Here is a 71404-nt window from a genome sequence, read left to right as displayed (position 1 = left end):
TTTTTTCCAGCTCAGGGGAATGGAGGGTGGGTCCTAGTCCCCTGAGCTGGAAAAAAAAACAAAACAAATCCCGAAATGTCTTTCCTCTGCTCTCATTCCACAATAATCAACACAGCGGACTTCTGTGGCCAGATGTGCAGGGATTTCTCCTCACCAACAAGCAAGGAATCAGTTCTGCAGCAGACACCAGCAGGTGTCCTCCAATTCAGTTCTGACACTGTCTACCTGGAGAGCCCACAGGTTGAGGGCTCCATCTCACCAGACTGCTTCCACTTAAGATGCCTTCACAAGCCTCAGCCGGCTATAATTCAGGGAACCCACAACTCCCTCCTTGGGTTTGATTAATTTGCTAGAGCAGCTCACAGAACTCAGAAACATGTACCAACATCTACCGATTTATTATGAAGGATATAACAAAGGATACAGATGAAGAAGTGCAAAGGGAAAAATATGGGGGAGGGGGAATGGGGCTTCCATGCCATCCCTGGATGCACAACCCTGTAGGAGCCTCCACATGCTCAGCTATCTGGAGGCTCTCTATACACTGTTCTCCTAGAGCTTGTATGGAGACTTCATTGGATAGGCATGTTGAAGCATGGACAACCATGTAGATATGTGATTGGACAAAAAGGGTATGATCTAATACCAGTAGACTGAGTGGGGAACCCAGCAAGTCCTGTCCCTTCAGATTCTTCTTGGTCTCTCTGTACAGCATTCCTTCCTCCTGGGATGATGCAGGGCCCCTTCAGAAATGGGGAACTTACAACCGACAGTCAGACAAGGTAGATCAGAGAAAGGTGGGGGAAGATTAGAGTCCTGCATTGGGGAGAAAAAGGAGCAGGGAAAAGAAGGTAGGAGAAGGTCAGAGAGAGATTCTGTTTTCTGAGGCCTGCTTCTGAGAACTAAAGTGCCCCAAAGTTCCAAAGTTGTAACAAAAGAGTGTAACAAAGGTCATGGGAGTTATGAGCCAGGAACAGTGGATAGAAACATACATACATATATATGTGTATGTGTGTGTGTGTGTCTATGTATATCTCTCTCACAACCCCCTCTCTGGTCATTCTGTTGTTTTTGAAGAAACTGGATTGTTAGCCCTGTGCAGTTTCCCATGTTTGGAATTTTGCCAGTTGTATCCCCATGGTGTCATTTAACATGTTCTTCTATCCTCTGTATTTCCTGAAAACTAGTAGCTGAATCTAGAGTCTTGATCAGATTTAAGCTCATTTGGTTTGGGTTTCAGCAAGACTACTTCATGAGTGGTGCCTCTACTTACTTCCACATGTCTCTCCTTTCATGCTATTGAGATTGATCAATAGATTCAGATGTTGTTAACTGAATATATATAATTATAAAATTCCCCCATCAGCGTTTTACCTAATACATTCCACAGCCATTGATGAGCACTGCCTAAGTCCATTATCCATCAGGGAGCTGGCTTTCCTCATAACTCTAGTAAATGCCTCCTAAGAATGCAACAGTGCTTCTTCTACCATGCCCTAGTTCCCTCATATTGCAAAGGCATGAAAATGAGAAGGTGTCGGCTATTTTTTCTTTTTTTTTTTTGAGACAGAGTCTCACTCTGTCACCCAGGCTGGAGTGCAGTGGCACGATCTCTGCTCACTGCAACCTCCATCTTCCAGGTTCAAGTGATTCTCGCACCTCAGCCTCCTGAGTGATGGGATTACAGGCATGTGCCACTACACCCAGCTAATTTTTGGATTTTTAGTAGAGACGAGGTTTCACCATGTTGGCCAGACTGGTCTTGAACTCCTGACCTCAAGAGATCTGCCTGCCTCAGCCTCCCAAAGTGCTGGGATTACAGGTGTGAACCACCCCACCTGGCCAGTATCAGCTATTAAAGGGCCATTTTATTTTTGTATTAATTATGTAACAATTTACTTAACCCTTCCATGCTAGACTGAAAACTTCCCAAAGTCAGGCACTAGGTCCATCTTGCTAGTTCTCAGTGCCCACCCACCCCCAACTGGGCCCATGGTAGGATCTTGCTAAGTAGTTGTTGAGTAAGTAAATGACTATCAGGTACTTGTTACAGTATACCCTCTTTGAAGATTTCCTGTGATACAAGTGTTGGTGGCATTTTTGCTGAGAGCTTTTCAACAACTTCTTTATTTTCAGACGAGCCACTGTTCAACAGTAAACCAGGTGAAACAGGCTGTAACTTACATATACACACAAGAGACATTTGAAATATCAAATTCAAGCCTGGCAATTCAGAATGCAAGCTCATTTTTTTTAAAAAAACCAAAGCCTCTTTTACCTAATTGAACCAGAAAATATGTGGCCCTTTTCCCTCCCAATGTGCAGCTCCAGTTCTCCTTGACTAACTGAGTAGCTAATGGAAGATGGGGCCTGTTCCTGCTCAGCTTGTGAAATCTGACTCTCAGCCTAAGGCTGTGTGGCTTTGTATTTTGGATCTGAAAATAAAATGCTTTTATTTAATCCTGGTTTATTAACTTCAGGTTAGGTGTGTTGCAAAACAGGGAAATGTTATCTAGAATCTTCCTGCTAATACTGAATCTTTGGTTCTTCTGAGCCACTGTGTCTCACCAGTCTTCCTACGGAAGATGGCAGGAATGTTTCTAATCCCACTTTGAGCCTGAGTGCTTGCAGCTTATGCAGAACAAATCACAATTCGTATCATAGTCAGGATCTGAGATTCGTCTCTCACCTCACTTCCTCTCCTACTGATTTAGTTATGCTCATCTGAAGTAAAGGCTGCCTGACTGGGTGCAGTGGCTCATGCCTATAATCCCAGCATTTTGGGAGGCTGAGGCAAGAGGATGGCTTGAGCCCAGGAGTTCAAGACCAGCCCAGACAACAAGGTGAGATCCCCTCTCTACAAAAAATTTAAAAATTAGCTGGGCCCGGAGGCACACACCTATGGTCCCAGCTACTTGGAAGGCTGAGGTGAGAGGATCTCTTGAGCTGAATGGTCAAGGCTGCAGTGAGCTGTAATCACACCACTGCACCACAGCCTGGGCGACAGAGTGAGGCAAGACCCTGTCTCAAAAAAAAAAAAAAGAAAGAAAAAGAAGAGAAGAAAGAAAGAAAGAGAAAGAAAGAAAAAGAAAGAAAGAAAGAAAGAAAGAAAGAAAGAAAGAAAGAAAGAAAAGAAAGAGAGGGAGGGAAAGAGAGAGAAAGAAAGGAGAGAAAGAAAGAAAGAGAAAAAAGGGAGAAGAAAGAAAAGAAAAGAAAAGAGCTGCCTGCTGTAGCTGAAAGATAGCACTTAGATGCTAATGTGGAATTTTGAAAGCAGGAGACCTTTTTTCAGAAAACTCAGGCGAGGCAGTTGCGAGGGCACAACTCAATGCCCTCGTGAGGCCTCAACTCTCTGGGGCCTCACACAAAAATGAGCTTTATGTGGACTTTACCAGAAGTTCTGGGGATGTGGCCAGCCAAGAGCTGTGGCTGTCACCAATTTGTCATTGATGTGACACTAACAGAGAGAAGGTGCATCTTACCAAGACAAGGTAGTTCCAAGTTCAGGTTCTGTAGCATCATTCAGCTCATCTGAAAGCTTGTAGTTGATTTTATATATTGTAGCCCATTCAAAAATAATCTTGTAAAGCATAGTGTTTGCTTAAACATGAGACAGCTTCCAATGTGGCTTCCGTTTAGTGTGACACAAACCCGTTGTGGACTCTCTGTTATACCACAGAAACTGTTATAACCACAACATCTGTTGTCTTCCAGAAGGACACTTGAGAGTCACTTTTAAAACTTGGCGTGTGCTTTCCTGTTAAAAACTGTTGTTTAAATGGTAGTTAGGCCCCTGTTTGGTATGCAGTGTAGCTAGGTCACAATGCTCAACAGTAAAAACAAAACAAAACACTGCTGCAATACCAATAGTTAAAATAAAAGCAATTACATTAAACACATTGCAAACTAGTTTTAAATTTTTATCTTGATGTAGGCACTTAAGAAAAAGGAAAGGATAAAAAATAGTTGGAGACATTTATAGTGATTCTGAGGGTAACTTCTGAGTTCTGGGGCTTACGCTCTAGTCATTAGGTCTTCATCTAAGCTGCGCTACTCGAACATGTATGAGCTACAGTTAAAGCATTATGGCTCCCAAGAAAATAAAACAAACAGATCAGTTTTCCAGATGTTAATTGGAGACGTTTTGAAAGACAGAAGCTTCAGAAGGCAGACAAATATTAAAGAGAATGTGCCTTTACAACATTCATTCAGCATTTAGTGAGTACCTAGCATGCACTAGGCACTAGAGAAGCATTCTCAGACCACTAGTTTTCTAGATCCCCTTTCCATTCATAATAGTCTCAAGATTATTAAATTTAAATAGCCTCAAGATCCCCTTTACATTCTTAAAAATTATTGAGGACCCCAGAGAGTTTTTGTTTATGTGGGGTTATATCTACTGATATTGACCATATTAAAAATTAAAACTGTATACAAATGTTTAAATGTTTTGGCTGGGGATAGTAGCTCATGCCTACAATCCCAGAAGTTTGGGAGGTGGAGGCAGAAGGATTGCTTGAGGCTAGGAGTTCAAGACCAGCCCAGGCAACATAGCAAGACCCCCATCTCTACAAAAAAAAATTTTTTTTTTTTTTGAGACGGAGTCTTGCTCTGTCGCCCAGGCTGAAGTGCAGTGGCACGTCTCCACTCACTGCAAGCTCCACCTGCTGGGTTCATATCATTCTCCTGCCTCAGCCTCCTGCATAGCTGGGACTACAGGCTCCCGCCACCATGCCCGGCTAATTTTCTTTTGTATTTTTTTAGTAGAGATGGGGTTTCACCATGTTAGCCAGGATGGGCTCGATCTCCTGACCTTGTGATCCACCTGCCTCGGCCTCCTAAAGTGCTGGGATTACAGGTGTGAGCCACCGTGCCTGGCCAAAAAAATTTTTTTAATTAGCTGAGCACGGTAGCACACGCCTGTAGTCCCAGCCACTCATGAGGCTGAGGTGAAAAGATTGGTTGAGCCTAGGAGGTCAAGGCTGCAGTGAGCTGTAATTATACCACTACACTCCAGCCTGGGTGACATAGTGAAACCTGTCTCTTTAAAAAAAAAAAAAAAAAGGTTAAATGTTTTAAGTAAAACATTTTAAAAGATTTTATTAATTTATTTAAACATATCAATAATAAAACCATTGTATGTTAACCTAATATAATTTTATGAAAAATAACTATAAAAATTTTTATGAAAGGAATGGCATTGATTTATGTTTTTGCAGATCTTTTTCAGGTCTGGTCTAAGAAGACAGCTAGCTTCTTATATCAGCTTCTGTATTCAGTCTGATGCTCTAAGTTGTTTTGGTTACCCCAGGTATTTTGTTAGAAAAGGAGAAAGTGTGTTAATAGCCTTTGGAGAAAATCATGGCTATTCATTCTTGGACATTCTACCAAAACTGGACCAGTAGTAGTTTTTTAAAAGTTAGTTGCATTGTGAAATCTGAAATTATATCAATGACTGATATAATTTTTCACTTGTTACATTGAAATCCATTCGTCTATCTTGCAATTTTGAATGGATCATTTACTCTTGCATGATTGTGTGAAATCAGGCATCACTCAATTAGAACTATTAGTTCACTGAGTTATGTAACTCTTTTGAGCGTTGACACATTTCATTATCTAAGATTAAAAAAAATCACATTCATTAGTGTCATCACCAATCCTGTCAGGAATGCCTTAAGTATTGGGAAATATGGAGACACACTTTCCAACGTTGAGAATTTTCCAAATTTGCTTGAATTTTATCATTGGCCAAAAATACTGTCAGTTCTTGAAGTGGCAGGCTCACTGCATTTATTATCTCTGCCATCATTGGTCTGTCAGTACTTCTTTCATGTAAAAATAACGTTCCATGAAAAAGAGTTGCTAGTTCAGCTCACAGTTGAATCGCAGATGCACATTTCCTTGAGACAACCTTGTGCTTCGGTGTGAAAGGTAAACAATTCCATTACCAGGGGTTCGCGGCAGCCCAGTTTTGTTAGAGGCTGTATTGTAGGAAAGCCTACGATAGTATGTCAAACGCTGGACCATTCTGAGTGCCTGCAGACAACGTCTCCGGAAGCGCTCCCTGCTCCTTTCAACCTGGCGTTTCCCCCCTCATTTTCCAGCCATTTAGGAATCCCTCCTCCAACCGCTGAGCCCTCAAGGCAGTGAGAGAAGCTGTACTTTCCACATCAGCCCCAGAGGAAAGCCAGGCAAACGCTCATCCTTACAGACGGACACTCTTCCAGTTTCTGCCTGTTCTTATCCACTTTCCAATAGTTCTTTAAGAAACTTCAAATAGTTTCTTAACTATTGGAAGAACTATTTAAAGAAGAACTGTTTATTAGTTTCTTAACTATTTGAAGAACTATTTAACTGAAGAACTATTTGCCTTCAAATAGTTCTTTAAGAAAACATTTTTTTGTCCAGAGTTTATACATCAACACACACACACACACACACACACACACACACACACACATTCACAGACACATATAATTAGGAATGCATCTTGTTTATGTCTAATTCCGTAATATGTTACTATCACTCGAAATAGTACAAAGTCGACCCTAATATGACAACTTTTAATTCTGGTTGGATTCACCAGATTCAATTGTTTATTTATCTGATTTCATTATTTCATGATCTCTCCTTAACATTTCATGAAAAGGGCTTTTGGGGACTTAATGTAAGTGACAACAGAATTCAGTGTGATGAAACCAAACATATATGAAATGAACCAGATGCCATATGCTTAAACCTATGAATATGTCAACCAGCAATTCACTGGCGCATAAATGTGCAAATGAGGAAACGTTGTTCAAACACTTCAGCTTGTATTTTACAAAACAGCGTTTAAATATTTGACATTGTTTAGTAATATTTTAGAAAAATGGCCTACCTAGTCTGGATGATGTATGCGTTTGCTGGGGTTACTATAAGGAAGTTACACACACTGAGGGCATAAACAGCAGAAGGTTATTGCTGCGTAGTCCTGGAGCCCGGAAGTCCAGGATCAAAGTGTCAGGTTTGGATTCTCCTGCAGCCTCCTCTCCCCTTGGCTTGCAGACTTCCCTCTCTATGTGTCTGTATCCTAATTGCCTCTTTTTTTAATGTTTATTTTAAGTTCCTGGGTACAAATGCAGGTTTGTCACATAGGTAAACTTGTATCATGGGGGTTTGTTTTACAGATTATTTCATCACCTGGGTATATTAAGCCTAGTGCCCATTCATTATTTTTCCTGATCCTCTCCCTCCTCCTACCCTCCACTCTCTGATAGGCGTTATTCCCCTCTATGTATCCATGTGTTCTCATCATTTGGCTCCCACTTACAAGTGAGAACATGTGGTATTTGGTTTTCTGTTCCTGTGTTAGTTCGCTTAGGATAATGGCCTCCAGCTCCATCCAAGTTCCTGCAAAGGACATGATCTTGTTCTTTTTATGGCTGCATAGTATTCCATGGTGTATGTGTACCACATTTTCTTTACCATTAAAGAGATTTAGGTTGATTCCATGTCTTTGCTATTGTGAATAGTGCTGCAATGAATATATGCATACACACAAATGATTTTAGATTAGGACAGACCCTCATGGCCTCATTTTAACTTAACCACCCCTGTAAAGACTTCAGAAGATCAGGACTTCAACAGTGAATTTGGGGGGACACAACCCAACCCATAAGAGATGGACAGTCTCTCCCCCTGCCTGCCTTAGGTATATTAACTCCTATTTTATGTAAGAGTGGAGTGGACTCTATCTTAGGAAGGGTGGAAGCTGTGCCCTGGAAAGCAAACCCTGACCAGAAAACCCATTCAGAGTTGCTGGAGATTCTAGGGGTGCTCCTCACACCCTGTGTCCGCGTGATTCCCTTGCCCCAGGAGGCAAAGATGCAGGATGAACTCTGGGGTGCTTCCATGCACTATCTCTTAGGACCAGCTCATTCTTAATCTGACCAGCATCCGCTTTACATTCTTTTTTTTCTACTTAAAAATATTAACAATCATGGTCAGGTGCAGTGTCTCACGCCTGTAATCCCAGCACTTTTGGAGGCTGATGTAGGAAGATCACTTGAGGTCAGGTGTTTGAGACCAGCCTGGCCAACATGGAGAAACCCCGTCTCTACTAAAACTACAAAAATTAGCTGGACGTGGTGGCGGGTGCCTGAAATACCAGTTACTTAATTTGCAGTGAGCCAAGATCATGCCATTGCGCTCCAGCCTGGGCGAGAGAGGGAAACTCTGTGTCCAAAAAAAAAAAAAAAAAATTGTAATCATGGACATGGTAACCAATCAAATGCCACAAAAGAACTTATAATGAAAAGACCCCATATTCCATCATTAAAAAATTACATAGTTGGGTGTATTTAATGTGGCATTCATTTGAATGAACTCTCTTTTTTCCCAGCTTTATTGAAGTGTAATTGACAAAAAATGTTTACATTTATGGTGAACAACATGATGTTTTGATATACATATACATTGTGAAGTAATTACCACAATCAAGCCAATTAACACATCTTCCACCTCATATATCTGTCATGTTTTGTGAGAGGAACATTTAAGATCTACTCTCTTAGCAAGTTTTAAGAACACAATACATTGTTATTAACTATACCCACCATGATGTACAATAGGTCTCCAGAGTGCACTCCTCCTGTCTAACTGAAACTTTATACCCTTTGACAGCATTTCCCCATTCTTATCACCCCCGTATACTGGTACCCACTCCTACTCTCTGCCTCTTTAAAGTTCAACTTTTTTACACTCCACATATAAGTGAGATCATACAGTATTTGTCTTTCTGTGTCTAGCTTATTTCACTTAGCATAATGTCCTCCAGGTTCATTCATGTTGTTGGAAATTTTTTTTTAAGGCTGAGTAGTATTCTGTTGTGTCAGTGAGGATGTGGAGTATACCTATCATGTGTGCATATACCACATTTTCTTTATCCATTCATCCATCAATGGACACTTAGAGGTTGGTTGCATGTCTTGGCTACTGTGAATAATGATGCAACAAACGTGGACTTGCAGATATTTTTTCTAGATACTGATTTCATTCCTTTGGATATATCCCCAGTAGTGGGATTGCTGGATCACGTGGTAGTTCTATTTTTAGTGTTTTGAGGGACCTCTAAACTGTTTTCCATAGTGGCTGGTCTAACTTACATTCCCACCAACAGTACAAGGGTACCTCTTTCTCCACATCCTCACCGACACCTGCCTTTGGTCTTTTTGATAATAGCCTTTCTCAAGGTGTTAGGTGATATCTCATTTTAATTTGTAGCTCCCCAATGATTAGTGATGTTGAGCATTTTTTCATAAACGTGTTGGTCATTTGTATATTTCATTTGAGAAATGTCCATTTAGGCTATTTGTCCATTTTTGATCAAGTTATTTGCTTTCTTGCTGTTGAGTTGAGTTCCCTATATATTTTGGACATTAACCCCATATAGGATATATGGTTTGCACATATCTTACTCCATTTGGCAAGGTGTCTCTCCACTCTGTTGTTTCCTTTGCTGTGCAGAAGCTTTTTAGTTTGATGGAATCACACTTATGTTTGTTTTTGTTGCCTGTGTTTTTGGGATCATGTCTAAAAAATCATTGCCAAGGCCAATACCAAGATGCTTTTCCCTATATTTTCTCAAAATGGATTAAAGACTTAAACATAAAACCTGAAACTGTAAAGCCACATTCCATCATTTTAATCAGTCCCTGGCAAATATTTACAACTCAGTTGCCCTGCCTGTCACTCTCATGCTTGCCTGGAAAAATCCCTCCCCTGGTGTCTGCATCTCTGCACCACCCACACGTGTGAATCCAAACAGCCTGGAGAAAAAAACCCAACCAATGCCAATGGGTGTCACTCTGCATTGCTGACTGAACCTCACTGGCCCCTAATTATTGCCAGCCAATCCCACTGCAGTTTGTTAATCAGCTGGCTCCTCCTTTTCCTGGATTCCAGCTCATACTCCTCTGTCCTGGAGCCTCCAATGCTCCTTCCTCCTGTTCTCACTCGAGGGGAGCTGGCTCCCATTCACAACTTACCTGGGACATGAAAGCCGTCAGAAGAGAGTGCCTTTATGCTCCCGTACCTCACCTCCTGTTACCTAGACAAGTCACTTGGTGTCTACCAGAGCTTGTGTCCCCCCGACCTATTCCAGGATTTCACTCAGCCCTTGTCCCCTTCAATAAGTCTGATACGCCCACACTTTGAAACTGCTCAGCCTAAAGAGGGTGAGGCTGTGCTTTGACGCCATGAAACCACTTTTTCCTCCTGGGCCTCCAGGCCTGTGATGGGAGAGCCTGCCCTGAAGGTCTCTGACATGCCCTGGAGACATTTTCCCCATGGTCTTGGGGATTAACATTAGGCTCCTTGCTACTTATGCAAATTTCTGCAGCCAGCTTGAATTTCTCCTCAGAAAATGGGTTTTTCTTTTCTATTGCATCGTTAGGCTGCAAGTTTTCTGAACTTTTATGCTCTGTTTCCCTTTTAAAACAGGATGCCTTTAACAGCACCCATGTCACCTTTTGAATGTTTTGCTGCTTAGAAATTTCTTCTGCCAGATACCCAAAATCATCTCTCTCAAGTTCAAAGTTCCACAAAACTCTAGGGCAGGGGCAAAATGCTGACAGTCTCTTTGCTAAAAGATAACAAGGGTCACCTTTGCTCCAGTTCCCAACAAGTTCCTCATCTCCATCTGAGACCACCTCAGCCTGGACCTTATTGTTCTTATTATTATCAGCTCTTTTGCCAAAGCCATTCAACAAGTCTCTCAGAGTTCCAAACTTTCCCACATTTTCCTATCTTCTTCTGAGCCCTCCAGACTGTTCCAACCATCTGCCTATTATCTAGATCCAAAGTCACTTCCACATTTTAGGATTATCTTTTCAGCAGTGCCACACTCTACTGGTACCAGTTTACTGTATTAGTCCATTTTCATGCTGATAAAGATATACCCGAGACTGGGAAGAAAAAGAGGTTTAATTTGATTTACAGTTTTACGTGGTTGGGGAGGACTTAGAAACATGGTGGAAGGCGAAAGGTACTTCTTACATGGCAGTGGCAAGAGAAAATGAGGAAGAAGCAAAAGCGGAAACCCCTGATAAACCCATCAGATCTCATGAGACTTATTCACTATCATGAGAATTGCATGGGAAAGACTGACCCCCATGATTCAGTTACTTCCCCCTGGGTCCCTCCCACAACACACGGGAATTCTGAGAGATACAGTTCAAGTTGGGATTTGGGTGGGGACACAACCAAACCATATCAGAGAGTGTCCTTATAAATGGAAAGGGGAGGACTTAGGTTCTTGTTGGGTGTGTTAAGTTTGAGATGTCCAAGAGTAGATGTTGAATACATGCCTCAAAGTGTAAATCTGGAGCTCAGGGGACAGTTCTGGGTGGGAAATATGAATTTGATGATGACTGTAAAGATAGTTTGGGGAAGCTACAACCACCACTGAGCTCTCAGACCTGTGATGTAGAGTCTGACAGGCCAATGCCAGCCAGAGTTTCTAAATCCTGTATGGAACAATTAAGTACATAGCTATGGCTTGAATGTGTTCCCCAAAGGTCATGTGTTGGAAACTTAATCCCCAGTGCAATGATGTTGAAAGGTGGGACCTTTTAGAGTTGATTAGGTCATGAGAGTTCTGCCTTCGTGGATGGATTAATGCCATTTTCAGGGGGGGTGGGTTAATTATCTCAGAAAGTGGGTTCCTGATGAGAGGATAAGTCTGGCTCTTTTCCCTTCTCTCCCTCTCTCTCCCTTTCTCCCACCCAATGATGCCTTCAACCATGGGATGACACAGCAAGAAGGCTCTCCCTAGATGCCAGCACCTTGATATTAGATTTCCCAGCCTACAGAACTCTGAGAAATAAATTTTTTCTCTTTATAAATTACCCAGTCTCTGGTATTCTGTTATGGCAGCACAAAACAGACTAAGACACATACCGAACAGGTTTTAGTCTCCCACCCCAGAGGGAGCAGGGCCCAGTCATTCTCCTGCCTCAGACTCAGAGTCCTTATCCCGTGAAGGCAGGTAGAGACTTACTAAGGACTGGCCTTTTACAAAGAAAGAAGATGCTCATGCCCCTCCCAGGTGTTAACTGAATAAAAATATTTCTTTTGTAGTAATGCTTAAATTTATGTAATTATACAATTAAGTATAAATACTGTCTTAGTCAGTTCAAGCTACTGAAACTAACTACCATACACCAGGTGGCTGATGAGCAACAGAAATTTATTTCTTACTATTCTAGAGGGTGGAAGTCTGCAATCAGGGTGACAGCATGATTGGGTTCTGGTGAGGGCCTGCTTTCAGGTTGCAGCCAGCCAACGTCTCACTATGTCCTCACGTGGCCAACAGAGATTATCTCTCACATGTCTCTTCTTACAAATGCATTGTCTTAGTCCATTTGTGCTGCTACAACAAAATACCCGAGACTAATAATTTAATTGTGCATTTAAAAATAACTAAAAGAGTATAACTGGAATGTTTGTAACACAAAGGATAAATGCTTGAGGGAATGGAGACCCCATTCTTCATGATGTGATTATTACGCATTGTGTGCCTATATCGAAACATCTCATGTACCCCAGAAATATATATACCTACTATGTACCCACAAAAATTTAAAGTTTAAAATTTTTTTAAATAAACAAAATACCTGAGACTGGGTAATTTATAAAGAACAGAAATTAATTTTCCCCATTCTGGAGGCTGGGAAGTTCAAGATCAAGGTGCCAGTGGATTCAGCTGTCTGATGACCATCCAGTCACTGCTTCCAAGATAGTGCCTTATTGCTGTATGCTCCAGAGGTGAGGATGCTGTGTCCTCACATAGCAGAAGGCTGAAGGGCAAAAGGGATGAACTTCCTCTACCAAGCCTAATGTAAGGGTGCCTAATTCCATGCAGGAAGAAGGAACCCTCATAGCCTAATCACTTCTTAAAGGCCCCACTTCTTAATATTATCACATTGGCAACACCTGAGTTTTGGAAGGGACACATTCAAAGCATAGGATTCCACCACTCCGACCCTGGCACCCCAAATTCATGTCCTTCTCACATGCAAAATATGTTCATGCCATCCCAATAGCTCCAAATCTCTTAACTCATTCCAGCATCAACTTAAAATTCTAGAGTCCACCGACTCATCTAAATCTGATACGGGTGAGACTCCAGGCAGGAGTCATTCTAAGACAAATTTCCCTCCCTCCCACTGTGAGCATGTGAAATCAAACAAGTTATATGTTTCCAAAATACTTTGGTGGTACAGGGACAGGACAGACATTTCCACTCCAAAAGGGAGAAATAGGAAAGAGGAAAGGAATAACAGATCCCGAGTAAGTCCAAAACCTAACAGGGCAAATGACATTAAATCTTCAGGCATTAAATCTTCTTTGACTCTACATGTTGGTATCTGAATTTACTGGGTGGGGGTTGATCCCCCACAGCCCTGGGCAGCCCCATCCCCATGGCTTTGCTGGCCTCAGCCCACACAGCCACTCTCAAGTGTTGGAGTTGGGTGCCTGTGGCTCTCCCCAGTTGGCATTGCTTGCTGGTGTGAGTTCCAGAGTCCAAAGACTGGAGAACCTGGAGTACGGATGTCCAAGGGCAGGAGAAGAAGGGCATATCAGCTCTGGTAAAGACAGGGAGAGAACTCTGCTGTTCTTCTGCCTTTTTGTTCCATTCAGGCTCCCAGTCAGTTGGCTGGTCGCCCACATCGAAGGCAGATTTCCCCACACTTAGTCCATTGACCCACAAGCTGGTCTCCTTGGGAAACACTCTAGTCCAGAGTAAAACCAGCTGGGTGTCCCTTTCAGCAGAAGAGGAATAGCTCAGTGCCTGCTGAAACATTCAGAGTAAATGATGCTTTATCAGCTTTCTGAGATTCCTCAATTCAGCCAAGTTGACACCCAAAGTCAACCATCAAGAGCATTAATCCCATTATGAGGGCTCTGCCATCACGACCTAATCACCTCCCAAAGGCCCGACCTCCTAATAACATCACCTTGGGGGTTAGGATTTTAACACACGAATGTTGGAGGTACACAAACATTCAGTCCATTGCAAATGCCTTGTGCTTATAGCTATTATAAAATTATCAATCCAAAGTAAATTGAAGGACTATGTAACAACAAAGCCATATACCTTCCTACCTCCAAGTGACCTTGGTTTGAGAAACCTTGAACAGAAGAATTCTAGCATCCTTTACAGTTCTTTTTTACAGTTATTTTTTGGAGATGGAGTCTCACTCTGTCGCCCAGGCTGGAGTGCAGTGGCATGATCTTGGCTCACTGCAACCTCCACCTCCTGGGTTCAAGCGATTCTCCTGCCTCAGCCTCCCGAGTAGCTGAGATTACTGGTGCCCACCACCATGGCTAGCTAATTTTTGTATTTTCAGTAGAGACGGGGTTTCACCATGTTTACCAGGCTGGTCTCGAACACCTAACCTCAGATGATCCATCCTCCTCAGCCTCCCAAAGTGCTGGGATTACAGTGTGAGCCACCATGCCTGGCCCCATCCTTCACAGTTCAAACATGCAATGATTTTCTTTTAATTTTAATTAATTAGTTAACGTTTAAGAGACAGGGTCTTGCTATGTTGCCCAGGCTGTAGTTCAGTGGTTATTCAAAGGCACAATCATCATGCACTACAGCCTGGAAATCCTGTGCTCAACTGATGCCCCCATCTCAGCCTACCCAGTAGCTGAGACTACAGGTTTGGGCCATCATGCCCAGCTAACATGCAATGATTTTCTGAGCCTACAGTGGTGAGAGAGAGGGACCAGCTTGATGCAGCGAGGATAAGAGGGTTAACTGGAAAATAGTTACCTAAAGATCTAAAGTCTGCATGGAAAGCAGCATTTTAAAAAAATAGATAATAAAAATTAGCATTTAACTCAGAGAAACTAAAACAAAATGAGGGTAGGAAAAAAAGCAATTTTACTGCTTTGGTGAAAAGAATTCCTTCTTCGAATTTGAAAAGGCTGAACTTTCAATCTTTTCTGACTCACTTGGCGCCATACCTAACAGGCTTAGTTAAAAAGAAATCATAAGAATAGTTAGATTTTCTTAAATAATTTCTAAATAATTATGACATTTGGTTTATACTTGAAGAAGCTCAGGGGTGCTATTTATTTTATTAATCATACATCAGAAGGGAATTCATGTTTACAGCTACTCACCTAGCATTACTAGTGTTATTTTGTGCATTCCTTTCTGGCACTTTGTGTGTATATATACATATATATGTGTGTGTATATATGTATATATATGTGTATATATGTATATATGTGTATATCTATCTATATATGTGTATATATGTATATATGTGTATATACGTATATATGTATACACACACTCATATATACGTATATATGTATACATACACGCATATATACGTATATATGTGTATATACACGCATATATACACATATGTGTATATACACGCATATATACGCATATGTATATACACGCATATATACGCAAATGTATATACACGCATATATACGCATATGTATATGCAGGCATATATACGCATATGTATATGCACGCATATATACGCATATGTATATGCACGCATATATACGCATATGTATATGCACGCATATATACGCATATATGTATACACATACACATATACGTATACACATACACATATACGTATACACATACGTATACACGTATACACATACGTATACACGTATACACATACGTATACACATATACACATACACATATACATATATGTATACACATATACACACACATATACATATATGTATACACATATACACATACACATATACATATATGTATACACATATACACATACACATATACATATACACATATACACATATACATATACATATACGTATACGTATACACATATACATATACGTATACGTATACACATATACATATACACATATACGTATACACATATACATATACATATACGTATACACATATACATATATGTGCGTATACACGTATGTATGCACATATACATATATGTGCGTATACACGTATGTATGCACATATACATATATGTGCGTATACACGTATGTATGCACATATACATGTGTGCGTATACACGTATGTATGCACATATACATGTGTGCGTATACACGTATGTATGCACATATACATATGTGTGCGTATACACGTATGTATGCACATATACATATGTGTGCGTATACACGTATGTATGCACATATACATATGTGTGCGTATACACGTATGTATACGCACATATACATATGTGTGCGTATACACGTATGTATACGCACATATACATATGTGTGCGTATACACGTATGTATACGCACATATACATATGTGTGCGTATACATGTATGTACATTTACACATATTTACGTATACACATGTACATATATGTATCTATATGTATACACATATAGATACATATATATGTATACAGATACACACATATATATATTTCTTTTTTTTTAATTGAGATGAAGTTTTGCTCTTTGTTGGCCCGGCTGGAGTGCAATGGCACAATCTTGGCTCACTGCAACCTCTGCCTCCTGGTTTCAAGCGATTCTCCTACCTCAGCCTCCCAAGTAGCTGGGATTACAGGCTCCCGCCACCACGCCCAGCTGATTTTTGTATTTTTAATAGAGACGGGGATTCACCATGTTGGCCAGGCTGGTCTCGAACTCCTGACCTCAGGTGATCTGCCCACCTTGGCCTCCCAAAGTGCTGGGATTACAGGCATGAGCCACCACGCCCGGCCTATATCGTTTACTTGCTACAATCGTGTATTCTTTTAAAACTTAAGATTGTAAGACATGTTGTTCTCTGTTGCCACAGTGTTAGTTATACTTTTGTTGAATGTAATAATATATTGCCTGGATATACCACAATTCACATAATCATCTTCCTGTCATTTAACCTGTCTCTGTCACAGGTATAAAAAATTCTGCAATGAACATCTTCATGCATACAGCTTTTATTATCTTGTGAATTAATTTGTTTGGGCCAGATTCCCAGGTGGGAATTTCTGGGTTAAAGGGTGCTATTTTATTTCAAAAAAATGTTTCTGATGATCTAAGTATAGATTTGAGGATACAGTAGAAAGAAAGGCAGATTTGCAACAGATAGGAGCAAATTTTAAAATCCTGAGGGAGAAGCAGGGCTGTGTCACCAAGGCATAGATAGTCCTCTCAACATAGGGGTGTTTGGTGCTCATCTTTCTAAACCTTTCTTGATGCCCCCAGGCAAAGCTGCTGGGAGCTGAGCAATAAGAGTGATTCAGAAGCACTCTGCTCAGATCCACCGGAGGTAGCAGCTCCAGCCCGGGAACAGACATAGTTACCAAGGAGACCTCTGCATTTCCCCTCTTTTCCAGGTTAACAGTCCTGAGTCTGAGCTAGATGGTTGGATGGAATTAGTTAAAAATAGGGAGAAGAAAGGAAATGGCTTTAAAAGACAATTTAACTATTAACCTCAGGAACCAGCACCAAGCACAACACGGGAACATTCTGATCCATTCCTTTTTCTGTGTAACTTCATGATTTGATCTTTTCTCTGAGATGAATTTATTTCCATGTTTCTTTAACAAAATAGAACCACCAGCATCTTCCATATGCATCCAAAAATTAATAATGGTTATGTCAAATGTCGCTGCCACACAAGCCCACAGGGGCCCCTATGGGAAATGCTCTGAGGCCTAATACGATGATTATTATTGCCTTGTAAGGTATCTCAAGCTCACATGCTCCATCCCCAGCATGACTCCACCGCTGCCAGACTTATTACTATGGAAGTTTCAGGACCTGGGAACATGTTGCTCCTAGCTACTCACAGAGTGCTCAGAAGCCTCCATGGCTTTCTTCTCACTGGATTTCTACATTCCTACTGGCTTTTCTTAGCTTTAAAAGCCAGCCACACAGAGGCTGAGAACTGGGTCCTGAGGTGGGTGGATCGCTGCTGTTGCTTGGGTATGTCTTTGCAAGACCAGGATTCAGGATGTTGCTGCCTTCTACCAAGTGGGTTGTCTGTAGTTTGCAATAACAGCATTCTTTAGCTTCGGGCTAACAAGACAGAACAGTAGAATTTACCACTTAATGATGTGTGACACGTAGCCCACAAACTGGGTGTGCAAAAATATATACTTTTTCACATTTTCTTTTTTTTTTTTTATTTTTTTGAGACGGAGTCTCGCTCTGTCTCCCAGGCTGGAGTGCAGTGGAGCGATCTGGGCTCACTGCAAGCTCCGCCTCCCGGGTTCACGCCATTCTCCTGCCTCAACCTCCCCAGTAGCTGGGACTACAGGCGCCCGCCACCACGCCTGGCTAATTTTTTTTTTATATTTTTAGTAGAGACGGGGTTTCACCGTGTTAGCCAGGATGGTCTCGATCTCCTGACCTCGTGATCCGCCTGCCTCGGCCTCCCAAAGTGCCGGGATTACAGGCATGAGCCACCGCGCCCAGCCCCTTTTCATATTTTCTAACTCTGAACTTCTGTTCAGTCAGATAAGAAACATAATGATGTTTGTTCCTGGGGGGTTCCCCCCTTCCTTAGCATTGGGCTACAATCATGGGGTTTAACAAAGTACTATTGGCCACGGGGGCATCCATTTGGTCTTTGGACAGATAGGAGCAAATTTTAAAATCCCGAGGGAGAAGCAGTACACACAGGATGTAGCTGGGATGCCTGGTGACTGTCGCTCCCATATCACACCTGAGGCAAGGAATTCCTGTGCATCAGCCTGTGGCCCCATCTGTCTGGACCCCTCATGCGGCCATTTCCTTCCTGGAGTTTATTGACCTCTCTGAGGGGCATGCGTGGGCTTGGTGGGGGGCAGTGGCAGAAGTGGCAGGAGCATTTCTTTTAAGCCTGCATGCTTCTTTCTTCCTTTAGGTTTCCTCAAGGTGCTCTGTGAATTCCCTTTCCCTAAGTGTTTAGGGTTTCCTACAAAACAAGGAATCAAGAAGTGAGTTTCTTTGGTTGCAGGCCCTATTTACAGTATTAAGCACATAGCTTCTCTCTCTCTCTCTCATATTAATATCTTAAAATAGCACCTTGCCAAATTATTCTTCTTGCAAATCCTTATGTTCACTTAAAGAAGTGTACTTCTCATCCAGGTTTCCCATCATCTCTCAATAAGGTTGGACCTCTGTCTCTCCCAAATTGAGCTCTCTCTCTCTCTTTTTTTTTTTTTTGTGTGATCAAGTCCTGTTTATTTTAGAAGCGTAAACAGTAGAACTAGGCTGACTCAGCAGCCTCAATCTGCCTTTTCCTGTGAGGACAGGGTGTGAGGACAGCCTGCACACAGAAGAGTCTTCTATAAGGGTGAGGTTGAGGTAAGTTGGCTCTGGGTGTCTTTGGATCAGTTGCAAAAGGCCAGAGAGCCCCCAATACCCTTGGCCAAGAGCATCCCAAGCAGGTTCTGTCTGCACCCAGGCAAAGCCACATTCTGGTGAGGAAGTCATAGTGCCTGGTGGGCACCAGGAAGGGTTCAGGTGTTCAAGAACAACTTGCAATGAGGCTCTGTGGCCAGCAAGCATTTGCTTCCCCAGCCCAGTCATCGCTGCAGAGCCTTCAAAGAGGGGGCATCCCAGGCAGCTGGACTTCACATGCATATGCACAGCAGCACTTGGCTGTGTAGGAGACATGTTCTCCAGCCACCCTCAGGGTGGAGATGTGAACATAGACACTGGGTAAATATGGGCTTTACAGCAGATGACTGAGACACAGACATAGGAAGAGAGGCAGGCACAGCCACAAGGCAGTGACCTACCTGGGGAGGGAAGGGCTGTTCCAGACGTGAGCAGGGCTCTGTGGCTAGGGGTTAATGGTGTCTTTGAGGGGGATGGGAACACAGAGAGGTTTGGGTTGGGGGCCAGGTAGCATGACAGGCTGGTCATGCTACCCACCCTTGAATTATACATGGCCCTTCAAGGAGGTTCCTGACTCTTGGAAAAGGCCACCTGCCACCCATGACTGCAAGTCCCTGTGTAAAGTTTCAAGTCAAATAGAGTAACTTATAAAAATAAAAGTACATCATGACCACATTGGGCTTTTCCCAGGAATGCAAAGACGATCAAAGAATGTTTATAGCAACATTCTTTGAATTACAAAACAAAATCCCAACAGCAAACTGGAAACATCTTAAATGTTCATCTGTAGAATAATAGATACATGAAGTATGTTACAGTCATATAAGAGAGTAGTATGCAGCAGTGAAAATGCATGAGCTAGTGTTATATATATTAACATGCATGAATTTCAAAAATGTGTTGAGTAAGAAAAGTTGCAGAAGAATACGTATATCAAGATTTATTTCTAATGAGTATAAAACATAAAAAAATACTACATAATATAGTTTAAATATTTGTACTCACTTAAATATCTTGTTGAAATGTGATCTAGTCAGGCTTTGTGTCCCCACCAAAATCTCATCTTGAATTTCAATCTCCATAATCCCCATGTGTCAAGGGAGAGACCAGGTGGAGGCAATTGAATCATGGGGACAGTTTCCCCCATGCTCTTCTTGTGGTAGTGAGGGAGTTCTCACATGATCTAATGGTTTTATAAGGGGCTCTCCCCCTTTGCTCTGCACTTCTCCTTCCTGCTGCTTTGTGAAGAAGGTGCCCTGCTTCCTCTTTGCCTTCTGCCATGATTGTAAGTTTCCTGAGGCCTCCCCAGCCATGCTCAATTGTGAGTCAGTTAAACTTCTTTCCTTTATAATTTGCCCAGTCTCTGGCAGTTCTTTATAGCAGTATGAAAACAGACTAATACCAAATGTAATCCCCAAACCTGGAGGTGAGGCCTGCTGGGAGATGTTTGGGTCAATGGGGTGGATCCCTCATGGCTTGATGCTATTCTTATGCTAGTCAGTGAATTCTCATGAGATATGGCTTTTTAAAAGTGTGGCACCTCCCCCACCACTCTTGTTCCCCCTTTGCCTTTTGTCATGATCATAAGCTTCCTGAGCCCTCCCCAGAAGCAGATGTTGGCACTAGACTTCCTGTATAGCTTGAAGAACCATGAGCCAATTAAACCTCTTTTCTTATAAATTACCCAGTCTCAGGTATTTATTTATAGCAATGCAAGAATGGCTTAATACAGAAAATTGGTACTGAGGAGTGGGGCATTACTATTAAGATACCTGATGATGTGGAAGTAGCTTTGGAACTGGGTAATGTGCAGAGGTTGGAAGAGTTTGGAGGACTCAGAAGAAGACAGGAAGATGAGGGAAAATTTGCAGCTTCTTAGAAACTGGGTAAATGACTGTGACCAAAATGCTGATAGTGATATAGGCAGTGAAGTCCAGGCTGCTGAGGTCTGAGATGGAAGTGAGGAACTTATTGGGAACTGGAGCAAAGGTCATGAGTGTTATGCCTTAACAAAGAACTTGGCTGCATTATGTCCATGCCCCAGGGATCTGTGGAAGTTTGAACTTAAGAGTGATAATTTTGAGTATGTGGCAGAAGAAATTTCTAAGCAGCAAAGCATTCAAGATGTGACCTCGTTGCTTCTAAAGAACTATGCTCAGATGTGGGAGCAAAGAAATGCCCTAAAGTTGGAACTTAGGGAAACAAAGAATAAAAATTTGGAAAATTTGCCACCTGAATGTATGGTACAAAAGAAAAGTCTCTTTTCAGGGGAGGAACTCAAGCAGGCTGTGGAGAAACCACTTGCTAGAGACATTTGCATAACTAAAAGAGATCCAAGTGCTAATATCCAAGACAATAGGAAAAAGGCCTCTAGGGCTTTTCAGAAGTCTCTGAGGCAGCTCCCCCCATCACAGGCCCAGAGGCCCAGGAGGACTGAATGGCTTTGTGGGCCAGGTCCAGGGTCCCTCTGCTCTGTGCAGCCTCAGTACACTGCTTCTCACATTCAGGCCACCCCAGCTTCAGTCTCAGCTCAGAGGACCCCAGGTACAGCTTGGGCTGCCACTTTGGAGAATGCAAGCCATAAGCCTTGGCAGCTTCCATGTGATGTTAAGCCTGCAGACATAGACTGCAAGAGTAAAGGAGGCTTGGCAGCCTCTGCCTAGATTTCAGAGGGTGTATGGGAAAGCCTGAATGCTCAGGCAGAAGCCCACTGCAGGGGCAGAGCCCTCATGGAGATACTCTACTAGGGCAGTGCAGAGGGGAATTGTGGGATTGGAGCCGCCACACAGAGTCCCCACTGGGACACTGCCTAGTGGAGCTGTGAGAAGGGGGGTCACCATCCTTCAGATCCCAGAATGGTAGATACACCAGCAGCTTGCATCCTGCACATGGAAAAGTGGCAGGCACTCAATAAGCTGTGAGAGCAGCTTCAGGGCCTGAACCCAGCAAAGCCACAGGGTCAAAGCTCCTCAAGGCCTTGGGAGACCACCCAGCACACCATGTGCCCAGAATGTGGGACATGTAGTCAAAAGAGATTATTTTGAAGATTTAAGACTTAGTGACTGCCCTGGTAGGTTCTGAACCTGCATGGGGCCTGTAGCTCCTTTCTTTTGTCTGATTTCTCCCTTTTGGGTTGGGAGTATTTACCCAATGTCTGTACCCTCATTGTATCTTGGACGTAAATAACTTGTTTTGATTTTATAGGTTTGTAGGTGAAAGGAACTCATTCTAGATGAGACTTTGGACTTGGGACTTTTGAGTTAATACTGGAATGAGTTAAGATTTTGGGGGACAATTGAGAAGCCCTGATTATATTTTGCAATGTAAGAAGGACATGAGATTTGTGGGGGGAGGGGGCAGGGGCTGAATGATATTGTTTGGATATTTGTCCCCACTGAAATCTCTTGTTGAAATGTACTCCCCAGTGCTGGAGGTGGGGCCTGTTGGGAGGTGTTTTGGTCATGGGGATAGATCCCTCATGGTTTGATGCTGTTCTCAGGCTAGTGAGTGAGTTCTCATGAGATCTGGTTGTTTAAAAAGTGTGGCATCTCCCCTGCCACTCTTGCTCCCCCTTTGTCTGCTGCCATGATTGTAAGCTTCCCGAGGCCTCCCCAGAAGCAGATGTTGACACTGTGCTTCCTGTATAGCCTGCAGAACCATGAGCCAATTAACCTGCTTTTCTTATAAATTATCCAGTCTCACGTATCTCTTTATATCAATGCAAGAACCACTTAATACACTGCATACTAGAGATACAAGCATATGTACTAAAGGTATGAAGTATGATGATTATAAACCCTAATTTCATGGTGGTGTTTATCTGTCTGTGGGGAGGTCAATATGCAGCCTGGGACTGGGTACCCAGAGGGCTTCCAATGTACTGATAATGTTTTATTTTTTCCATTGGATGGTGGATGCACAGTAGTTCATTGAATTATTCTATATGCCTTGTGTACATTTTAAATATTTCACAATATTTCCAAATAAATATTGAATTAGTTATAAAATGAAAAGCAAAAAGAGGAAGCAATAAAGGGAACTCCAATTTGGATTTATTGTTGATCTATGAAGATGAATTGTGTAAGAATCTTGGCAGAAAGGAAAATTTCAGAACAGATTCATGATGCTGAACATATTTACATATACCCTAGACTTTGGGGAAAGGAATTTTAAAAAAGAAAATATGTAAGAGTTACATTGACAGAGACTCAAATTTAAATTATAAGTATTCAAGTCCAAGGGATGTAAAATCCAACCAAGTGGTCGACACACAGCCCTTCTCCAGTGCCCCTAACCACCCCTGGGGGTTTGTGCAGAGCTTGGATTTTACAGGCCCTCTTCATAAGGTGGAAACAGGGCATCACCAAAAAGAAGCAAAACAGAGGCAGGAGCTATAGAGCAAGAAGACTAAGCCGAGAATAAGCTGATGCTCGCCAGAATACTGGAGCCCACAGAACATCCCTGCAGAGCAGAAAGCCTCCTTAAAGGCCCTGGCACCTGCCCGGGATGTGGGAAGGTCTGGTGATCTCCAGTAGCTCACAGAGGCTGAGAGCGGTCACCTGGCTCCTGGTGGCCCCTGGGGAGCTCTTCCAGCAGGAGAGAGAGCAGAGTCTTCAAAAGCCCATCACCAGCCAGCTGGCCTGAGAGACAGCAGTTCCTGAGTGGCTCTCTGCTTTCAGGAACTCAGATCAGAAGGCACGGAAGGAACTCACAGCAGGATCACACTGCTGTCATCTGGATACCAAGGACCAGGACATGGGCCAGGAAGCTGGTGTCTGGCAAGTGTCATTTTGTTTCAAAAAAGGCAAACAAAAAGAATGTCAAAAATTTGATTTTAATTTTTTGGCAGAAGACTTCCTCCCTTTCTCCTGTCCTTTCTTTTTTCCTCTTCCTTCTTTCCCTCCTTCCGTCCTGTCATCCTTCCTTTTTCCCCTTCTCATTCCCTTCCATCGCACTTTCTGTGCCCAGAAAATGACAGCAAGCTGCCATGCACCACTGTGCGAGTCCTCTTGCTCCTTGCATTGTCAGCTGCATTTCCATATCGTATATCTAGACTCCCAATTATAGGCCCAGTGCTGTTTTTCTTTATTATCTCCAGTGTCTGGCACAGTGCTAGTCATGAAATACACTTTCTGAATATGTTTGTGGAAGGAAGGAAGGAAGGAAGGAAGGAAGGAAGGAAGGAAGGAAGGAAGGAAGGAAGGAAGGAAGGGGCAACCCCCCTGGGGTTAATGCTGCCTGTGCTCCCTGAAGTTCATGAGGCTATGAATAAAGAATGAGGACCCCCTGTTCCCCACCCTCCCAGCCTTGTGGTGGTGGCTGGGTGTGCAGGGATGGAGGCTGTGTCTTTTGCAAAGTGTCCTCCACCCGAGGGCAAAAACTACATCATAAGTCAAAACCAGCAGGGGGGCCTCCCGAGCCATCGGTGCACGTAGCTCCATGCAGTGCTCTGTGAATGCGCCTCTGGATGTGTGCAGGTGCATGCGATGGAATCTATCTGATGCTATGAAGGGTGGTAACATTTGAAAAGGGGTGACGGGGAAGGAGAAGAAACACCTGTGCTCCTTTGTAGGTGAAGAAGCACCCTGCTTCCTTTGTAGGGGTAGTTTCAGAGGAGGCTGCTCAAACTGAAGGTTTAAAGAAGATCCAGGATCTCATTATACCTAAAATCTCCAAAATATAAAAAATCATCATAACAAGAACCAGGACAGTGTCCATTTGAATGACAAAATACAAGAGGCACCAACCCAGATGTTGGAATTATCTCACAAGGGTTTTAAAGCAGCCTTCATAAAAATGTTACAATAAGCAATTACAAACACTCTTGAAACAGGTGAAAAAGAGAAAATCTCAGCAAAGAAATCAGACACATAAGAACCAAATGGAAATTTTAGAACTTAAAAATACAATAACCAAAATAAAAACACTTAATGGATGGGCTCAACAGAATGAAGGGAACAGAAGAAAGAATCAATGAACTTGAAGACAGAACAATAGTAATTAGTCTAAACAACAGAAAGGGCTGAGTGGGGTGGCTCACCCCTGTAATCCCAGCATTTTGGGAGGCCGAGGTAGGTGGATCAACTGAGGTCAGGAGTTTGAGACCAGCATGGCTAGCATGGTGAAACCCTGCCTGTCTCTACTAAAACTATAAAAATTAGCTGGGCATAGTGGTGGGTGCCTGTAATCCCAGCTACTCGGGAGGCTGAGGCAGGAGAAACACTTGAACTTGGGAGGCAGAGGTTGCAGTGAGCTGAGATCATGCCATTGCACTCCAGCCTGGGCGACACAGGGAGACTCTGTCTCAGAAAAAATAAAATAAAATAAATTTTAAAAATGGCAGAAAATAGACCAGGCGCGGTGGCTCACGCCTGTAATCCCAGCACTTTGAGAGGCACAGGTGGGTGGATCACGAGGTCAAGAGATGGAGACCATCCTGGCCAACATGGTGAAACACCGTCTCTACTAAAAATACAAAAATTAGCTGGGCGTGGTGGCACCCACTGGTAGCCTCAGCTACTTGGGAGGCTGAGGCAGGAGAATCACTTGAACCCGGGAGGCAGAGGTTGCACTGATCTGAGCTCACGCCACTGCACTCCAGCCTGGAGATAGAATGAGACTCTGTCTCACAAAAAAAAGAAAAAAAAAAATGGCAGAAAATAGACCTGTGGCTAGGGATGGTTGGAGGTTGGAGAACATAGCCTCCAGGGACCTGTGGGACTGTAACAAAAAATCTAACATTCTCATCACTGGAATTTGAGAAGAAGCAGAGAGAGTGGGAGCTGAAGAAGTATTTAAAGAAATATGGTTGAAAGTGGTGGCTCATACTTTGGGAGACTGAGTTGGGCAGATCACAAGGTCAGGAGTTCGAGACCAGCCTGGCCAATATGGTGAAACCCCTTCTGTACTAAAAATACAAAAATCAGCAGGGCGTGGTGGTGGGTGCCTGTAGTCCCAGCTACTCGGTAGGCTGAGGCAGGAGAATCCCTTGAACCAGGGAGGCAGAGGTTGCAGTGAGCTGAGCTAGCACCCCTGCACTCCAGCCTGGGCGACAGAGTGAGACTCCGTCTCAAAAAAGAAAAGAAAAAAAAAGAAATATGGCTGAAAATTCCCCAAATTTAACAAAAGACATAGACCTTCAGATCTAAAAACCTGGGTGAACCACAGACAAAATAAATACAAATAAATCCAAGCCAAGACCCAACATAAACTTCTGAAAACTAAAGACAAAGGGAAAAATATCAAAAGTGGTTTGAGAGAAATGACACCCTACTTATAGGGCAAAAACAATTTGAAAGACAGTGGATTTCTCATCAGAAAACATGAGGCCAGAAGGAAGTGGCACATTTCTCAAGTGATGAAAGAATAGAACTACCAGGGTCAGGCGTGGTGGCTCACACCTGTGATCCCAACACTTTGGGAGGCTGAGGCGGGCAGATCATGAGGTCAGGAGTTCGAGACCAGCCTGACCAACATGGTGAAACCTTGTCTCTACTAAAAATACAAAAATTAGCTGGGCGTGGTGCTGCGTGCCTGTAATCCCAGCTACTCAGGAGGCTGAGGCAGGAAAATCACTTGAACCCGGGAGACAGTTTGCAGTGAGCCGAGATCGCGCCACTGCACTCCAGCCTGAGCGACAGAGCAAGACTCCATCTCAAAAAAAAAAAAAAAAAATAGAACTACCAATGTGTAACCTGTATCTGATGAAAATACTGTTCAGCAATGAAGGGGAAATAAAGACATTTTTGGACAAAAGAAAACGGAGAATTGGCCTGGTGCAGTGGCTCATGCCTGTAATCCTAGCACTCTAGGAGGCCAACGTGGGAGGATCGCGTGAGCCCAGGAGTTCGAGACCAGCCTGGGAAAGATGGTGAAACCCCGTCTCTACCAAAAATACAAAAATCAGCCGGGCGTGGCAGCATGCGTCTATAGTCCCAGCAACTCAGAAGGGTGAGGTGGGAGGTTTCATTGAGCCCAGGAGCTCAAAGCTGCAGTAGGTTGCGATCGCACCTCGGCACTCCAGCCTGGGCAACAGAATGAGACCTTGTCTAAAATAAATAATAAATAAATAAATAAATAAATAAATAAAAAGGTGTTTTCTTAGAGTTGGTTCCATTTTCCATGTGATTGGAAAACTGACTGCACAGCCATAGTTACTAATATTTGAAGGTTCATATCCAATAGAAACACAAAGTGTCCTTATCTCAGCATGCCACAAAAAAGCATCATTGCATACCAAGGACTTTGAATGGATCACATAGCCATCCCTGAAGCAATCACGGTAGCCACAGAAATGTGATGTGCTATTTGGCTGAGCTCCATTCTTGAGGCGGAGGAAAAGCCCCACCTGAAGCAAAGGGCTGAAAAAGGAGGATGGGTGGATTCCTGGAGGAAAATCAGAGATGTTAGCAGAGAATGTATGCTGGAAAACAAATGACAGATGTTTCACTATGATGAATAAATAAATGATGAATGCTAAAACAAAAGCAAAAACAAAAAACTTCCCCACAAAGACAACACCAGGCCCAGATTGTTTCACCGGTGAGGTCTATTAAACATTTAAAAAAGAAATAATACCAATCTTACATAAATTTCTCAGACAGTAGAGAAAAGAGGAAAGCGAGGCCAGCCACAGTGGCTCAAACCTGTAATCTCAGCACTTTGGGAGGCAGAGGCGGGCGGATCACCTGACGTCAGGAGTTCAAGACTAGCCTGGCCAACATGGTGAAACCCCGTCTCTACTAAAAATACAAAAATTAGCCAGGTATGGTAGTGTGGACCTGGGTCCCAACTACTCTGAGGCAGGAGAATCGCTTGAACCCGGGAGACGGAGGCTACTGTGAGCCAAGATCGCACCACTGCACTCCAGCCTGTGCAGCAGAGCAAGACTCCATCTCAAAAAAAAGAAGAGGAAAGCTTCCAACTCATTTTATGAGTACGGCATAAACCTAACACCAAAATAGATGATGGATAAATTTTGTGTATATACCACAATTTGCGTATCCATTCCTCAGTTGATAGATGATACTTCTTGCTTTTAGTTTTTTACTATTATAATGGAGCTGATAGAACATTTAAGTACAGATCTTTTTCCTTTGCTTTTTTTTTTTTTTTTTTTTTGAGATGGAGTCTCGCTCTGTTGCTCAGGCTGGAGTGCGGTGGCGCGATCTCAGCTGACTGCAACCTCTGCCTCCCGGGTTCAAGCGGTTCTCCTACCTCAGCCTCCCAAGTAGCTGGGATTACATGTGCTCGCCACCACGCCCAGCTAATTTTTGTATTTTTAGTAGAGATGGGGTTTCCCTGTGTTGGCCAGGCTGTTCTCGAACTCCTGACCTCATGATCTGCCCGCCTCAGCCTACCAAAGTGCTGGGATTACAAGTGTGTGCCACCTCGCCTGGCCAATTTTTGTATTTTTAGTAGATACGAGGTTTCACCATGTTGGCCAGGATGGTCTCAATCTCTTGACCTTGTGATCCACCTGCCTTGGCCTCCCAAAGGGCTGGCATTACAGGCGTGAGCCACTGCGCCAGGCTGATAATGTCAATCTTTTACATTTGAGACCTTCTAATGGATGTGTATATCATGGTGGTTTTAATTGGCATTTTCCTTTTGACTAATGGTGTTGAATTTGTTTTCATGTGTTTTCTTTGCAATCCATATTTTTTTGAAGACTGTTAAAATATTTTGCCCATTTAAATGTTTTTGGTTTTTCTTTTATTATTGAATTTTGAGAATGACTTATATATTCCAGATATGAGTCCTTTATCAGATATTTTTCTCCCAGAGTGTAGCTTGTTTTTCCATTCTTTTAACAGTGTCTTTTAAAAAGCAGATGTTAATTTTGATTGACGTCTAATTTCTCAAATGTTGGTTTAATTAATCACTTTGGGTCATATTTAATAAATCTTTCCTTAACCAAAGGTCACAAAGATTTTTCCCTTATGTTTTCTACTAGAAGTTTTATAGTTTTAGGTTTTCTATTTAGTTCACAATCCACCTTGAGTTAATTTTTATATAAAGCATGAAGTACAGATCAAAGTTCACTTTTTGGCCAGGCGCAGTGGCTCATGCCTATAACCCCAGCACTTTGGGAGGCCGAGGTGGGTGGATCACCTGAGGTCAGGAGTTCGAGATCAACCTGACCAACATGGTGAAACCCCATCTCTACTAAAAATACAAAAAAAAAATTAGCTAAGTGTGGTGGCATGTGCCTGTAATCCCTGCTACTCGGGAGGCTGAGGCAGGAGAATCACTTGAACCCGGGAGGCGGAAGGTGCAGTGAGCTAAGATGGTGCCACTGCACTGCAGCCTGAGCAACAAGAGCAAAACTCTGTCTCAAAACAAACAAACAAATAAACAAAAAACAAAGTTCATATTTTGTTTAAGAATACCCATTTGTGGCCGGGCGCAGTGGCTCACGCCTGTAATCCCAGCACTTTGGGAGGCCGAGGCGGGTGGATCACGAGGTCAGGAAATCGAGACCATCCTGACTAACGTGGTGAAACCCCGTCTCTACTAAAAATACAAAAAATTAGCCGGGTGAGGTGGCGGACGCCTGTAGTCCCAGCTACTCGGGAGGCTAAGGCAGGAGAATGGCGTGAACCTGGGAGGCGGAGCTTGCAGTGAGCCGAGATCACGCCACTGCACTCCAGCCCAGGCAACAGAGGGAGACTCCGTCTCAAAAAAAAAAAAAGAATACCCATTTGTGCCGGGCGTGGTGGCTCACGCCTGTAATCCCAGCACTTTGGGAGGCCCAGGCGGGCAGATCACAAGGTCAGGAGATGGAGGCCATCCTGGCTAACACGGTGAAACCCCGTCTCTACTAAAAATACAAAAAAAAAATTAGCCGGGCATGGTGGCGGGTGCCTGTATTCCCAGCTACTCGGGAGGCTGAGGCAGGAGAATGGCGTGAACCCGGGAGGCAGAGCTTGTAGTGAGCCGGGATCGCGCCACTGCACTCCAGCCTGGGTGACAGAGCGAGACTCCATCTCAAAAAAAAAAAAAAAAAAAAAAAAAAAAAAGAATACCCATTTGTGGCTGGGCGCGGTGGCTCACGCCTTTAATCTCAGCACTTTGGGAGACCAAGGTGGGTGGATCACCTGAGGTCAGGAGTTCAAGCACCCTGACCAATATGGTGAAACCCTGTCTTTACTAAAATTACAAAATTTAGCCGGGTGTGGTGGGGGGGTGCCTGTAGTCCCAGCTATTAGGGAGGCAGAGGCAGGAGAATCGCTTGAACCCGGGAGGTGGAGGTTGCAGTGAGCCGAGATCACGCCACTACACTCCAGCCTGGGTGACAGAGTGAGATCCCATCACACACAAAAAAAAAGTTCAGAAGAAGGTTGGAAGCAGTGGCTCACATCTGTAATCCCAGCACTTTGGGAGACCAGGATGGGAGGATCACTCAGGAGTTCAAGACCAGCCTGGGCAACATAGCAAGACCCCATCTCTACAAAAAAAAAAAAAAATTTTTTTTAATTAGCTAGGCATGGTGGCACATGCCTGCGGTCCCAGCTACTTGGAAGGTTGAGGTGGGAGGATCGCTTGAACTCGGGAAGCGGAGGTTGCAGTGAGCCGAGATCATGCGCCTGCACTGCAGCCTGGGCAACAGAGGGAGACTCCGTCTCAAAAAAAAAAAAAGACTACCCATTTGTTTCAGCACAATTTTTTTTTTTTTTTTGCAAAAGACCATTCTTTCCCCACTGAATTACCTGTGTATCTCTGTTGAAAATTAATAGCCTATATATGAATTGACCTACTTCTGAACTCTGTTTTATTCAGTTGCTTTTTTTTTTTTTTTTTTTTTTTTTTTGACAAAGTCTCTCTCTGTCGCCCAGGCTGGAGTGCAGCGGTGCAGTCAGAACTCATTGCAACCTCCGCCTCCTGGGCTGAAGCAATCCTCCCACCTCAGCCTCCCAAGTAGCTGGGACCACAGATGCTGCCGCCATGGCCGGCTCTTTTTTTTTTTTTTTTTTTTCAGTAGAGATTGTAGAGGTGGGGTTTCACAGTGTTGCCCAGGATGGTCTTGAACTCCTGAGCTCAAGTGATTTGCCCACCTCAGCCTCCAAAAGTGCTGGGATTACAGGTGTGAGCCACCGCGCCCAGCTATTTGTCCGTCTTTATGCCAACATCACACTCTCTTGATTACTGTAGCTTTACATTTTGTCTTGAAATTGAGTAGTGCAAGTTTTCCAACTTTTTTTTTCAAAGTTGTTTTTGTAATTCAAGGTCCTTTGAATTTCCACATGAACTTTAGAACCAACTAGTCAATTTCTACACCCGCTAACCCCCACAAAAATACCTACTGGATTTTAGCTGGGATTGCATTGAAAGTGTAGATCAGGCCGGGAGCAGTGGCTCACACCTGTAATTCCAGCACTTCGGGAGGCAGAGGCAAGAGGATCACTTGAGGTCAGGAGTTTGAAACCAGCCTGGGCAACATGGAGAAACCCCATCTCTACCAAAAATACAAAAATCAGCCGCTCATAGTAGAACGCACCTGTATTTCCAGCTACTCAGGAAGCTGAGGTGGGAGGGTCACTTAAGCCCTGGAGATGCTGCCATGAGAGCGCCACTGCACTCCAGCCTGGGCGACAGAGTGAGACTGTCTCAAACCAACAACCAAACCAACCCAAAACAGTCATTTTAGCCTTGTTCTTGATTTTAGGGAGGAAAGAATTAGGTTTTTTACTATTAAATATGATGTTAGCAGTTGGTTTTTCATAGGTGTACTTTGTCAGGTCAAGGAAGTTTCCTTTTAGCCCTACTTTGCTGAGAGTTTTTATTAGGATTGGATGTCGGATTTTGTCAGATGCTTTTATCTACATCTAATGAGATAATCATGAGTGTGTGTGTGTGTGTGTGTGTGTGTGTGTGTGGTAATAAGGTAAATTAGAGTGATTTGCAAATGCTAAACCAACCTTGCATTCAAGGGATAAACTCCATTTGATCATGATGTTGTCATGTTTCTATATATTGTAGGGATTCAAATAAAATTTTAAAGTTTTGCATCTATGTTCATAAAGGATATTGTTCTGTAGATTTTTCTTGTAAAGTCTTTTTAAAGCTTTCATATCAGGATAATACTGGCTTCTTACACTGAGTTGGGCAGTATTCTCTCCTCTTCAATTTTCTGTTAAGAGTTTATATAGAATTGGTGTTATTCCAGAAATGTTTGGTAAAATTCACTAATGAAACTGTCTGGGCCTGGAGTCTTCCTTGTGGGAAGGTTTTTAACTACAAATCCAATTATTGAACATATAAGTCCATTCAGTTTATCTGTTTCTTCAGTGGGCTTTGGTAGTTTGTGTTTTTCAAGGAATTTGTCTATTTTATCTAAGTTGTCCAATTTATTGGAGTAAAGTCGCTAATATTTTGTTATATTTTTAAAAATCTGTAAACATTTTAATGATGCCATTTTACTAATTTCTGATCATGGTAATTCATGTCTTTTCTCTTCCTGATTATTCTGGCCAGAGATTTATCAATTTTATTGATGTTCGAATATATCCTTTTTTTTCCCTATTGTTTTACTTTTCTAGTATCATTGGTTTCTGCGCTGATCTTTATTGCTTCTCCCAACCCCACCTTACTTTAAGGCAGACAGCTTTTTTAAAAACTTTCAGGCCAGGCACGGTGGCTCACGTCTGTAATCCCAGCACTTTGGGAGGCTGAGGCAGGTGGATCACCTGAGGTCAGGAGCTCGAGACCAGCCTGACCAACATGGAGAAACCCCGTCTCTACTAAAAACACACAAAAAAATACAAAATTAGCCGGGCATGGTAGTGCATGCCTGTAATCCCAGCTACTTGGGAGGCTGAGGAAGGAGAATCACTTGAACCCGAGAGCAAAGGTTGCAGTGAGCCAAGATCACACCATTGCACTCCAGCTTGGGCAACAAGAGTGAAATTCCGTCTCAAAAAAATAAATAAATAAATAAATAAATAAATAAATAAATAAATAAAAATTAAAAAATAAAAAACTTTCAGTACTTTAAAAGTCATGTTCCTGGCCAGGCACAGTGGCTCACACCTGTAATCCCAGCACTTTGGGAGGCCGAGGTGGGTGGATCACCTGAGGTCGAGAGTTCGAGACCAGCCTGACCAACATGAAGAAACCCCATCTCTACTAAAAATACAAAATTAGCCAGTCGTGGTGGCACGTGCCTATAATCCCAGCTACTCTGGAGGCTGAGGCAGGAGAATCACTTGAACCCAGGAGGTGGAGGTTGCAGTGAGCCGAGATCGTGCCATTGCACTCCAGCCTGGCTAACAAGAGTGAAACTCTGTCTCAAAATAAATAAATAAATAAATAAATAAATAAAAGTCATGTTCCCCTGTTGGCTTGCATGGTTTATGTCAAGAAGTTTGTTGTCACTCTTTCTTTGGATTTCCTGAACACTTATCTTTTTTTCCACCTCCTTTACAATATTCTCTTTTTTTTTTTTTTTTTGAGTCTTGCTCTGTCACCCAGGCTGGAGTGCAGTGGCTTGATCTCGGTTCACTGTAACCTCCGCCTCCCGGGTTCAAGCGATTCTCCTGCCTCAGCCTCCCAAGTAGCTGGGATTACAGGCGTGCATCACTGCACCCGGCTAATTTTTTTATTTTTAGTAGAGACGGGGTTTCGCCATGTTGGTCAGACTAGTCTTGAGCTCCTGACCTTTGGTGATCTGCCCACCTCAGCCTTCCAAAGTGCTAGGTTACAGGCATGAGTGACCACACTGGCCCAATTCATTGTTTTCAACAGGAACCCAGGCAGGGCATTTGAAAGGAGGGTATATCCTTGATATCAACAAAGGATTGAAGATGAGGACAGACAGAGGCTTAGGTGTTGTGAAGGTGAAGGGGATCCACAGTGATGAGATTCCATGTTATCAGGGTATATGAGGTTAGGTCACAGATGGGGATGATGATGGAGGAGGGCCTGAAAGCAGAAGGCTACTGCAGGGAGGAAAAGGTATGAGTTATCTCAATGAATAGGATAAATTACAACAATTCAATCAATATGGCATGGTGTTATGAGCTGAACTGTGTCCCTCAAAATTCTACAGTATGTTGAAGTCCTAACCTCCATCACCTCAGAATGTAACTGTCTTTGGAAATAGGTCTTTAAAGGTGGTAATTAAGTTAAAATTAGACAGTTGTGGTGGCCCTTAATCGAATATGGCTGCTAGCCTTTTAAGAGGAAATTTGGAAATACAGATTTGACACCAGGCTGGTGCATGAACAGAGACAACCATGGGAAGAGAGTGAGATGATCATCTGAAAGCAGAGAGGTGTGTAACAGATCCTTACCAAAGGATCAAGAAAACCAATCCACCCTTCAGAACTGTGGAAAAATAAATTTCTGTTGTTTAAGCCACCCAGACTGTGGTATTGTTAATGACAGCCCTAGCAACATAATACACATGATAAAATTGCTGGGGTGCTAGGCACTGTGGTTCACACAGGTACTTTCAGCACTTTGGGAGGCCAAGACAGGAGGATCAGGAGTTTGAGACCAGCCTGGGCAACATAACTAGATCCTGTCTCCACAAAAAAATTAAAATTAAAAAAATTAGCCAGGCGTGGTGGTGGGCCTGTAGTGTCAGCTACTTGGGAGGCTGAGGCAGGAGGATTGCTTGAGCCAAGGAGTTCAAGATTATAGCAAGCTATTATTGTGTTTGTAAATTGCCACTGCACTTCAGCCTGGGCAATACAGTGAGACTTGGTCTCAAAAAATTTTTTTCTTCAATAAAAAATTTAAAAATAAAGATTGCCCCCTCTCCCTCTCCCCTCTCCCCTCTCCCTCTCCCTCTCCCCACGGTCTCCCTCTCCCTCTCTTTCCACGGTCTCCCTCTCATGCTGAGCCGAGGCCGGACTGTACTGCTGCCATCTCGGCTCACTGCAACCTCCCTGCCTGATTCTCCTGACTCAGCCTGCGGAGTGCCTGCGATTGCGGGCTCGCGCCGCCACGCCTGACTGGTTTTGGTGGAGACGGGGTTTCGCTGTGTTGGCCAGGCCGGTCTCCAGCCCCTAACCGCAAGTGATCCGCCAGCCTCGGCCTCCCGAGGTGCCGGGATTGCAGACGGAGTCTCGTTTACTCAGTGCTCAATGGTGCCCAGGCTGGAGTGCAGTGGCGTGATCTCGGCTCGCTACAACCTCCACCTCCCAGCCACCTGCCTTGGCCTCCCAAAGTGCCGAGATTGCAGCCTCTGCCCAGCTGCCACCCCATCTGGGAAGTGAGGAGCGTCTCTGCCTGGCCGCCCATCGTCTGGGATGTGAGGAGCCCCTCTGCCTGGCTGCCCAGTCTGGAAAGTGAGGAGCGTCTCCGCCCGGCCGCCATCCCACCTAGGAAGTGAGGAGCACCTCTTCCCGGCCGCCATCACATCTAGGAGGTGAGGAGCGTCTCTGCCCGGCCGCCCATCGTCTGAGATGTGGGGAGCGCCTCTGCCTCGCCGCCCCGTCTGGGATGTGAGGAGCACCTCTGCCCGGCTGCGACCCCGTCTGGGAGGTGAGGAGCATCTCTGCCCGGCCGCCCCGTCTGAGAAGTGAGGAGCCTCTCCGCCCAGCAGCCACCCAGTCTGGGAAGTGAGGAGCGTCTCCGCCCGGCAGCCACCCCGTCCGGGAGGGAGGTTGGGGGGGTCAGCCCCCCGCCAGGCCAGCCGCCCCATCCGGGAGGGAGGTGAGGGGGTCAGCCCCCCGCCCGGCCAGCCGCCCCGTCCGGGAAGGAGGTGGCGGTGTCAGCCCCCCGCCCGGCCAGCCGCCCCGTCCGGGAGGGAGGTGGGGGGGTCAGCCCCCCGCCCGGCCAGCCGCCCCGTCCGGGAGGGAGGTGGGGGGGTCAGCCCCCCGCCCGGCCAGCCGCCCCGTCCGGGAGGGAGGTGGGGGGGTCAGCCCCCCGCCTGGCCAGCCGCCCCGCCCGGGAGGTGAGGGGCGCCTCTGCCCGGCCGCCCCTACTGGGAGGTGAGGAGCCCCTCTGCCCGGCCACCACCCCGTCTGGGAGGTGTGCCCAACAGCTCATTGAGAGCGGGCCAGGATGACAATGGCGGTTTTGTGGAATAGAAAGGCGGGAAAGGTGGGGAAAAGATTGAGAAATCGGATGGTTGCCGTGTCTGTGTAGAAAGAAGTAGACATGGGAGACTTTTCATTTTGTTCTGTACTAAGAAAACTTCTTCTGCCGTGGGATCCTGTTGATCTGTGACCTTACCCCCAACCCTGTGCTCTCTGAAACATGTGCTGTGTCCACTCAGGGTTAAATGGATTAAGGGCGGTGCAAGATGTGCTTTGTTAAACAGATGCTTGAAGGCAGCATGCTCGTTAAGAGTCATCACCACTCCCTAATCTCAAGTACCCAGGGACACAAACACTGCGGAAGGCCGCAGGGTCCTCTGCCTAGGAAAACCAGAGACTTTTGTTCACTTGTTTATCTGCTGACCTTCCCTCCACTATTGTCCTATGACCCTGCCAAATCCCCCTCTGTGAGAAACACCCAAGAATTATCAATAAAAAATAAATAAATAAAAAATAAAAATAAAAATAAAAAAATAAAGATTGCCAGGGAGTGTTGAGTTCTGAGTGATTGTGATCATGAATTTTAACAGAAAGTAATAACCCTACTTATGTGATTTTTTTCCAGCAGCAAGCTTGGTTTCAAACGAAGAAAAGCAAATGGTAGAGTTCATCCCAGGGAACTTTCCAATGAATATATTGGAGAAACAGTCACTGAAGCTATTTGCATTATCCCATATAAATCATAAAACACCCTCCAAGGCAGAAAATTAGAAGTCATCTGATTGGTTGCAACTTATGTTAATTCTACCTTTTCACCCCCTTATGCTTCTACCATCCAAATTCAATACTTAGCTGGATTACCGCACTAGCCGTATGTTCTATTCCCAATCTCTACCTCCACCAAACCACTTCCATCATGCATTTTTTTTTTTTTTGAAACGGAGTTTCGCTCTTGTTGCCCAGGCTGGAGTACAATGGTGTGATCTCGGCTCACTGCAACCTCTGCCTCCCGGGTTCAAGCAATTCTCCTGCCTCAGCTACCTGAGTAGCTGGGATTACAGGCATGCGCGCCACCAAGCCTGGCTAATTTTTTTGTATTTTTAGTAGAGATGGGGTTTCTCCATGTTGGTCAGGCTGGTCTCAAATTCTCGACCTCAGGTGATCTGCCTGCCTCGGCCTCCCAAAGTGCTAGGATTGCAGACATGAGCCACTGCACCTGGCCCTCTTTTTTATTATTATTATTATACTTAAAGTTCTGGGATACATGTGCAGAACCTGCAGGTTTGTTACATAGGTATACACGTGCCATGATGGTTTGCTGCACCCATCAACCTGTTATCTACATTAGGTATTTCTCCCAATGCTATCCCTCCCCTAGGCCCCTACCCCCCAACAGGCCCCAGTGTGTTCTCCTCCCTGTGTCCATGTGTTCTCACTGTTCAACTCCCACTTATAGATGAGAACATGCAGTGTTTGGTTTTCTGCTCCTGTGTTAGTTTGCTGAGAATGATAGTTTCCAGCTTCATCCATGTCCCTGCAAAGGACATGAACTCATCATTTACATGGTTGCATAGTATTCCATGGTGTATATATGCCACATCTCCTTTATCCAGTCTATCATTGATGGGCATCTGGGTGGGTTCCAAGTCTTTGCTATTGTGAATAGTGCTGCAATAAACATACGTGTGTATGTGTCTTTATAGTAAAATCATTTATAATTCTTTCAGTATACACCCAGTAATGGGATTGCTGGGTCAAATGGTAGTTCTGGTTCTAGATCCTTGAGGAATCGCCACACTGTCTTCAACAATGGTTGAACTAATTTACACTCCCACCAACAGTGTGAAAGAGTTCCTATTTCTCCACATCCTCTCCAGCATCTGTTGTTTCCTGACTTTTTAATGATCACCATTCTAACTGGCTTGAGATGGAATCTCATTGTGGTTTTGATTTGCATTTCTCTAATGACCAGTGATGATGAGCTTTTTTTCTTATATTTGTTGGCCGCATAAATGTCTTCTTTTGAGAAGTGTCTGTTCATATCCTTCACCCACTTTTTGATGGGGTTGTTTATTTTTTCTTGTAAATTTGTTTAAGTTCCTCCTAGATTCTGGATATTAGCCCTTTGTCAGATGGATAGATTGCAAAAATTGTCTCCCATTCTGTAGGCTGCCTGTCCACTCTGATGATAGTTTCTTTCGCTGTGCAGAAGCTCTTTAGTTTAATTGGATCCCATTTGTCAATTTTGGCTTTTGTTGCCATTGCTTTTGGTGTTTTAGTCATAAAGTCTTTGCCCATGCCTGTGTCCTGAATAGTATTGCCTAGGTTTTCTTCTAGGGTTTTTATGGTTTTAAGTCTTACATTTAAGTCGTTAATCCATCTTTTTTTTTTTTTTGGAGACGGAGTCTCACTCTGTCGCCCAGGCTGGAGTTGGAGTGTAGTGTAGTGGCTCGATCTTGGCTCGCTGCAAGCTCCGCCTTCCCAGTTCATGCCATTTTCCCGCCTCAGCCTCCTGAGTAGCTGGCACTACAGGCGCCTGCCACCACGCCCGGCTAATTTTGTTTTTGTATTTTTAGTAGAGACGGGGTTTCACTGTGTTAGCCAGGATGATCTCAATCTCCTGACCTCGTGATCCGCCCACCTCGGCCTCCCAAAGTGCTGGGATTACAGGCGTGAGCCACCGTGCCCGGCCTTTACTCCATCTTGAGTTAATTTTTGTATAAGGTGTAAGGAAGGGGTCCAGTTTTCTGCACATGGCTAGCCAGTTTTCCCAACGCCATTTATTAAATAGGGAATCCTTTCCCCATTGTTTGCTTTTGTCAGGTTTGTTTAAGATCAGATGGTTGTAGATGTGTGACGTTATTTCTGAGGCCTCTGTTCTGTTCCATTGGTCTATACATCTGTTTTGGTACCATTACCAATGCATTTCTTTTTTTTCTTTCTTTCCTTTTTAAAGAGATGGGGTCTTGTTCTGTTGCCCAGGCTGTTGTGCGATGGTACAGTCACAGTTCACTGCAGCTTCAAACTCCTGGGCTCAAGCAATCCTCCTGCCTAGGCCTCCCAAGTAGGCAGGATCACAGGAGCACCACTACGCTTGGCTTCATCGTGTTTTTCATTATTCCACTAATTAAAAATTTTCAATGGCTCCCCATTACTGATACAGTTTTATAAAAGTTTTTATAAAGTTTTATAAAAGTTTATAAAACTTCTTATAGTGTCATGCAAGATCTTTTGTGTTCTAGTCCCTGCCTACTTCTTCAGCCTTTTCTCTCTTTTCTTCCCCATTCTCAAATATCCTATCCTCTAACAATACTAAAATACTATCAACTTCTTAAACAATCACAAGATCGTTCCCTCTGCCTGTAATTCCTGCCACCCACTTGCTGGCAAGGCAAACTATGAATTTGCTTAAGGATCACCTCTTATGAAGCTTTTCCTGACCGCTCAGGCAAGGTTGAGAAATGGCACTTTCCCTCACTCAACAATTGGATAAAACAGAGCCCCAGGACATCTATTACAGATATAAGACAGGGACTGTGCATAACGCCCAGGTTGGCAATGATGTATTTTGTTACATGTGTGATTATGAACATCTCTGGGTGGCCAATTAGCCTCTGTTGACAAAAAAGATCAAGAACTATGATGACTATGATGGTAACAGTTATAGGTTTTCAAAGAGAAAAGTTACATGTTTCAAGGCCGGGCATGGTGGCTCATGCCTATAATCCCAGCACTTTGGGAGGCCGAGGCAGGCGGATCACGAGGTCAGGAGATCGAGACCATCCTGGCTAACACGGCGAAACCCTGTCTCTACTAAAAATACAAAAAATTAGCCGGGCGTGGTGGCGGGTGCCTGTAGTTCCAGCTACTTGGGAAGCTGAGGCAGGAGAATGGTGTGAATCCGAGAGGCGGAGGTTGCAGTGAGCCCAGACCACACCACTGCACTCCAGCCTGGGTGACAGAGCAAGACTCTGTCTCAAAAAAAAAAAGAAAAAAAAGAAAAAAAAGAAAAGTTACATGTTTCTACAACATTGCCTTGGCCAATGGCTGTATTTTATTTGTAGCACCTAGTGTGCTGTGTTAAAATGACTATGGTCTTTAGTAAGCCTAGTCCTACATTATACATTTACTGTTTATGGGAATGTTGCTGACATTTCTGAGCTTCAGTTTCACATCTGTAGTGTGGGGATATCTATGTTACAAGATTGTTTTAAAACTTAAAGATAATTGTACATTACAATGCCTATCTTTTCATTTGTTGCCTTCAATTTCTTCATACTCACAGTTTTATTTTGGCATCCTTTTGCTTCTCAAATGTCCTCTGAGATTCAAGTTAACCATTACCGTTTTACAAATTCCAAATTCAAAGGTTTCTGACTCATACATAGATTAGAGCAATAGTAATAGCAATGCTTAAGCAGGTCCCCCTGGCAATCTTTCTCCACCTTTCTCCTCAACAGTATCAGCAGCCACTATTTCCAGGTATGAAAAGTTCAGAGATAATATTATAATCATTTATTAATTAATTTATTTTTTGAAACAGTGTCTCGCTCTGTCACCCAGGCTGGAGTGCAATGGCACAATCTTGTCTCACTGCAACCTTCACCTCCTGGGTTCAAACAATTCTCCTGCCTCAGCCTCCTGAGTAGCTGGGACTACAGGTGTGCGCCACTACACCTGGCTAACTTTTCTACTTTTAGTAGAGATGGGGTTTCACCATGTTGGTCAGGTTGGACTCGAACTCCTGGCCTCAAGTTATCCATCTGCCTCGGTCTCTCAAAATGCTGGGTTTACAGGCGCGAGCCACCTTGCCTGTTCAGAGATATTAAATTGCCCATATGCACCACAGACATTTCTGTGAGCAATGAAAAGAATTCAACAAGTATTTATATACTAACAAGAATATGACACATTAATAAGATAGTTAACTTGGTTAAGCAACTGTGAAACACTTATTACACTTCAGGCACTTTGTTAAAAGATAACAAATAATTTTTTCTTTTTGAGTCTTGCTCTGTCACCCAGGCTGCAGCGCAACGGCTCAATCTCTGCTCACTGCAACCTCCGTCTCCCAGGTTCAAGCAATTCTCCTGCCTCAGCCTCCAGAGTAGCTAGTACTAGAGGTGCACGCCACCACGCCCAGCTAATTTTTGTATTTTTAGTAGAGCCAGGGTTTCGCCATGTTGGCCAGGCTGGTCTCGAACGCCTGACCTCAGGTGATCCACCTGGTTCGGCTTCCCTAAGTGCTGGGATAACAGGTGTGAGCCATTGTGCCCAGCATGAATAATCATTTTTAAAAACCTAATGTGTCGGCTGGGCACATGATGGCGCCACTGCACTCCAGCCTGGGTGACACAGCGAGACTTGATCTCAAAAAAAAAAAAAAAAAACAATGTGTCTTCACCATAGCCTATACAAATTGCAGATATTAAAATGTGAATGGGAGCTGGGCATGGTGGCTCATGCCTGTAATCCCAGCACTTTGGGAGGCCAAGGCAGGCGGATGGCTTGAGCCCAGGAATTGGGGACCAGCCTGGGCAACATGGCGAAAACTTGTCTCTACAAAAAAATACAAAAATCAATTGAGCATGGAGGTTGAGGTTGCAGTGAGGCAAGATGGCACCACTGCAATCCAGCCTGAGCAACAGAGCAAGACCCTGTCTCAAAAAAAAAAAAAAAAAAAGTGAATCATCTAACAAAACACAGTAATTTTTGTTAATGAGGAAAAACATTTAATGCTGGCAAATAAGACTCCCACTCTCATACATTAGTCTTGAAATTTTGCACTACCTTTCTGGAAAGCCATTTGTTATCAGAATATTTAAATGTTACAGTTACAGCTTTCGGCTCTAAATTCTATTTATCTATCTCAATACATTTTTGATTCATTTCATTTTAGAGATAGGGTCTCACTATGTTGCCCAGGCTGGTCTCACACTCTTGGCATCAAGCAATCCTCCTACCTCAGCCTCCCGAAGTGCTGGGGTTTCAGGCTGAGCCACCATACACAGCAAAAAAAAAAATTGAGACATTGTTCTGTTCCCCAGCCAGGAATGTAGTGGCACAATCATAGCTCACTGCAGCCTCAAGCTCCTGGGCTCAATATCTCAATATATTTTCAAAAAGCGTATGTATAAGGAGACTAAAAGAAAAAAAAATGAAGATTATCTCGTTAATGGGAAATAGTGAATAATGGGATTGAATTTTTTTTTCTATATATTTAACAGTCAACAAGATTTCTTTTTTGGCGGGGGTTAATCCATCGCTGCAAGCATTTATCCTTTCTTTGTGTTACAAACAATCCAATTGTAGTATTTTAGCTATTTTTTTCTTGAGACAGGGTCTTACTCTGTGGCCCAGGCTGGAGTGTCGTGGCACAACCACAGCTCACTGCAGCCTCAACCTCCCCAGCTCAAGCCATCCTTCTGCCTCAGTCTCCCAAGCAGCTAGGACTACAGGTGCACACCATGGGCCTGGCCAATTTTTTGATTTTTTGTAGAGTTCTCACTATGTTGCCCAAGCTGGTCTCCAATTCTTAGGCTTCCCAAAGTGTTGGGATTGCAAACGTTAGCCAGTGTGCCAGGCCATCTTTCAGCTATTTATTTTTATTTTTTTGAGATGGAGTCTTGCTCTGTCACCAGGCTGGAGTGCAGTGGCACAATCTCAGCTCACTGCAATCTCCAACTCCCTGGTTCAAGTGATTCTCCTCCTGCCTCAGCCTCCCGAGTAGCTGGAATTAAAGGCATGTGCCACCATGCCCAGCTAGTTTTTCTATTTTTTAGTAGAGATGGGGTTTCACCATATTGGCCAGGATGGTCCCGATCTCCCGACCTCGTGATCCGCCTGCCTAGACCTCCCAAAGTGCTGGGATTACAGGCGTGAGCCACCACACCCGGCCTCAGCTATTTTTAAATGTTCAATAAATTATTGTTGACCGTACTCACCCAAGATTTCTGTATTATACAGCAATTCAATCTCAAGTCCATCTCATCACTGGCTGTAACTGTGGACAGTTCCTTAAATGTTTCCTCAAATATAAAATAGTTCCAACCGTATAGAGTGCTGTATACTGTGTCACCAAATGCATATTGTATAGGGTACTGTATTACACTACTATATACAGTATGTATTTAGAAACACAAAGTTTTTGACTATTTTTATTATATTCTGAAAGCGAACATCTTCAACTGGTAAATTACATGGTATATTAAATTATTTTCAAAAAAGATATTTTTATTTATATTATTATATGTATTTTTTGAGATGGTGTCTCACTCCCGTCATGCAGGCTGGAGAGCAGTGGCACGATCTCAGCTCACTGCAACCTCCACCACCTGGGTTCAAGCAATTCTCCTTCCTCAGCCTTCCCAGTAGCTAGGATTACAGGCATGCATGACCAAGCCTGGCTAAATTTTTTTTGCTGATTTTTATATTTTTAGTAGAGATGGGGTTTCACCATATTGGCCAGGCTGGTCTCGAACTCCTGACCTTGTGATCCGCCCACCTTGGCCTCCCAAAGTGCTGGGATTACAGGCGTAAGCCACCACGCCCGGCTAATTTTTGTATTTTTAGTAGAGATGGGGTTTCGCCATGTTGGCCAGGCTGGTCTGGAACTCCTGATCTCAGGTGATCCTTCTGCCTAAGCCTCCCAAAGTGATGGGATTACAGAAGTGAGCCACCGTGTGGGCCTCAGCCATACAACTTTGACAAAGTTCTTTGTGTGTCTTCCCAGTCAATAGTGGTTTCTCCTTTATTCCTGTTCCCACAGACGCAATTCTGATTTTTTTCCCCACCTAAATTTTCTTTTTCTGTCGCCCAGGCTAGAGTGCAGTGACACAATCTCGACTTACTGCAGCCTCCACCTCCTGGGTGCAAGCGATTCTCCTGCCTCAGCCTCCTGAGTAGCTGGGATTACAGGCCTCACCACTGCACCCGGCTAATTTTATGTATTTTCAGTGGAGACAGGGTTTCACCATGTTGGTTGGGCTGGTCTTGAACTCCTGGCCTCAAGTGATCTGCCCGCCTCAGCCTCCCAAAGTGCTGGGATTACAGGCGTGAGCCATCCCGCCTGGCCATATATTATTGTTATTTTAGATAGGGTCTCGCTATGTTGCCCAAGCTGGACTCAAGCAATATTCCTGAATAGCTGGGACTACATGCAAGCACCACAGCACCCTGCCAAAATAGCTAAAAAATACACCTTCCTGTAACAGCTCTGATAAATATCTTTTACTTCGTTTATTTTTCTTTTTTGAGATGCAGTCTCCCAGGCTGGAGTGCAGCGGCATGCTCTCGGCTCACTGCAACCTCCGCTTCATTGCAACCTCTGCCTCTGAGGTTCAGGCGATCCTCCCACCTCAGCGTCCCAAGTAGCTGGGATTGCAAGCCTGCACCAACATACCCAGCTAATTTTTTTTGTATTAGTAGAGACGGGTTTTATCACCTTGGCCAAGCTGGTCTTGAACTCCTGACCTCAAGTGATCCGCCCGCCTTGGACTCCTAAAGTGTTGGGATTACAGGCGTGAGCCACCGCACCCGGCCTCTTTTACTTCGCTTAAATGTCCAATTTTAGTAGTAAAATCCCGGAAAATGTTTTTAGGAGTATGTTTAACTGAAAAGCTCATATTTTCTTTCATTTTTGGGCAATTCTTAAGGTAAGCAAACTAATGTTGCATGATAAAGCCCCCATCAAGTATCTCATACTTAAGCAAAGACCTCAAATCATTGTGGCTTTATTGCAGCTTTCCTTCAAAATATCATCTGTGACTGAGGAAATCCCTATCTTCCTATCAGACTAATGAAACCACAGGACAGCAATTAGACTTTTAAGTATTGGGGGTTTAGAGCTCTAGATATTCGATATGCAGACTACTCATGTTTGTTTGTTTTAATAAAGACTGGTCCAAAGGCTCATTTTCACACAAGCTACAGTTTTTCAGTTCCAGGACCAGGTAAAGATGGTCAGCTCCGTGATCCATAAAATCCAAGGGTGACGACTCAGGATTAGGACCATTTCTTGGTGACATTGAGATGGTCGAGCTGGTCCGCAATGAATCTATGCGGGGGGAACTTGGAAGTGGCGGCCGCCTTTATGGCCTCGAAGGCCTCCCTCCTGCGCACCGCGGCGTGGCCGCGCTCCTGCTCCCGGGTCATGTAGGGCATGCTCAGCCAGTAATGGTTCTCCGCCTCGATCTCCAGGCGGCGGATCATGTTCTGCTTGGCGCGCAACGACACGAACCGCGGCCGCCGGTGCTTCCCGATCCACTGACGGCCGGGAATGCGGCCGCGCCAGAGGAGCGCAGTCAGGAACATGGTGCCTGCGGAAGAGAGGGACGGGCTTTGCGGAGGCGAACTGGCGCGGCCGGACCTGGAGAGAGCAGCGGGCGCGCGCTCCAGCTCACGCCTACGGGAGTTCCCGCACCGCCTCCCCTCCAGAGAAGCGGGGAGCCCAGGTAAGGCCAGCAGGCGAAGAAGGAGCTCCCTAGAGAACCGAATTCGCACAGCTACTCACCTGCCGCGCTGCTCAAGACTCTGCGTCTCCGCGGCCGCCAGCAGACGCCGTGGCGTAAGCGCACCCGTCTCGCGGGGTCTCCTGGGGCCTCGGCGAGAGACTTCGGCTCTCGCGAGAGAGGACTGCGCCTGCGCAGAGCCGAGGACGCGTCCGGCGCCGAGATTCAAACTAGTGGCGGGAGGCTGTGAGCTGAGCGGTGGGGTCTGCGTACGCCTGGAGTCCTTCCCCGCTGTGCTCAGCATGGACCCTATCCGGAGCTTCTGCGGGAAGCTGCGGTCTCTGGCCAGCACGCTGGACTGCGAGACGGCCCGGCTGCAGCGAGCGCTGGACGGAGAGGAAAGCGGTGCGTGAGGCGGGCGGCCAGGGCACGGTGCGTGGGGTGCGCCGCGGGCGGAGGGGCGTGGCGAGTGGACGGTATGTCCCACGGGAACCGCCAGGCACTGACGGCGTGGACGGCTGCCACCGAGGCGCAGGGCGGGTGCTGCGCGTCTCACTGCTCGGCGTTTGGCGTTAGCGTAGCTCCCGGGCCTGTTTATGGTTTATTCCTAGGAACCCTTGTCGCGTGTCCGTTTTAGACCCATGTACAACCCCACGGCTCTCTTGAGATAATGAAAGTAGCACTATTACGTTATAAACAGAGACAGCAGCACTTAAGAATAAGAACCTAAATTAACAGATTGAGCTCATAATACATATACTAATTTATACGTGATATGCTTTCGTCACATACAATATGTGTGCTTGTCAGTAAAATACCATGTAAACCTAAACAGTTTCTCTTAGAATCAAGCTATTTAACGTTCTTTACACAATACTTTACACATATAGTGACTTTTTTCTCACTCACGTGGTCCACAGTTGCAGTAAACCTCTGTGTTTTTCCCGCTAAACCATGTTGCCAACACAAACACTAGTACTCAACAGTGCTGGGGTTTAAAAAAATATGTGTATATAAATAAAGCAAAATTCACCATTCCCCTTTTTATTAGAGATTTTTTAAATTGTTGAAAAAGTAGTTCAGATTTTGGAATTATTTCATAAATGTCATAATTGTAATGTGCTTTAAAATATTACACCCTGCAGACTACTTTTACTTTAATTATATAATGAATGATCTCCAGTCACTTGAAAATGTCTATTTCTGCCCGGCGCGGTGGCTCACGCCTGTAATCCTAGCACTTTGGGAGGCTGAGGCGGGCGGATCACAAGGTCAGGAGATCGAGACCATTCTGGCTAACACGGTGAAACCCCGTCTCTACTAAAAATACAAAAAATTAGCCGGGCGTGGTGGCGGGCGCCGGTAGTCCCAGCTACTCGGGAGGCTGAGGTAGGAGAATGGCGTGAACCCGGGAGGCGGAACTTGCAGTGAGCCGAGATCCGCCACTGCACTCCAGCCTCGGCGACAGAGCAAGAGTCCGTCTCAAAAAGAAAAAAAGATTTGGCCGTGCACGGTGGCACACGCCTGTAATCCCAGCATTTTGGGAGGCCGAGGTGGGTGGATCGCCCGAGGTCAGGAGTTCAAGACCAGCCTGGCCAACGTGGTGAAACCTCGTCTCTACTAAAAATACAAAACAATTAGCTGGGCATAGTAGTGGGCGCCTGTAATCCCAGCTACTCGGAGGCTGAGGTGGGAGAATCGCTTGAACCCTGGAAGCGGAGGTTGCAGTGACCCGAGATCGCGCCACTGCACTCCAGCCTGAGCGATCTTAGACTCCATCTAAGAAAGAAAAAACTATCTTCAGATGGTCATCAGGAATGTGAAAAGACATCAATTTCATTAGTCATCAAGGAAATGCAAATTTCATTAGTCATCAAGGAAATGCAAATTAAATCTCAATGTAGTACAGTTGCATACCCAGCAGGATAGCTAAAACGAAAAAGAGAAAATTACCAAGTGTTTGGAAAGATGTGGAACAAATGCGCTTTTTGTTGTTGTTGTTGTTGTTGTTGGAGCAGTACGCACTTTTTTTTTCTTTTTTTAAAATTATTATACTTTTAAGTTCTAGGGTACATGTGCACAACGTGCAGGTTTCTTACATATGTATACATGCACCATGTTGGTGTGCTGTACCCATTATCTCGTCATTTACATTAGGTATATCTCCTAATGCTATCCCTCCCCCCTTCCCTCACCCCATGACAGGCCCAAGTGTGTGATGTTCCCCTTCCTGTGTCCAAGTGTTCTCATTGTTCAATTCCCACCTATGAGTGAGAACATGCGGTGTTTGGTTTTTTGTCCTTGCAATAGTTTGCTGAGAATGATGGTTTCCAGATTCATCCATGTCCCTACATAGGACATGAACTTATCCTTTTTTATGGCTGCACATGGTGTATATGTGTCACATTTTCTTAATCCAGTCTATCATTGATGGACATTTGGGTTGGTTCCAAGTCTTTGCTATTGTGAATAGTGCGGCAATAAACATAAGTGTGCATGTGTCTTTATAGCAGCATGATTTATAATCCTTTGGGTATATACCCAGTGATGGGATGGCTGGGTCAAATGGTATTTTTAGTTCTAGATCCTTGAGGAATTGCCACACTGTCTTCCACAATGGTTGAACTAGTTTACAGTCCTACCAACAGTGTAAAAGTGTTCCTATTTCTCCACATCCTCTCCAGCACCTGTTTTTTCCTGACTTTTTAATGATTGCCATTCTAACTGGTGTGAGATGGTATCTCATTGTGGTTTTGATTTGCATTTCTCTGATGGCCAGTGATGATGAGCAGGAACAAATGCACTTCTTATGCACTGCTGGTGGGAGTGTGAACTGTAAAAATCATGTTGGAAAACTAGCAGTATTTACTGAAGTTGAGCATATGCATAACATATAATCCAGCACTTTTTCTGAGTCTCTTAACATACAGAAATATGAATACGTTGGTACCAAAGACATGTTCTAGGAAGTTCAAAGCAAGAGTATTCATAATAATTCCAAACTAGGCACAATCCAAAGTGTTTCAACAATAGAATAAATAAATATGGTATCACGCAGTGGAAATGCTACACAATAATGAACATGGATTAGATTACGAACGTGGAAGAATGTAACAGTTGAGTGAAAGAAGCCAGTCGCAAAAGAGTACATATTGTTTGAGTCCATTAAATCAAGTTCATAAGTGACAAAACTACTTCATGGCGTTAGAAATCAGGGTAAGGTGGCTGGGTGCAGTGGCTCACGCCTATAATCCCAACACTTTGAGAGGCCGAGGCGGGTGGATCACTTGAGGTCAGGAGTTCAAGACCAGCCTCACCAACATGGTGAAACCCCCATCTCTATTAAAAATATAAAACTAGCCAGATGTAGTGGCGCACACCTGTAGTCCCAGCTACTTGGGAGACTGAGACAGGAGAATCGCTTGAATCCGGGAGGTGAAGGTTGCAGTGAGCCAAGATCGCACCATTGCACTCCAGCCTGGGCAACAAGAGCGAAACTCCATCTCAAAAAAAGAAAAAGAAATCAGGCTAAAGTTTACCCTTGTGGGGAAGGGAGAGACTATAAGAGGGCTTCTAGAGTTCTACTAAGGCTCTGTTTCTCCTTTTTCTTGAGCTGAGGGCCAGTTGTGCAGGTATGCTCATTTTATAAAGTTCATTAAACTATATACTTAGGATTTGTATGCTTTTCAGTATGTATGTTATACAGTCATGTTACTTAATGGGGATACATTCTGAGCAACGTTAGGCAATTTTGTTATTGTGCGAACATCATAGAGCATATGTAACACAAACGTAGATGATATGACCTACTGCATACCTAGGCTGTATGGTGTAGCCTGTCGCTCCTAGGCCACAAACCTGTATAGCATGCGACTGCATTGAATACTGTAAGCAACTGTAACATTATGGTAAGTATTTGTGTATCTAAACATAAAAAAGGTACGGTAAAAAATATGGTATTATCTTATGGTACCACTGTCATATGTGATCTGTGATTGACCAATGTCATTATAAGGTATATGATTGTATACTATTCTTTTTCTTCCTCCTTTTCCTTACATTTATTGGACTTCTTTTCTTTCAATATTCATATTGAAGACTTTGAAGATTATCCAATGAGAATTTTATATGACCTTCATTCAGAAGTTCAGACTCTAAAGGTATCACTCCTACAATATTGATTTATTATTTTTCTGTGGCGAGTAATTTTTTTATCCTAAATAGATTTAGTCAGAAGTTAGAGAAATTAAAATGTACTTTCTTTATTCATAAAAGGATGATGTTAATATTCTTCTTGATAAAGCAAGATTGGAAAATCAAGAAGGCATTGATTTCATAAAGGCAACAAAAGTACTAATGGAAAAAAATTCAATGGATATTATGAAAATAAGAGAGTATTTCCAGAAGTATGGATATAGTCCACGTGTCAAGAAAAATTCAGGTTTGAATAACTTCATTTTATAGCATTTGTTTTAGTATTGAAGAAACAAGGCAGCATGATTAAGACAACTGTAGCCTTGGCTATGGTTTTTAGTTCTAGCTCTGTTGTTATCTGACGCTTATTTGATAAATATTTAGTCAACTCTCACTGTGTGGTGTGCTTTTGGAGTGCTAATCAGGGGTGTAATATAAAAACAGTCCTTGTTCTCCTTTCCAAAATGCCAAATGAAAGCTAGCACAATGCTAGATTTAGCACATTTAGGCTAGATGGCCTATTTAAATGAAAAACTACAAGATAAATCTTCAAAACTTGGGATAGGTGGTTTCTAGTTAGCCCTGCCAATAAAAGCTGAGAGACCTCGAGGCATGTTATTTCATTTTTCTTGTTCACAGTGTTCTCTTCTATAGAAAGAGATATTGGCTATAAAATTTGACGAAGTCCTTTTTTGATTCTAAAATTTTAATGAAGGGCATTCTATCATAGTGGTTTAGAATTTGGAGTCAAAATGCCTGAGTTCAAATCCGTATTCCACCACTTAATAGCTGTATTATTATCTTTGTCAAGTTACTTAACCTTGTGCCTCAGTTTCTCATTTGTAAAGTGGGAATGTTTAGTATATCTATCTCATGAGATTGTATAAGGATTAAATAAGATAAAGTTGCTTACAGCAGTTCCTAGCATGTCAGTCACCCAAGATTAATTATTAACTGTTACTGTTATGCCCATACCTCTGAATGACTAACTTCAGTGTCTTCATTTCTTTTTTTTTTTTTTGAGATGGAGTCTCGCTCAGTCGTGCAGTGGCGCGATCTCGGCTCACTGCAAGCTCTACCTCCCGGGTTCAAGCCATTCTCCTGCCTCAGCCTCCTGAGTAGTTGGGACTACAGGGGCCCGCCACCACGCCCAGCTAATTTTTTTGTATTTTTATTAGAGACGGGGTTTCACTGTGTTACCCAGAATGGTCTCGATCTCCTGACCTCGTGATCCGCCTGTCTCGGCCTCCCAAAGTGCTGGGACTACAGGCGTGAGCCACAGCGCCTGGCCCAGTGTCTTCATTTCTGTTATTAAATTGAACAAGTATGTATTGAGGATGTGTGTGGCAGGTAAGTTAAACAGTCCATGTGAGACGGGCACAGTGGCTCATGCCTGTTACCCCAGCAGTGTGGGAGATTGAGGCAGGAGGATCACTTGAGGCCAGGGCTACATAATGAGACTCTGTCTCTACAAAAAATTCTTTTACAAAATTAGCTGGGCATGGTGGTGCACACTTGGAGTCACAGCTATTCAGGAGGCTGAGGCAGAAGGGATCCCTTAAGCCCACGAGTTCAAGGCCACAGTGAGCTACTATCACGCCACTGCACTCCAACCTGCATGACATAGCAAGACCCTGTCTCAATAAATAAAATACATACATACATACATACATACAAACAACCCATACCACCACCACCACCCCCCACGTGGAATCATAGAATTCAGTTGACTTTGGTGTGAAAGAGCCACAGATTCAAATACGGGCTCCACCAGTTATTACATGCGTGACCTTGGGTAATTTCTCTAAGTTGCTTTTTCCTCACTTATAAGATGGGGATAATAATATCTCCCTATGGAGTAGTGATAATGATGATTTATTAATCTCTGAAATGACAGCACTGTGATAAATACATCAGTAGGTTTTTGGAACTCTTGTAGCAAGAACTTTCTGTTCTCAAAAGTAACAGAAAGCATAATGCCAAAAACAACTCAGTGACTCAGAAGCTCTTCAAAGGAACAAAAACTATGAAATCAAAATATAAAACTTTAGAGATTTAAACTCAAGACTTTTAAAACAAAACAAACAAACAAGAAAGTATATAACCGGCCAGGCACGGTGGCTCATGCCTGTAATCCCAGCACTTTGGGAGGCCAAGGCGGGCAGATCACCTGAGGTCAGGAGTTCGAGACCAGCCTAGCCAACATGGTGAGACCCTGTCTCTACTAAAAATACGAAAATTAGCTGGGTGTGGTGGCGTGTGCCTGTAATCCCAGCTACTCATTAGGCTCATACAAGAGAATTGTTTGAACCCAGGAGACGGAGGTTGCCGTGAGCTGAGATTGCACCACCACACTCTAGCCTGGGTGACAGAGCAAGACTCCATCTCAAAAAAAAAAAAAAAAAAGTATATAACCTATTAATGGTTGAGAAACTGTATATCTTTGAAGTGCTCTCCTATTATTTTTCTCAACTAGGTGTTTTATATAGGTGTTCCAGACTAAGGATACAAACTTATCTTTATATAGCAGTCTTTGCTATTTAGCTGAGGCATCTGGAAGTTACGAATCTAAAATAATATCATACTCTGTGTTAAATCTGGAACACAGTTGATTCCATACTGTCATGAAATTTTAAAATACAGTTTCAGGCCAGGTGCAGTGGCTCACGCCTGTAATCCCAACACTTTGGGAGGCTGAGGCAGGTGGATCACTTGAGCCCAGGAGTTCAAGACCAGCCTGGGCAACATGGCGAAACCCTATCTCTACAAAAAGTACAAAAAATTATCTGGGCATGGTGGCACATGTCTGTAGTACCAGCTGCCTGGGAGGCTGAGGTAGGAGAATCACCTGAGCCCAGTGTTGTGGGTGTGACTAGCTGGGGCTAGTGTCTCAGGTGGTAAAGGAATTTACCAAGACAGTTGTAGGTAGAGAAAGGCAGATTTATTAGCGAAAGTATGAAAATACATTGCAAGGTTGCAATGGGCAGTACAGCAGAGAAGGGGCTGTCTGCAAAGAGGCAGAGGCTGAAGGGAAGTTTTATAGGGTCATGCTGGAGGCGGGCTAGGTACAGAACAAGGTTGTTGTGACCAGGCATGGTGGCTCACATGGGTAATCCCAGCACGCTGGGAGGCCGAGGTGGGCAGATCACTTGAGCTCAGGAGTTCTAGACCTGTCTAGGCAACATGGTGAAACCCTGTCTCTACCAAAAATACAAAAAATTAGCTGGGCATGGTGGTGCGTGCCTATAGTCCCAGCTTTGGAGGTTGAGGCTGCAGTGAGCCGAGATTGCCACTGCACTCCAGCCTGGGGGACAAAGTGAGACCCTGACTCAAAAAATAAAAATAAAAAAAAAAAGGAACAAAGTTGTTGTGCCTGCAGGTTGTTTGTGATTAGCCTTTTCTCAGAACAGTTGTTCATTGTTCGCCCCAACCTGGGGCCTTCCCCCATTGTTGCCTACTTATCTGTGATTGTGCCACTGCACTCCAGCCTGGGCAACAGTCAAAGCTACAGAAAATATATTCTGATGCTCACTGAAGTCTGAGAAAGAAAAAAAAAAAAGAAAGAAAAAATATTATGAAAAACTAGTAAATCACATTAAGGATGTAAGAAAATTGGACTTTTATTTGTGAATATTAATTTTTCATCTTATAACACTTTTAACTTGCTTTCCTTCTCTAATGTATAATCACAATGAGATATGGGTGCACAAGAGATACATGTCAGAACTTTATTAAAGGGACAATTGAAATAACATTTCAGCTGAGTGTGGTGGCTCATGCCTGAAATCCCATCACTTTGGGGGGCCAAGGCAGGAGGATCATTTGAGCCCAGGAGTTTGACACCAGCCTGGGCAACATGATGAGACCCCACTCTACAAAAAAAAATTTTTAAAATTAGCTGAGCATGGTGGCACACCTGTAGTCCCAGCTACCCCAGGGGCTGAGATGGGACGATCACTTGAGCCCAGGAGGTCGAGGCTGCAGTGAGCTGTGATCACACCTCTGTACTCCAGCCTGGGTGGCAGAGCGAGACCCTGTCTCAATAAATACTAAATAAATAAAATGTTTAGACAATTGGAACTTTTGCTGATTTGGGAAATTTCAGATAAGCTGTTTTCTGTTGTTTTTGTAAACGTGAAATTTTCCATTTTGAGTTTGACCAGAATATTCTGATTTTTCCTCCTAGTACACGAGCAAGAAGCCATTAACTCTGACCCAGAGTTGTCTAATTGTGAAAATTTTCAGAAGACTGATGTGAAAGATGATCTGTCTGATCCTCCTGTTGCAAGCAGTTGTATTTCTGAGAAGTCTCCACGTAGTCCACAACTTTCAGATTTTGGACTTGAGCGGTACATCGTATCCCAAGTTCTACCAAACCCTCCACAGGCAGTGAACAACTATAAGGAAGAGCCCGTAATTGTAACCCCACCTACCAAACAATCACTAGTAAAAGTACTAAAAACTCCAAAATGTGCACTAAAAATGGATGATTTTGAGTGTGTAACTCCTAAATTAGAACACTTTGGTATCTCTGAATATACTATGTGTTTAAATGAAGATTACACAATGGGACTTAAAAATGCGAGGAATAATAAAAGGTAAGCAGCTCTGTTAAAAGGCATATTTTATCTAGCTTTCTAAACCTTTTGTATTTATTGATTTTTTTTCCAGAAGAAATAAAATGTTTCAGACATTTTTGCTTTAAAAAGTTTTCAGATATTTATTTATTTATTTTATTTCAATAGGTTTTAGGGGAACAGATGGTGTTTGGTTACATCAATAAGTTTTTTTTTGGTTTTTTTTTTTGTTTTTTTTTTTCGAGACGGAGGCTTGCTCTGTCACCCAGGCTGGAGTGCAGTGGTGCGATCTCAGCTCACTGCAAACTCCGCCTCCTGGGTTCACGCCATTCTCCTGCCTCACCCTCCCGAGTAGCTGGGAATACAGGCGCCAGCCACCACGCCTGGCTAATTTTTTTGTATTTTTAGTACAGACGGGGTTTCACCATGTTAGCCAGGATGGTCCTGATCTCCTGACCTCATGATCCGCCCGCCTGGGCCTCCCAAAGTGCTGGGATTACAGGCGTGAGCCACCGCGCCCGGCCAATAAGTTCTTTAGTGGTAAGGTTTTCAGATACTTTATATTAGAGATCTTCTCAAATCACCAATACTATCAATAAAGTGTGAGCTGTCAGTTTCTTCAGGTGAGAGACTATAGAAGTGATAAGGGCCTGAAAAAAAGATATTTGTAGGGATAGAAGAGGAAATAAGATTAAAGGGGTAAAATTAGTAAGAACTTGTGATTGATTTGCTATGGAGACATGGGAAAAGGGGATGATCTAGGATAAACCCCAAGTTTCTGTTTTGTTGCTTGGGATGATGTTAGAACAAGAAAAGAATACCTGGAGTATGGGGGGATAGGTGATGTGTTTACATGTTGGTTTTGACATTGTTAGTGCCTCTTCATGCTTAGGCATTCTAATATCAGTTTAAAGCTCAGTGAAGAATTCAGTGCTAAACTAGATTTGGGAGTCATTAGCATGGAAATGGTGATTAAAACCGTAAGAGTTACAATGAAAATACCACTTATCAAAGTAGCCAAGCAATGTCTATAGATAAATACTTATCATTAAAAACTGTTACTATTAAAGAAGGATAACAAACATTCCTGTCAAAGAAAAAAACCCCACAACTCTGGGGAAAAAAACACTAAAGATAAAATTTTAATCCAAAAGATTTTTAAAAGAGTAGAATTGATAAACCTAAGAACTGGTCCTTATCTAAACATAAATACAAATAAGAGCATTAAGAACTAAGGACTATATTGTGTGTTTTGTTTGTTTGTTTTGTTTTGTTTTTCAGATGGTCTTGTTCTATCCCCCAGGCTGGAGTGCAATGGCTCGATCTCAGCTCACTGCAACCTCCACCACTGGGTTCAAGTGATTCTCGTGCCTCAGCCACCTAAGTAGCTGGAATTGCAGGCACACACCACTACATTTGGCTAATTTTTGTATTTTTAGTAGAGACAGGGTTTCACCATGGTGGCCAGGCTGGTCTTGAACTCCTGGCCTCAAGTGATCCACCTGCCTCGGCCTCCCAAAGTGCTGGGTTTACAGGCGTGAGCCACTGTGCCTGGCCTATGTTTTTATTTTTCTAAGCTATCAGAAAATATCGTAGGTTATAGTATTGGGAAATTTGAAAATTTCAGATATATTAAAGTTTTAGAAAATAATACAAAATGATAAAAATTGACTTGAAGTAGAAAACCTGGGTAGACCAGTAATCAGAGAAGAAAACTGAAAAGTTATCAGATAACAGGCCAGGCACAGTGGATCGCTTGACATTAGGAGTTCAAGACCAGCCTGGCCAACAGGATGAAACCCTCTCTACTAAAAATATGAAAAACTAGCTGGGTTTGGTGGAGGGCGCCTATAATCCCAGCTACTTGGAAGGCTGAAGCAGGAGAATTGCTTGAACCCAGGAGGCAGAGGTTGCAGTAAGCTGAGATCACGCCACTGCACTCCAGCCTAGATAACAAGAGCAAAACTCTCCAAAAAAAAAAAAGTTATCAGATAACAAGCTCCAAAAAGCTCTGAGCATAGATGGTGTTCTGGAGGAATCCTTTCTAATGTTATGTCATGTCATGTTATTGTTTTGAGACAAGGTCTTGCTCTGTTCCCAGGCTGGAGTGCACTGGGGCAATCTCAGCTCACTGCAACCTCTGCCTCCTGAGTTTAAGTGATTCTCGAGCCTCAGCCACCTGAGTAGCTGGGACTGCAGGCATGAGCCACCACGCCTGGCTAATTTTTCTATTTTTAGTAGAGATGGGGTTTTGCCACGTTGCCCAGACTGCTCTTGAACTCCTGGGCTCAAGTAATCCACCTGTCTCAGCCTCCCAGAGTGCTGGGATTACAGGTGTGAGCTACCACGCCCAGCCTAACATCATTCTTGATGTTCTGGCCAGTGTAATGAGATAGGAAATAAGAAATATTTCTGTGTTGCACTTCTAGGCCATTTTGTACCTAGGCAACTCAAGAAAATCACATGAAAAACGTATAGAAATAATAAAATTCAAGTAAGAGGCTGAAAGAAGATATATATTTTATATAGTTACACAGGGCAACTATTTCTTTCTTTATGTATTTATTTATTTATTTATTTATTTTTAGAGACAGGTTCTTAGTCTGTCACCCAGGTTGGAGTGCAGAGGCATCATCATAGCTCACTGCAGCTTCGACTTCCTAGACTCAAGCAGTCCTCCTGCCTCAGCTTCCCAAGGAGTAGGTGGGACTACAGGTGTGGACCACCATGCCTGCCTAATTTTTTTTTTTTTTTAACTTTCTGTAAAGACAGGGTCTCACTGTGTTACCCAGGCTAGTCTCTAAGTCCTGGCCTCAAGTGATCCTGAAGGTATTTTTGAAGTAAAGATGATTCAGTAAGTTATACTGGAACAATTAGTTAACTGGAAAAAAAATCAAGTCATCTCTGCCTCAAGTCAACATAAAATATAGATAGATCAAAAAGATAAATATTTAGATAAATTATTTAAAAAATAAAAGAAAATATAGATAAGTTATCTGTTTAAACAGTGAAAGCGTATACTGCAATTACCATTATGTTTGTAATTGCAAGAAACTTGTAAATTAATTGACATGATTAGACATCTTAACGATATTTGTTTATTCTATTCAGAAATATGGAAGGGAACATGAGTCAGGCATGGTGATTCATGCCTTAGTTCCACCTGCTTGGGAGGCTGAGCTGGGAGAATCACATGAACCCAGGAGTTTGAAACCAGCCTGCGCAACATAGCTAGATCCCGCCTCTAAAAAAATAAAAATAAAATAAATAGACTGGAACATGAAGCATATAAAGGGCAAAAAATAAACCAAGAAAATAATTGCACTGAGGGCTGTTACACACATACTAATAAGAAACCACTAACACCAAAAGCAGCCTAGGCAATGGACAGGAATAGATACGACTAATAAATATTTTAAAAACAGTTTTGTCTATCAAAATAGTACAAAGCATATTTGTTTTAACTGTTAGAAGAGTACAATGAAACGTGTGTTCATATATCATTGTCAGGAATGTATCATGGAAAGAGTTGATTCTTAACTGTTTAAAACCTTTTACCTAGGTAAATGACTATTTTACCTCTACGAAAACTTAACAAACATTTTGGCACAGTGGTGTTTATTACAGCCTTATTTTAAATGGGGAGAATTGGAAAGAACCAAAATAACTAACAGGAGAAAGTAGATAAATTATGGCATGACATCAAAGCTAGAAATCATACTAAAGAATATGGATAGATTTAATCACATACAAACTTTAAACCACTGTATCATAAAATATTTGACCAATGACGAAGCAGGAAAAGTGTTATAACATGATAAATATATGTGCATATATATGTTATATAGATACATAACAGGTTTTAAAAACCCATATGCAGTAATTAGTGAAAGACAGACATCCCAATTTTTAAAACAAGCAAAGACATGAATTAACAAAAGAAGAGGCCGGGCGTGGTGGCTCATGCCTGTAATCCAAACACTTTGGGAGGCCAAGGTGGGTGGATCACTTGAGGTCAGGAGTTCGAGACCAGCCTAGCCAACATGGTGAAACCCTGGCTCTACTAAAAATACACAAATTAGCCGGGCGTGGTGACGGGCGCCTGTAGTCCCAGCTACTCGTTAGGCTCATAGAGAAGAATTGTTTGAACCCAGGAGATGGAGGTTGCAGTGAGCTGAGATCGTGCCACTGCACTCCAGCTTAGGTGACACAATGAGACTCCATCTCAAAACAAAAAAACCCCAGAAGAAATACAATTGACCAATAAGCATATGAACACTTTTAGCCTTGCAGGTAATGAAGGAAATTCAAATAAAAAAATGAGATGTCATTTTTCAACTATCCAGATGCATATTTGGCTAAAACATATCCAGATGTTTTTATTTCCAAGTTTTAACTAGGCTTATTAATGTTAAGAGAGAGAATACCAAAAAAGACAGGTTATATTCAGTGTTGATAAGACATAAGAAAATGCTTTTATAATGCTGGTGGCCACTGGTGAATCTTTCTTAGGGAAAATTGTCAGTGTATATAAAAGCCTTTATGAAATTTTACTTAAATGAACAAATTCAAGGAAAACAAAGTGTGCATATAGTGTTATATATATAACACTATTATTTCATTTATAGTTCAAAAGTTCAAAAGCACAAAAATTATATTAAGAGTACACAAGTAGTTAAAGTACCAAGCAAATCTAGACAGAAATTTCCCTCTGTAGGGCAGAGATGGGTACCAAGTTGGGAAGCTTCCATAGAGGACTACACAGGTACTAGTAGTATTCTTTCTTTCTTTCTTTCTTTCTTTTTATTTTTAGAGACAGGGTCTCACTGTCATATTTTGGTTCTTTCCAATTTTCCCCTATTATAAATAAGCTGTGATAAATACTACTGTGCCAAAATGTTTGTTGAGTTTTCTTAGAGGTAAAATGACTGGGTAAAAGGTTTTAGACATTTACAAATCAACTCTTTCCATGAAACATTCCCACCACCCAGGCTAGAGTGCAGTGGCAGGATGATAGCTCACTGCAGCTATGAACTGGGTTCGAGTGGTTCTTCCACCTCAGCCTGCTGCGTAGCTGAGGCTACAGGTATGTGCCGCAACTCCCAGCTAATTTTATTTTTTTTTATTTTTTGTAGAGATGGGGTCTTGCTATGTTGCGCAGCCTGATCTCCAACTCATAGCCTGAAGAGATCCTCCCACTTTGGCCCTGCAACAGGCATAAGCCACTATGCCCAGCCCTTTTATTTTTAGAACTTTTGTACAACATATATATTCTTTTGTATATGTGCCATACTGTATACACACTTTTAAAAAAATGTTTTACACAATGACCAGGTGTAGTGGCTCACACCTGTAATCCACACCTGTAATCCCAGCACTTTGGGAGGTCAAGGTGGGTGGATCACCTGAGGTCAGGAGTTCGAGACCAGCCTGGCCAACATGGTGAAACCCTGTCTCTACCAAAAAAATACAAACATTAGCCAGGCGCAGTGGTGTATGCCTGTAGTCCCAGCTACTCGGGAGGCTTAGGTGGGAGAATCACTTGAACCTGGGAGGTGGAGGTTGCAATGAGCCGAGATAGCACCACTGCACTTCAGCCTGGTGGCAGAGCAAGACCATGTCTCAGAAAAAAAAAAAAAATGTTTACACAAGATGTTAAAGACAGCATGGGTCATTATGTTTAAATTCAAAACTGGAAACTTGTAAGTGAAAATCAATCCTGAACTATCTTGTATTCAGTGATATTCTCTTTATAACTATTTTACAGACATCTGTGTAACTGGCTAGGACAATGATAATCATATGACAGGATCAGTCATTTTAGTCTTAAAAAAATGGCAAGTTTTTAATCTATATGTGTACACTGGTTATAAAATTCCACTTTAGGATTTTGAAGTCCCAGGAGTTACATAGTTCCCTTTTTGAACTAATAAGTTGAACTTAGTGGTCCTTAACCTTTTTGTACCATGGATATATATTAGAAAAAAGAAAAGAATTTGTTTCATGGGACTTCTGTACCATAAAGCATAACTGAATGTTTGTCCAAACTTGATATTTAGTAAGGTTAAATTTTTTTCCCAGAGATTGAATGTTAACTTTTTTAACCTTGTAATTTCCCTATGAATCACACCAGTGAGGAGGCCATAGATACAGAATCCAGGCTCAATGATAATGTTTTTGCCACTCCCAGCCCCATCATCCAGCAGTTGGAAAAAAGTGGTAAGTATAAGAATCAAGTTACTTCTCAGGAACATTTTTCCCAAACTATCTTTGAACAAAATTGATTTCATCATCTTAGACATTCTAATAGTTTTCTTCATCTGTTTAATTCCTAACATTGGATTACATTAAGTACCATTTCATTCAGCATGATTTTGTCCAAGAGAAAGAAAATTTTCTGGTATGTTTTTAATACTCTTGATTATGTTCAATATCTGTCAGCTTGTTATTAACATTTTAATTTGAAACTTACATATTCACCAATATTTTGATGTAGAGCCTTAGTACTTTTTCTTTTAACCTATTGATTAGAGTTGTACATTATCTTATATAAACCACGCACGGAATACATCAGCTGCCAATTTAAATTTTGGTTTCTTTTAAATAGCTCAGTAACTTAAAGAAAATTTTCATACAGTGTTTTCATATTTGTCCCAGCAAACATGAAAACATTGGTGTTCATGAAAAAGCAAGATAAAAAAATCCTAGAGTTTTATGATTTTTTTGTTTTGTTTTCTTTGAGACAGGGTCTCACTCTGTTGCCCAGACTGGAGTGTAGTGGCACGATCTTGGCTCACTGCAGCCTCAACTTCCCAGGCTCAAGCAATCCTCTCAAGTATCCGAGACTATAGGCACACACCACGACGTCCAGCTAATTTTTGTATTTTTTGTATAGATGGGGTTTCGCCATGTTGCCCAGGCTGGTCACAACTGTAGACAACTCATTGCAACCTCCGCCTCTTGGGCTCAACCAGTCCTCCCACCTCAGCCCCCACGTAGCAGGGACTACAGGCTTACACCACCATGCCCAGCTAATGTTTGTATTTTTTTGGTAGAGGGGTTTCACCATGTTGCCAATGCTGGCCTCAAACTCCTGGACTCAAGCGATCTGCCCACCTTGGCCTCCCAAAGCACTTCATCCTTTTTAATTGATAAATAGTATTCTACTGTATATATGAGCCATATTCATTTGCTGATTAGGAGGTAGTGTTTTCATTTTTTATTATTATAGGCAGTGCCTTAAGGAAATTTTCCCTTGTGCATATGCGTGTTTCTCATATCTAGGAGTAGAATTGCCAGGTCAAAGGGCATGCACATTTTTACTTATTCTAGAAAATGCTGAATAGTCAGCTAAGAGTAGCTGTTAAGATTTATCTTCTCACTAGTGGTATTGAGTTCCTGTTTCTCCGTCTTTTCCAGTACTTGATGATTTTTAGACTTCAGATATTTTGCCAGTCAGATTGTTTTTCTAACATATTTACCTTTTCTCTTTGTTGTTTTTTAAGGTTGCCTCGATGATACTATGTGTTCTAGATAGCAATTGTCTATATATGCATGGGTCTCTCTTGTCTATATATGCATGGGTCTCTCTTGTTCTTATCTTTAATTTTTCCATCCCTGGTTAATGTTACACTGTTTTTAACTACTGTACCTTTGGAGTAAGTCCTGCCATCTTGGAAGACAAGTGACCTGTTCTCCGTCTTCCTCCTCCTTTGTCAGAAGTTTGATAATTTTCTTCATAAAGGTTTTACACCATTTTTAATAGATATATTTGTAGGTATCTTGTCTTTCTTGCTACTGTGAAAAGTATCTTTTTTCAAATTATATGTGTAATAGTTTGTTGCTTTTATGTTTAATATATATTACAACACAACTATTTGTTATTGTGTATTACTCTTGCATCCTTGCTGAATTTTAGTAGTGCTAATGATAATTACATATGTAAATATGAGATTTTCTTCCTGTCCAGTTAAGCATACTATAGTTATAGTTTTTTAATGACCATTTTATGTGTCTTTTAGATGCCGAATATACCAACTCTCCTTTGGTACCTACATTCTGTACTCCTGGTTTGAAAATTCCATCTACAAAGAACAGCATAGCTTTGGTAACTTTCCATAAAATTGAAAGCCACAGTCTTTCTCCTAAAGACTCAAATACACTACTGCTTGCAGGCTCAAAGAGTCTGTTTAGAAGACATGGATGAATCCAGCTTTTAGGGATGTATTTACAGTGCATTTCTGGAGGGTAGCTTGGCAGCATAAATCAATTGCTCTAAAAAATATTTTTCATACCTTTAAACCATATCTCTGAATTTTTTCTAAGGCAAATTGGGACAAAGATTTAAACAAGTTATAGAGTAAGGAACAGCATTATTTATAAGCACAAAACATGGGAAACAGTATAAATATCGAATGATATCAAAGAACTAAAACACAGCAAGGCATATCCATAAGATCAGGTGTTACATATACTATCATGTTTTGAAAAACAGATGAGAGCATATAAAAAGAATGTTTTCAAGAAATATTAATCATATGGAAAATGATGTGTGTGTATGTACACACACACATATATATACACATATTTTAAGGAAAAAGTGGATAGAAACAGCAGTGTAGTTATCTCTGGGTGATAAATTATGGGTGATTTTGTGCTTTTTTCCCCTAAATTTTACCAACAAATAAATTTAATCAGATTTCATCAAATCAAAACCTTATCCCTCTTTAGTCAGTATGGTCACTTAACCAATGCTATAGAAAACCAATACTGTATTAGGGTATCCAATAGAATTTTCTATAATGATGGAAATGTTTTATAGTCTGCACTGTCCAATATGGTAGCCTCTAATCACGTTATTGAGCACTGAAAATGTGGCTAGTATATCTGAAGAACTAATATTTACTTCTTTAAATTTTATTTAATTTTAATTAGCTTAAAATTTAAAGAGCCCCATGTGGCTGTGGCTACTATATTGGACAGTGCAGCTATGGATGAACACAGGGCTGTGTTATCAGTTGAAGTATCAGGTTATCTGCCTGTTAGTACCTGCCATTTACAATTCATCTACTCCTTATGTTCACGTGGAAGGTACCCTACTGAGGTGACACTCTATCGTCTCTCTCTCTTAACTCTGACCTGAGAGAGATGAAGCGACTTACCCAATTGGCTGATTTAGCATGAATAATCTGCATACTAAACTTACCTCTGATCTGCTTTCTTCCTTTTGGGAGTGCATGTGGTAACATTTGTTCATGCTGTGATTTTCGTCTGACTACACTCACTGTTGCCTGAGATGGGGTGGGAGTATCCATCTAAATCTTTGGTTCATTCTATATAGTTATGACATTAAGCGTTTTTTTGGTTTTTGTTTTGTTTTGTTTTGTTTGTGACGGAGTCTCACTCTGTCACCCAGGCTGGAGTGCAGTGGCGCGATCTTGGCTCACTGCAACCTCCGCCTCTGGGTTCAAGCAATTCTCCTGCCTCAGTCTCCTGAGTAGCTGGGATTACAGGCAGGCGCCACCACACCTGGCTAATTTTTTGTATTTTTAGTAGAGATGGGGTTTCACCATGTTGGCGAAGCTGGTCTCAAACTCCTGACCTCATGATCGGCCCACCTCGGCCTCCCAAAGTGCTGGGATTACAGGCATGAGCCACCACACCTTGCTGACATTAAGCTTTAACTCAGCCTTTATTAGTAATGAGATGATATTTTGTCCTCTGTATGCCATTTGTTCTTGATTTTGTTTAGAACTTGGTCAGAGAAGATGGGGCATATGGGAGCCTATTAGAGACCCCAATAGAAGTAACAAATGATTAACTATTTTTATTTACTACATTATGTTATATTACCATAATTTAATGGTCTATTTTTATTCAATAGGTATCCACAAATTACCCATTATCAAAAACAAATAGTTCATCAAATGATTTGGAAGTTGAAGATCGTACTTCGTTGGTTTTAAATTCAGACACATGCTTTGAGAATTTAACAGATCCCTCTTCACCTACGATTTCTTCTTATGAGAATCTGCTCAGAACACCTACACCTCCGGAAGTAACTAAAATTCCAGAAGATATTCTCCAGGTTATTTTTCCAGGCTATTTTTTTTTTTTTTTGCTGATATTCTTTTCAATATGAAATATTTAAAGACCTGAAACTGCATATAAACTGTCTTATTTATCATTGGGCTAGTGTGCTAATTTTGGTGATGAGAGAATCTAAATTCTGAGCTGTCAGGACCTTATTTTCTAATTCTTGTTCAACTGTGGTTTCCATGTCGATCATGGTTCCATTAGAAGTGTTGCTGGCAAAGTCAGAAAAGTCATTTACCCTACAATTTCCCAGAGCCAGGGTATCATGAATAACATACCAGTGTTTCTTGAACTTGAAACTTCTTGGACCTCAGTTTAAGAAACACTGATTGATGTATGTTAGAATATAGTCATGTGCTGCATAACATTTTGGTCAATGATGGACTGCATATGCCACAGCAGTCATAAGATTATGATACTGTATTTTTACTGTACATTTTCTGTGTTTAGATACACAAGTGCTTATCACTGTGTAGCAAGTGCCTGCACTATTCAGGACAGTTACATGCTGTACAGGTTTGTAGCCTAGGAGCAATAGTCTATACCATATAGCCTAGGTGTGTGGTAGGGTATACCATCTAGGTTTGTGTAAGTACTGTGATGTTCACACATGATGAAATCACCTAATGCATTTCTCAGAATGTATCCCTATTGTTAAGTGATGCCTGACTGTATCTGATTCTTTAGTATTTAACAGCAGTTACCATTGGCCTACTAATGACTTATAACAACTGCCAATTCTAAATAACCAGTCTGATTCTTTGACAGTCCCCCTCCTTAATAGGAGTTACAGTGTTTGGCAATTATTACTTACACGTGTGGAATTCTTTTTTTTTGTTTTTTTTTTGAGACGGAGTCTCGCTCTGTCGCCCAGGTCGGACTGCGGACTGCAGTGGCGCAATCTCGGCTCACTGCAAGCTCCGCTTCCCGGGTTCACGCCATTCTCCTGCCTCAGCCTCCCGAGTAGCTGGGACTACAGGCGCCCGCCACCGCGCCCGGCTAATTTTTTGTATTTTTAGTAGAGACAGGGTTTCACCTTGTTAGCCAGGATGGTCTCGATCTCCTGACCTCATGATCCACCCGCCTCGGCCTCCCAAAGTGCTGGGATTACAGGCGTGAGCCACCGCGCCCGGCCCACGTGTGGAATTCTTAATAGCCATTCTAGAAGTCTTCCTGACTTATGGAGACCCATGAGAAGGATAAATCACTTCGGAAAATACTCAGATGCCATTAGAACTGACTCATGCTAGGATATCAATAAAGTACTTGTTATCCTTTTTTCTCTGTCTTTTCTGCTTTTCTGGAAGATATAATAAATTGCATGAAGAAGGAGCATCTTCTGTCTTTATGAAAATTATATAGTTTCCACTTCCCTATGGTTGCTTCATCTCTCCTTATTTCTTTGTAAAAGGAAGGAAGCCTTATATTTACTATATCACCCCTTTATGCATGAAAAAATTATAGCTGATACTTCATGTTCTCCTTTCATAATTTTTATAATTGATGACCTTCCTTTTGAGCATTCGTTTTACATCTTTCCTTTGTGTATTTTCCCTAACATCTTTGTTAAGGCTTAATTTCCTCTCAGGGATATATTGCTACTTGTTTTCACTAACCTCAGTCAGAATACATTTTAAGCTTTAAAAATCAGTCCTTCACATCCAAGTTAAATTTCTAATATCTCCATCTTTTCATTGCAGTTAGCATGTCTTTTTTTTTTTTTTTTTTAGACCAAGTCTCGCTCTGTCTCCTAGGCTGGAGTGCAGTGACATGATCTCAGCTCACTGCAACCTCCGCCTCTGGGGTTCAAGTAATTCTTGGGCCTCAGCCTCCTGAGTAGCTGGGATTACAGGTGTGTGCCACCACTCCTAGCTAGTTTTTGTATGTTTAGTAGAGACGAGGTTTTACCTGTTGTCCAGCCTGGTCTCAAACTCCTGACCTCAAGTGATCCACCTGCCTTGGCCTCCCAAAGTGCTGGAACTGCAGGCGTGAGCCACCATGCCCGCCCCATAGCTTTTATTGAACATTTTGTAACTTCTTCCAAATTTAGGTTATATTATTCATATGGCTCGATAAAAAGGAATTTCCTTTTTTTTTTTTAGCTTTTATCAAAATACAACTCAAACCTAGCTACTCCAATAGCAATTAAAGCAGTGCCACCCAGTAAAAGGTTCCTTAAACATGGACAGAACATCCGAGATGTCAGCAACAAAGAAAACTGGTGAGTATGTTACCTTTGTAAAGAAAGTTCATGTGTTATTTGAGGAGGACATTTAAAAATTAACATTTGACCATCCTGACCAACATGGTGAAACCTCGTCTCTACTAAAAATACAAAAATTAGCCAGGTGTGGTGGTGCACACCTGTAGTCCCAGCTACTCAGGAGGCTGAGGCAGGAGAATCGCTTGAATCTGGGAGGCGGAGGTTGCAGTGAGCCAAGATCATGCCACTGCACTCCAGCCTGGCAACAGAGCGAGACTCCATCTAAAAAAAAAAAAAAAAAATTAACATTTGAATATTGGTAAAAATTTTGTTTTTAATTGACATTTGCCAGCTTAAGTTAATAGCCTGTCTCTATCTTTTGATATAGAACTTGTGATCCCTGAATCTCAGATTCCCGAATTATCCAGTTTAATGATATCAGTGGGAATCTATCCTCAATTATTTTATAAGTGTAAAATATATAGCCACAGTATTGTGTCATTTGTCTTAATGGCTTTTAATTTTATTAAATTGATATTTGTTATTTGTATCTGTTGCAGAAATTCCAGTGGATCTATCCAACACAGAAACTGAACAAAATGAGATGAAAGCCGAGCTGGACCGATTTTAACATTCACATTGCCCTGCCTCTGTCCCCCTTTAAACGTTGACCCATTTTAAAGACAAACATGAACATTAACATCATAATATGCTTTTTATGAAGTTTCAATAAGGTTTAACCTTAGTCTTGTTGACATGTAGCCCAGTCATTCACTCTTTAAGGATTATTAGTGTTTCATTGATACTAAATTACCCAGCTTAATCAACAGAATGGTTTAAGTAGTACCAGGAAGTAGGACAAGTAATTTCAAAAATATAAAGGTGTTTGCTACTCAGATGAGGCCGCCCCTGACCTTCTGGCCAGAGAGACATTGCTGCCAGCCAGCTCTGCCTTCCCATCATCTCCTTTCAGGACCGTCCCACACCTTTTACTTGCTCAGTGCTGTCTGAAGATGCAGTTGCTGTTTGCAAACAACAGGAACACCAGTTAAACTAATTAGGAAAAGAGGGAGATTTCCAGGCCTGGGTAACTATATACTGTGACCATTGGAGGTAGAGACAGGTCTCAACAGTTGGAACCAGGAACTCTGCTGTCAGGTTGAGAGTTTTGTTTCTCTTCCAGCTTTTCACTGTGTGGGGGTCTTTTCTCTTATGTCAGCTCTTTCTATCACATGGCAGCTGACCTCTCACGCTCCACTCTGCAGCTTGGACACCCAGTAGACCCTGAATTTCACTCTCTCTAAAAGGTTCTGAGGGCTCATCCTGGGCCAGGGGCCCTCCTGTGCACTGTTAGCTATGGCCACGGGAGCCTCCAGAGCTGCCTGGTAGCTTCAGGTTGACCTGCTTATCAGGCCTACGATCCTTCTGATTTAAGTACAGCTGGAAAGTATTATCTAATTAAGTTCATGATAGTGCTTTTGGAGAACTTGTCAAATTACAGCCAATGAGAAAATAAGGACCTAGCATACTGTGGAGAACCATTAAAAATTTGAGAAGAAACAACAAGTATTATGTCAACTTACTTCAAAGGCGTAGTTTTGGGAATTTGATGCAGTAAAGATTACCCTGTTTTATGATTGTTCCTTGAAAGTCAAATGGGGGACCTGTCCATTGTGCTCTATTAATCTTGTCAGAAAACTGTCACCAAAACAAAACTTGAGTTTGTCCTTGTTCTAGGAGTTACTGGGTAGTTGTAAGTATTATTTTTATTAAATATAATGTAAAATAAAATGTTAAGATACTTAGTTTTGTTTTTCAAAGTAAAGCTGTAGTCAGCCTTATGTATGCCATTGACTCTGAAATGTATACCAGCCTTTCACTGTGTACCGTGTGTATATAAATCCACAGAACCGGATGAGCTGCTTAGGGAGGGAATATATTCAAAGTGTACCAAGGACCAAATCCTGGAGTTCTCCCAACTTTAGAGGATGGAAAGGGGCAGAGTAATCTAGCAAAGGAGACTGAGGCCAGTGAAGTAGGAAGAAAGTATTTCAAGGAGAGTGATGATTCTGTGAATATTGCTGAGAATTCAAATAAAAAGAGGACTGAGAACTGACTGTTGGGTTTGGCAAAGTCGATGTTATTGACAACATTGATTAATTTTGATGGAGTGCTGGTACTAGAAGTCTGTAGTGGATGGAAGAGAAAACAGCTGAGGAGGTAAAACAGTGGCTTTAGACAGCTCTTGAGGAGTTTTGCTAAAGAAGGGAGGCGAGAGAAGGTGTAGTAGCTAGAAGAGGTTATGTAGTGAAGAGGTTTTTTAAAGATGAGTGTATTAGTCTGTTCTCACGCTGCTAATAAAGACATACCCAAGACTGGGTAATTTATAAAGGAAAGAGGTTTAATGGACTCACAGTTCCACATGGCTGGGGAGGCCTCACAATCATGGCAGAAGGCAGAGGGGGAAGAAAGACACGTCTTACATGGTGGCAGGCAAGAGGGTATGTGCAGGGAAACTCCCCTTTATAAAACCATCAGATCTCGTGAGACTTATTCACTATTATGAGAACAGCATAGGAAAGACCCGCCCCCGTGATTCGGTTACCTCCCACTGCATCCCTCCCACGACGTGGGAATTACAGGGGCTACAATTCAGGTGACATTTGGGTGAGGACACAGCCAAACCACATCGATGGGCAATAAAGACTGTTAAGCATTTCTGATTATCTGCAAGGGAGCACCATTTGTTTAGTGGTGGCCCCTCAGTTTGTCCAAGTCATATTTCCCTAACCCTTACCACCTCCCTCCTGTAATCCTAGTTTCTGTTTCTTAGAACTGATGCTTCCAGCTTGTCAAGCTTCAAATATTGGGATCTTTCAAGTGTGTCTTCCCACGCCTCTTAAAATGAAATCCAAGATCCTTATTTTGGCTTACATGGCCCTACATGATTTGACCCCAGCTTGCTTCTCCGTCCTGCCCCTTGTGCTCCAGCCACACCACCCTCTTCCACTCCTCCGTACTTCCTGCCCCCGGGCCTCACACAGGCTGCTCTCATCCTGGAATACTTTTTCCCACCCACTGTGCTAACACTCCCTCATCCTTAATTGGTGGACACTTGATGTTTTTGTCTGCCCCCTAACTACTGCCCTTAAGAACTTACAGGCCAGCTCCAGGCTCAACCAAGCAACATCACAACTTCTGACCACACTGGTCAAGTCAGGTCAATGAAAGCCCATTCCGGGACTGGGGAAGTACTGGGAAAGAGCAGCACGCTTCTGGAGATAGAGGTACAGCTGGAGCCGTGAAGGGAGGGATGGCCTGTGGAGGAGCCCTCGCAACAGAGTTGAGGTGGTGTTGGAGCTCAAGGATCAGCTGGGCCTGAAGTCAGCCAGCTCTACCATGGACTTTTCTGTTAAATGATGCATAAACTCCTTGCTCTTGAGCCAGCTGGAGTTTTCTGTTACTTCAGACTTTGAGCCCTGGCTAATATGTCTCAGATTAAATATCATTTTATCAAAGACTTTACCTATTTTCCTGGTTTAAAAGAGATCTTTCCCCCTTAGTTCTTTCTCAGCACCTTATTCTCGTCCTTCATAGTATTTGGTAGAATTTAATTCTATTTAATAAAATATTTGGTTATACATTTATTTAATATTTGTCTCCCCCACTGGACCACAAAAGTTCAGTGAGGGCAAGGACCTTGTTTGCTTACTTTGTCCATTACCCAAGCACCTAGCAGTTTAAAAGGTTTATTGTGTGAATTAGTGATTACATCGAAGAGTTGAGATCTTACGATGCCAGGGATGGTTCTAAATGCTATACATTTATTAACATGTGTAATTAACTCTTTGAGGTAGGTACCTAATTTTTCAAATGGGGAAATTGAGGCTTTAATGATTAACTTTCCATGTCCGATTTCCCATCCCAAGTCTTGTTTGTTGCCAAGCCCTACGGAGGCTCCGTCTTTTAACATCTTTCTACCACTACCCAGATTCTCACCTAGATTATTACAATTCTTTAGAATTATCTGATACTCCTCTTTATCTGGAACTCCTGCCAAAGGTCAGTAGGTGAGTGCTTTACTGATTGTGAGCTCATCGTTTCCTCTTTTGTTCATGCTGTGCACTTTATTGGAGTGTAGATCCTACTCCACTTTTAGGAGTTGAACAGGCTTAAATGCCATCTGTAGAAAACCTTTCATTATCCTACCACAGTTTCAGTAGCACTTCTTTCTTGTGACATTTTTCTGTCCACCTTTTATCAATATTTGCACCTTTTCCTCCTTACTAGACTGTAAGATTTTGAGGAAGGATCTGCATCTGTGTCAAATCTTTGTATTGCCAGGTTCATAGCATCTGGTACATAAAATAGGCACTCATCTAAAATTTTCAAGGATTTTTGAATATCCCTCAGAAGGTTCACTTCATTCTTTGTTTTGTTCTGTTTTGTTTTGTTTTTTGAGCCTCCCTGTGTTGCCCAGGCTGGAGTGCAATAGTGAGATCTTGGCTCACTGCAACCTCTGCCTCCCAGGT

General features: G+C 42.7%; 2 protein-coding genes across 6 annotated transcripts, besides 4 other annotated features; one reads left to right on the top strand and one right to left on the bottom strand.

Annotated features, from left to right (window-relative positions):
• Window positions 15890–16413: an enhancer, noted in NCBI's record as "OCT4 hESC enhancer chr13:21780309-21780832 (GRCh37/hg19 assembly coordinates)". NCBI's record gives its function as "activates a minimal SCP1, AML or CMV promoter by ChIP-STARR-seq in naive H9 embryonic stem cells {active_cell/tissue: H9 hESC(naive)}" and the evidence as "EXISTENCE:reporter gene assay evidence [ECO:0000049][PMID:30033119]".
• On the bottom strand, window positions 43499–45925 carry MRPL57 (mitochondrial ribosomal protein L57). 2 transcript variants are annotated; one of them, NM_024026.5, is made up of 2 exons: window positions 45866–45925; window positions 43499–45671 (listed from the first exon to the last, which is right to left on the bottom strand). In NM_024026.5, exon 2 carries the CDS (start codon window positions 45664–45666, stop codon window positions 45358–45360), a length of 309 nt encoding a protein of 102 aa, NP_076931.1. In that variant the 5' UTR covers window positions 45667–45671; window positions 45866–45925; the 3' UTR covers window positions 43499–45357. The 2 variants fall into 2 exon arrangements, with proteins under 2 accessions (NP_076931.1, XP_016876229.1); XM_017020740.3 differs by having other exon boundaries at window positions 45071–45721.
• Window positions 45456–45775: an enhancer, noted in NCBI's record as "active region_7433". NCBI's record gives its function as "activates an Ori minimal core promoter by ATAC-STARR-seq in GM12878 lymphoblastoid cells {active_cell/tissue: GM12878}" and the evidence as "EXISTENCE:reporter gene assay evidence [ECO:0000049][PMID:35858748]".
• Window positions 45791–46513: an enhancer, noted in NCBI's record as "NANOG-H3K27ac-H3K4me1 hESC enhancer chr13:21750209-21750931 (GRCh37/hg19 assembly coordinates)". NCBI's record gives its function as "activates a minimal SCP1, AML or CMV promoter by ChIP-STARR-seq in naive H9 embryonic stem cells {active_cell/tissue: H9 hESC(naive)}" and the evidence as "EXISTENCE:reporter gene assay evidence [ECO:0000049][PMID:30033119]".
• Window positions 46031–68988, top strand: SKA3 (spindle and kinetochore associated complex subunit 3). 4 transcript variants are annotated; one of them, NM_145061.6, is made up of 9 exons: window positions 46031–46208; window positions 49902–49963; window positions 50079–50244; window positions 54184–54595; window positions 60708–60793; window positions 62596–62681; window positions 64458–64661; window positions 66772–66890; window positions 67433–68988. In NM_145061.6, coding segments are annotated over exons 1-9 (1239 nt in total). In that variant the 5' UTR covers window positions 46031–46105; the 3' UTR covers window positions 67434–68988. The 4 variants fall into 4 exon arrangements, with proteins under 4 accessions (NP_659498.4, XP_005266345.1, NP_001159489.1 ...); XM_011534994.3 differs by having other exon boundaries at window positions 46205–46235; XM_005266288.5 differs by lacking the exon at window positions 49902–49963.
• Window positions 47236–47958: an enhancer, noted in NCBI's record as "OCT4-NANOG-H3K27ac-H3K4me1 hESC enhancer chr13:21748764-21749486 (GRCh37/hg19 assembly coordinates)". NCBI's record gives its function as "activates a minimal SCP1, AML or CMV promoter by ChIP-STARR-seq in naive H9 embryonic stem cells {active_cell/tissue: H9 hESC(naive)}" and the evidence as "EXISTENCE:reporter gene assay evidence [ECO:0000049][PMID:30033119]".
• Window positions 68989–71404: the final 2416 nt, after the last annotated feature.

The sequence above is a fragment of the Homo sapiens genome, chromosome 13, assembly GCF_000001405.40.
Source record: "Homo sapiens chromosome 13, GRCh38.p14 Primary Assembly".
NCBI lineage: Eukaryota > Metazoa > Chordata > Mammalia > Primates > Hominidae > Homo > Homo sapiens.
Note: the sequence above shows the minus strand (reverse complement) of the source record. Positions and strands in the feature narration are given on the sequence as shown.

Excerpts from the sequence above, each read along its gene's own strand:
- MRPL57 (NM_024026.5), bottom strand. The coding sequence starts at position 45,666 with ATGTTCCTGACTGCGCTCCTCTGGCGCGGCCGCATTCCCGGCCGTCAG.
- SKA3 (NM_145061.6), top strand. The coding sequence starts at position 46,106 with ATGGACCCTATCCGGAGCTTCTGCGGGAAGCTGCGGTCTCTGGCCAGC. Across the intron at positions 50,245-54,183 it reads ACGTGTCAAGAAAAATTCAG|TACACGAGCAAGAAGCCATT; the intron begins GTTTGAATAACT and ends TTTTCCTCCTAG. Across the intron at positions 64,662-66,771 it reads TTCCAGAAGATATTCTCCAG|CTTTTATCAAAATACAACTC; the intron begins GTTATTTTTCCA and ends TTTTTTTTTTAG.